The 71,317-nt window shown below is 38.4% G+C and overlaps 2 protein-coding genes across 21 annotated transcripts; one reads left to right on the top strand and one right to left on the bottom strand.

Moving 5' to 3' along the window:
* Nucleotides 1–11,054: 11,054 nt before the first annotated feature.
* Nucleotides 11,055–59,831, bottom strand: engl (endoglin, like). 20 transcript variants are annotated; one of them, XM_073943859.1, is made up of 26 exons: nt 59,709–59,822; nt 55,430–55,518; nt 54,494–54,654; nt 54,291–54,428; nt 53,713–53,887; nt 51,812–51,980; nt 51,232–51,376; nt 49,673–49,865; nt 46,929–47,053; nt 46,565–46,720; nt 39,462–39,551; nt 39,112–39,360; nt 36,465–36,570; nt 35,362–35,453; nt 34,972–35,146; nt 30,355–30,622; nt 29,277–29,346; nt 29,128–29,181; nt 27,609–27,704; nt 21,845–22,108; nt 21,524–21,590; nt 15,345–15,454; nt 13,025–13,227; nt 11,779–12,035; nt 11,439–11,471; nt 11,055–11,320 (listed from the first exon to the last, which is right to left on the bottom strand). In XM_073943859.1, the coding sequence occupies exons 2-14, from the start codon at nt 55,515–55,517 to the stop codon at nt 35,416–35,418; spliced, it is 1,833 nt and encodes a 610-aa protein (XP_073799960.1). In that variant the 5' UTR covers nt 55,518; nt 59,709–59,822; the 3' UTR covers nt 11,055–11,320; nt 11,439–11,471; nt 11,779–12,035; nt 13,025–13,227; nt 15,345–15,454; nt 21,524–21,590; nt 21,845–22,108; nt 27,609–27,704; nt 29,128–29,181; nt 29,277–29,346; nt 30,355–30,622; nt 34,972–35,146; nt 35,362–35,415. The 20 variants fall into 20 exon arrangements, with proteins under 20 accessions (XP_073799960.1, XP_073799957.1, XP_073799948.1 ...); XM_073943856.1 differs by adding an exon at nt 25,972–26,156 and having other exon boundaries at nt 11,055–11,471; nt 21,845–21,978; XM_073943847.1 differs by lacking the exon at nt 35,362–35,453 and having other exon boundaries at nt 21,845–21,942; nt 59,709–59,831.
* Nucleotides 13,062–21,675, top strand: LOC137490099 (uncharacterized). The gene is made up of 4 exons (XM_073943931.1): nt 13,062–13,218; nt 15,316–15,464; nt 18,686–18,823; nt 21,458–21,675. The coding sequence occupies exons 1-4, from the start codon at nt 13,062–13,064 to the stop codon at nt 21,656–21,658; spliced, it is 645 nt and encodes a 214-aa protein (XP_073800032.1). The 3' UTR covers nt 21,659–21,675.
* Nucleotides 59,832–71,317: the final 11,486 nt, after the last annotated feature.

Consider the following 71,317-nt stretch of genomic DNA (forward strand, 5'->3'; position numbering starts at 1 on the left):
CCCCCATTTCTCTATGACACTGCTATGTAAAGATATGCATGTAAGCCAGTTATAATGGCAGTCTATGGGACCAGTTTGGGGGCGTGGCTTGCGAGCTTCATTATCATATTAAGATGCTCATTGGTTGTCTGAGTCAGATGAGCCAACCCCCAAGTCAATTGGACACTGCTAAGCAAAGATATGCATGTAGACCAGTTACAATGGCAGTCTATGGGACCAGTTTGGGGGCGTGGCTTGTGAGCTTCATTATCATATTGAAAAGCTCATTGGTTGTCTGAGTCAGATGAGCTATCCCCCAAGTCAATAGGACACTGCTAAGCAAAGATATGCATGTAGGCCAGTTATAATGGCAGTTTATGGGACCAGTTTGGGGGCGTGGCTTGTGAGCTTCATTATCATATTGTGATGCTGATTGGTTGTCTGAGTCAAATGAGCCCATCCCCGTGTCTCTATGACACTCCTATGTAATGTTATAGATGTGTGACCTTTATAATGGAAGTCAATGGGATGTGCAATGGGACATCCCACCCCATGTTAAGTCAATGGGGCAGTTATTAAGGGTCTTTAAATGGTTTGGGGGGCGTGGCTTGTGAGCTTCAAAATCATATTGAGATGCTGATTGGTTGCCTCAGTCAAGTAAGCCAACCCCCAGGTCTGTATGACACTGCTATGTAATGTGATTGACATGTGAGTAAAGAAATGAATGGGAGTTAATGGGCCATGTAAAGTCAATGGGGACCCCTTTGGGACGTCCTAGCACCCCAGGGGTACAACTTATACCCCTTTTTGGGGTATGTTCTCATACAGGCTGCAACCCCCTACAGATGTTGCGAATCCCATAATTCTACGAATTTCACACTTGGCGCTATAACGCTTTAAAGGTGTTTCCATTTCGCGGCGCGTTTAGTGCTCTTCTAGAAAAATGAATGGGAGTCAATGGGCCAATGTAAGTCAATGGGACGACTTTGGGACGTCCTAGAGCCCCAGGGGTGCAACTTATACCCCCTTGCGGGGTATGTTCTCACTTAGGCTGCAACCCCCTACAGATGCTGTAAATCCCATATTTCTATGAATTTCACACTTGGCGCTATAATCTGTCAAAGTTGGGCGTAATGTTGAGTCAATGCGTTTTGCGTAACCCACCCCTTATAAAAGTCATAGCACACCATTCCCGATAAGACCGCACGATTTGAGGCCACTTTCAAGAGTCTGGGACGAAAGCTGCGGGACTAGTTACGCGCCGAAAAATAGGACGGAAGAAGGAAGAAGAAGAAGAAGAAGAAGAAGGAAGAAGAATAATAAACCAGGCACAATAGTAAGAATGGACTTTGCCTATGGCAAACCCCATTAATAATAATAATAATAACAATAATTTATAATAATAATAATAATGTATTATTTAATAAACATAATAATTATTAATAAGACACAAGGATGTATACAAAAAAATTTAAAAAATAAAAACACAAATTAATAATAATAGATCTAAAAACTTTATAAAAGTCAAATAAAATCAAATAAAGCTGCATCTGTGCACTACTGGCTTACTTCAACCACTGCCACCAAGCAAAGCAAGAAAAGCGCGCTTTACTTTGGAGGAACAGCTCAGACCACAGAGACACGTGGGCAGGCGAGTGACAGGATAGGGGAAATAATTCATTATGACTATTTAAATAAAGACACAGAACTCTCATATTGCCACACTTATCATACTTTTACTTTCGTTTTCAGCTGTGCGTTTGAGGGAAATAATACACTTTAAGAAATGCTAGGTTATTTAAACCCAAGTTGGACTAACCCATTGGGCTAAATGTTGTCCTATTCATTTAATTAAAACGAATTAACCTAGCAGATGGGTTAGTTTCCTATTAGTCCCCTAGAATTGGGTTAAAATAAATGCATTTTTTACACTGTAGAGTATCTACTATACCTGATGTTTTGCGGTGAATGTAGCTTCATGATAGCAGTTTTTATATTTTCTCCTACTATAATATTATTACCAAACTATTTTATTGTGCATGTTCTCATTATAAACCCTCGTTAAAGAGAGCTTTAAAAAACGCACGTTCACAAATAGGACATTTGTGACACAAATACGCAGCGTATTGTGCAGACGTGTGTATAAAAGCACATAAATGAAATCAAACACATGTAAAGTAAGCTATGCAGTGATGTTTTGTTCTTTCCTGACCCGCACAGCTGGCGAATCTCTCTCAGATGAAGCAGAAACGCGCCGCAAAGAAAGCCTCATCTATCAGGATTCAGGCGTCGCGATCAGATCTCTGGTTCTCCAGAGCGGCGCTCTGCGGTCTGCCAGCCCAGGCGCAGTGCACCTGCAGCGGGGTGGGCTTGCGGCTGCAGGCGCTGGAGCTCCGGGGGGAGACGGAGGGACGGGGGGCTTGGCTCGGTGCATTGATCTTTGCCTTTTTTTTTTTGGCTTCGCGTCTTTCTAGGAACTCGAAACAATGCAATGCTTTCTTGAAAGTGGTTTGGTAGGAAAAAGTGTGTGCATGTGAAAGAAAGGAAGAAAAGTGAGGTGAAGGAAGATCTTTATGCTGTTTGATATGAAGTCTGAATTACATTTTAGTTGAGGATATGAAAAGACAAGACAAAACAATTTAAAGTGAGGCGAAAGAAGATCTTTATGCTGTTTTATATCGTTTGAAGGACATTTTAGATCAGTATAGGACAAACAAAAACTGCAAAGTGAGGTGAAGGAACACCTTCATGCAGTTTTAATGAAGTTTGAACTACATTTTAGCTCAGAATAGAAAACAACGACAAAAACAATGTAAAGTACAGTGAAGGAGCATCTTTATGCAGTTTGATATAGTTTGAATTTCACTTTAGCTTATAATATTCAATAAAGTGTGTTTGAACAGATTTACAAGACAAAAAATTTAGATTTCGTCATTGCACATTTCTAACAACACAACAATAACTCAAAAAAGGATAATTTGATTATGTAAAATTAAGCAAATGATTAAAAGTATAAAATACACTCTAGAAAAGTGGTGTTATTTCAACACAAAAGAGAAAAATGTGGACAAAACCAACAGTTTGCTTTATTTGTATTAAATTTATATATTAACCCCACTGGCTGATTTTGGTCAAATTTAGTTTTTAATTATTGTGTTAATTCTAAGGAAGAAGAAGAAACAATGCTAACTGAGGTGAAGTAACATCTATATGCTGTTTTAATATGAAGCTGAACTGCATTTTAGCTCATATCGAACAAAAAAAAAAAACCCATTAAAAACAAAATAAAGTGAGGTGAATGAACATCTTTATGCTGTCTGACATCATTTAAAGGACATTTCAGCTCAGAATATTCTACAAACACAGATTTAAAAAGAGCAAAAATCAGGATTTATTCATTGCACATGAAGGTGACTCAAATATTTTATTTGATTATTTATTATTAAGCAAATTAAGATAGAATACACTCAAAAAAGTGGTGTTATTTCAACACAAAAGAGTAAAACATGGATAAAACCAACCATTTTAATTTATATTGAATGTATAGCCCATCTTAACCCCAATGTTGGTTTGTCCATATTTTATTCTTTAATTATTGTGTTAATTATAAGTGTCTGCAAATGAAACAAAGTGAGGCGAATGAACATCTTTATGCTGTTTGACATCATTTAAAGGACATTTTACCTCAGAGTATTCTACAAACACAGATTTAAAGTGCAAAAATGACAATTTATTCATTGCACATGAAGGAGACTCAAATTTTGGATTTGATTATTTAAAATTAAGCAAAATAATCAAAAATACACCAACAAAAAGTGGTGTTATTCCAACACAAAAGAGTAAAATATGGACAAAACCAACTGCTTGTTTATTAAATGAATAGCCCATCTTAACCACTGGTCAGTTGGTTTTGTCTATATTTATCCCCCATTTTTGGAGGTTGAAATAACCCAACATTTTTAGAGTGTAGATTTTGAATAAATAATAATGTTTAAATATGATAAAAATTTTTCACAACCTTTGAACATAGACCATTATACTTTATTTACCCATACTCCATTAACTTTAGGCATTTCCTAAAATATTGATTGGTATATCCTCTGATTTCAAATATATATTTTTTAATAAATGCTAATTATATACATTTTCATGATCATATCTATATATTCCCAGTTTTCCCATCATATTTTTTTATTTATTATTATATTTTTTAATAGATCAACATAATTTTTTTTATTGCTTATTTTTTTGCAAGCACTAGTCAAATGGCTATTAAAATTGTAATATTAATTCACTCATTTATCTTTGGCCTAATCTCATTATTCATTAGAGGTCACCACAGCTCAATGAACCACAAACTATTCCAGCATAGTGTTTTGCACAGCGGATGCCCTTCCAGCTGCAACCCAGTACTGGGAAACACCCAAACACACTCATTTACAAACACACAGGCACGGCCAATTAAGTTCATTCAATTCCCCTATAGCGCATGTGTACTGTGGGGGAAACCGGAGCACCCGGAGGAAACCCACGCCAACACGGGGAGAACTTGCAAACTCCACACAGAGGTGACAAGTGACCCAGTCGGGACCTGGTCCAGTAATCTTCTTGCTGTGAGGACACACTGAGCCACCGTGTTGCCCTTTAATGATTCAATTTAATAAAATTATACAATTTATTAAATAATAAAATGTAACATTGTTAATAATAACACAACATTACGACTGCTAAACTGAAAAAATACAAGTAATAAATAAATTATATTAAGTTCAGATTATGCAGTGTACAATGCTGAGGAGGAAAGCAATAACAACAAATAAAGAAACGACTTTAAAATTAAATAGAAGAATTTGTACTTGATGTCATGTGACACACAAAAACCACAATATTTCTGTCCCTCGGCATGCTGGGTAATTTCCCCTCGTACACAGGCTGAAATCAGAAAGCAAAGCAGATGCCAAATCACGCAGTGTCAGTGTGTGTGTGTGTGTGTGTGCGGTCTCACAAACAGCAGTGTTTCTCACAGCTCTTCATAAACTCTTTCATGACTCATTCTTCATCCAGAGCAGCTCAGAGACACTGATGATGATGATGATGATCTAATGAAGGCCTGAGACTCAGATCATCAACAAACACAGGTTAGTGCTCAACTTTCACACGCTTCTCCTATAAATGAAACGGTCACGTCCAGCACAAATAGAATTGACACAGTTTTTAGAGTCTTTTTCTACTTCACTTTTTGTGTGTGTTTAGTTCAGAATTGACCACACATTTCTACAAGACATGATTAAATATTTACATGTCAAAATGAATGAACTGTTTCTACATTTAACTGCTCTCTGTATAAGACTCTAATAAGTTGAAGCTGTCCAGTGGTTCTTGAAATAAAAATAATTATAATTATAATTAACAATTGTTAGATTTTAGATTAGTTTTGTGTGTATTTTAAGTACAAAAACTGTGTATAAAATACAAAAACTGAAAGAATAATGCTATGGGCTTTTAAAAAAAAAACAGTCATTTTAGGCTATATATATATATATATATATATATATATATATATATATATATATATATATATATATATATATATATATATATATATATATATACATATATATATATATATATAAATATATATATATAGTTAAAGTCAGAATTATTAGCCTCCCTGAATTATTAGACCGTTTGTTTATTTTTTCCCTAATTTATGTTTAACAAAGAGCAGATTTTTTCAACACATTTCTAAACATAATAGTTTTAATAACTCATCTCTAATAACTGATTTATTTTATCTTTGCCATGATGACAGTAAATAATATTTGACTGGATATTTTTCAAGACACTTCTATACAGCTTAAAGTGACATTTAAAGGCTTAACTAGGTTAATTAGGTTAACTAGGCAGGTTAGGGTAATTAGGCAAGTTATTGTATAAAGATGGTTTGTTCTGTAAATTATCAAGAAAAAAAATTGCTTAAAGGGGCTAATAATTTTGTCCCTAAAATGGTGTTTAAAAAATTAAAAACTGCTTTTATTCTAGCTGAAATAAAACAAATAAGACTTTCTCCAGAAGAAAAAATATTATCAGACATACTGTGAACATTTCCTTGCTCTGTTAAACATCATTTGGAAAATATTTGAAAAAGAAGAAAAAAAATTGAAGGGGGCTAATAATTCTGACTTCAACTGTATATATATATATATATATATATATATATATATATATATATATATATATATATATATATATATATATATATATAAAAACAAAAAATCAAAGGGGGGCTAATAATTCTGACTTCAACTATGTATATATATATATATATATATATATATATATATATATATATATATATATATATATATATATATATATATAGTTGAAATCAGAATTATTAGCCCCCCTTTGATTTATTTATTTAATTTTTTTGTTTGTTTTTTAAATATTTCCTAAATTATGTTTAACAGAGCAAGGAAATTTTCACAGTATGTCTGATAATATTTTTTCTTCTGGAGAAAGTCTGTTTTATATCGACTTGAATAAAAGCAGTTTTTAATTTTTTAAACACCATTTTATGACAGATTTATTAGCCCCTTTAAGCTCTATATTTTCCAGATTTTTTTCTACAGAACAAACCACTGTTATACAATAACTTGCCTAATTACCCTAACCTGCCTAATTAACCTAGTTAAGCCTTTAAATGTCACTTTAAGCTGTATAGAAGTGTCTTGAAAAATATCCAGTCAAATATTATTTGCTGTCATCATGGCAAAGATAAAATAAATCAGTTATTAGAGATGAGTTATTAAAACTATTATGTTTAGAAATGTGTCGAAATAAATCAGCTCTCTGTTAAACAGAAATTGGGAAAAAAAATAAACAGGGGGGCTAATAATTAAGACTTCAACTGTATACACACATTATATACTATATATGGCAAATATAGCATTGTTTTTATAGATATACATTATTTAGATAGATATTTTTCTATAGATTTCGCGAGAACCTGATTCAGATTTATAGTATTTTCCTAAAGTATGTCCCTAAATTATTTTATGATTGAATATATTATGAATAAATGTACATTATATCATATCTGACTGAATTCTTAATGTTATGAATAAGTTAATTGAACATATTTACACTCGGAAACAAAAAATCTCTCAATACTAGGCCATACGTTTTTGCTTCTAAAAGGTCCTTAAATGTTCAAATTAACACCAAAAAAAAAACAGAAATGTGTAACTCATAGTACTTTAAAGGTACAAAAGTGAACCTTAAAGGGCCATGACACCCCCCACTTTCGGTTCAGGTCTACCTTTTGAATTTTTTCAACATTTTTTCACGCATCATAATGGGCGTGGAGCTCCGCGAGCAAAGGGCAAGAGTGGGCGTGGCCAGCAGGGGAGAAGGAGCGGAGCGAACAACTGTTGTCAGTTAGCTCACAAAATAAGACACAAACCGTGAGACGCATGATTTTATAGTTTACAACAGCATCGCGGGGGAAAAACATGAAACATGAAGATATTTTGAAGAATGTTGGAAACCAGTAACCATTCACTTCCATAGAAGGAAAAACAAATACAATGGAAGTCAATGGTTAGCAGTTTCCAACACTCCTCAAAATATGTTCTTTTGTGTTCAACAGAAGAAACTCATAAGGGAAAAACAAAAACAGTGGAAGTCAAAGGTTACATGTTTTCCAACATTTTTCAAAATATCTTCTTTTGTGTTTAACAGAAGAAACCTAAAAGAAGAAAATTCTAAACTTTTAAACATTTTCTGAGTGTGTACCATGAATTGCTAAGAAAAAAAAAATGCATTCATGTTTAATTTTATCAGGTCGTTTATCACTATTTAATCCTCAAGAGACATTAACTTGATGTGAAAATACTTATTTTTTTATTTTGAGAGAAATTTAACAAGATGAAAGAATTATTTCACGCCCTGTCATCATTTACCGATGAAAGCAAACTTTCATTCATTCATTCATTTTCTTTTCGGCTTAGTCCCCTTATTAATGAGGGGTCGCCACAGCGGAATGAACCGCCAACTCATCCAGCATATATTTTACGCAGTGAATGCCCTACCAGCTGCAACCCATCACTCATTGACCCACTCATTCACACACATACTAAACGGTTAATGTAGCTTACCTATACAGCATGTCTTTGGACTCGTGGGGGAAACCGGAGCACACGGAGGAAACCCACGGCAACACGAGGAGAACATGCAAACTCCACACAGAAACGCCAACTGACCCAGTCGAGACTCGAACCAGCGACTTTCTTGCTGTGAGGTGGTTGTGCTACCCACTGCGCCACCGTGCTGCCTTGAAAGCAAATAAATGAAAGTAGATGGTTACCGGATTCCCAACATTCTTCAAAATATCTACTTTTGTGTTCAACACAAGAAAGAAGCTCAAACTGGTTAGTGAAAAGTAAAAGATGATTAAATGATGACAGAGTTTTAATTTTTTGGGGCGTGACATAAGTCTTTAAACTAAAATTTCTCTGTAATTTTGCGCCACATGTTAATGCATTTAAGGACTAAACTAAAATTCTATGAAAGTCAATGGTTACCGGTTTACCAGCATTTTTCAAAGTATCTTTATTTGTGTTCAACAAAAGCAAGAAACTCATAAAGGCTTGAAATGAGTAAAGAGAGAGCAAATGATGGCTGAATTACATTTTTTGGGGTGAACTAACCCTTTAATACTTATTTTAAAAATCTGAAACTGATAAGATACTGTATGAATCAATAGTCAAAGGTCAGAGATGTCAATATTATAAAGTCAGATTTGAGTGTTTAGATCTTGTGAGCTGTAGAAGTGTATTCCAGTGTTCTTCAGTCAGAATCTGTGTTGATCTGCAGGTGAGGAGCTGCAGGTGCATGTGGAGCTCCTGCAAACCTCAGATTGGGTTTAACTGAATTCAGGCTCCAGCTGCAGCTCAATCCTCAACCGCACACTCAAAACTGACAAATCTGCTGCTGGATTCACTGAGCACGCTTAAAGGGACAGTTCACTAAAAAATAAAGCTCAGTCACTGTTTCTTTCTTCTGCTAAACACACGAAGGCCATTGACTTCCATAGTGATTTTTATTTCTACTGTGGATGTCGATAGCTGTGCTTCCATTTAAAGGAACAAATTAAATGTTAATTTTTTTATTCTATAAAGGTTTGATGACATTACTTACAAAATACATAGCAATTCACAGCTTTGCTTATATATATATATATATATATATATATATATATATATATATATATATATATATATATATATATATATATATATATATATATATATATATTAAGGGTGGAGCCGAACCCGAATACGGTATTCGGAAAGGCACGAATAGCGTGTTTTTACGAATACTTGATTCGAACAAATACTTGAAAAATTATTTGTATTCGGGAGCAAGAAAAACACTATATCAAAAAGCAGCGTTTCCTCATGAGACCACAGTGCATGCCCGCGTGAGTGAGTGAGAAAGAGAGAGAGAGAGAGAGAGAGAGAGAGAGAGAGAGAGAGAGAGAGAGAGAGACGCTCAGTGCAAAACGCGCCAAAGCCCGAAACTGAAAGCAAGACGTGACTGTTAAGGGACTGTTTCATATGGATTTATTAATCATTCTTACTGTTCAGTGAACGCAAACTGCCGTAGTTTATTAAAGACGCAAACCTCTCACTGCACGTCAGCTGTGCGCCTTCAGCAGACCTCCTCATTCCTGCAGCACGAGAGCTTTGATTGTTTATGCGCGCCAAAAGTGGCGGATCTGTCCGGTAAAATATCTGACTGCGTGTCACCGTATCCCTAAGGACTGTTTGGCGAAATATTTGACTGCATGTCACTGCATAACAAACGACTGAAACGATATAACTAGAGAAATCTCCACTGTGCTACTGTGCGTATGGCAAGCCGTTTTAGCATTTAAACCTTGTTGAGACTATCCATAAATATATTTAGAGATATCTCTAATTATATTTTGACTTGTCATAATTATAATTCAGATTGGAAATATCTGCAAATATATTATGACTGACTAGTCATATTCCTCCATTGAAAAATATTTGCAGATATCTCTAAATAAACAAACAAACAAACTTTGTGTCTGTTTTGTGGCAGGCAGATGATAATGGCAGGGCTGCATCTTTTAGTATTATATAGAATACTTTTGTTCTGCCAGATCCCCCAGGCAGGGGTTTATTTAGATTTATTTAGTTAATTTTAGTTTTTGGAATTCTGTCCATTGGAAAGAAGTTCTTTCAGAAGAAGAACAGTTTTTTGAAGTATTATTTGTTTTTATTCTGTCTATTCAGTGTCCTTCAACACGAACGGTGGTGGTGGGGTTCATAATATTCACAATGGTATTTTATTAGTTGTTGGTTTAACCATGGATGAGATAATGGCTTCTATGTTATTTTCTTTTTAATGACATTTCTTATCACATGTTCAAAAACAACAGCCAATATTGCATATCTATAATTTATATAATGGGTATAATTAAACAATACTTTCACTATAACGTAAATTAGAAGTGTAATAGAAAAAATATATATTTCTGCGCCATTTTGAATTTTACTCGAATACAAATACAAATACAAATACAAATACTTTTCCCCCTCAACAAATACAAATACAACAAATACAAATACCGGCTGCTCCGCACATCCCTAATAAATATATATATATATATATATATATATATATATATATATATATATATATATATATATATATATGTGTGTGTGTGTGTGTGTATATGCGTGTGTGTATGTATATATATATATATATATATATATATATATATATATACACACACACACATACACTAGGGTGGGCCATTTATATAGATACACCTTAATAAAATGGGAATGGTTGGTGATATTAACGTCCTTTTCGTGGCACATTACTATGTGAGGGGGCAAACTTTTCAAGATGGGTGGTGACCATGGTGGCCATTTTGAAGTCGGCCATCTTGGATCCAACTTTTGTTTTTTCACTAGGAAGAGGGTCATGTGACACATCAAACGTATTGGGAATTTCACAAGAAAAACAATGATGTGCTTGGTTTTAACACAACTTTATTCTTTCATGAGTTATTTACAAGTTTCTGACCACTTATAAAATGTGTTCAGTGTGCTGCTCATTGTGTTGGATTGTGAATGCAGCCCTCTTCTCCCGCTCTTCACACACTGATAGCAACACCGCAGGAGAAATGCCAGCACAGGCTTCCAGTATCCGTAGTTTCAGGTGCTGCCCTGCAGGCAGCAATTTCAAATATCCAGTGTCCTTGAGGTTTCCATTGATGAAGAATGGCCCATACCTGTGTTGTCTATGGTGTGAAGATACAAGATTTGCAGCCATCATTTATATATATATTTTTTTCACAATAAACATGTATTGGTTTCTGCAACATATTTCAAAACAAGATGGGACAGTAAAGTGTTTACTACTGTGTAATGTTGGTATTCCTTTCCACAACACTTAAGCAGGTCGCACACCAGAAGCGCCGCTCGGCGGCGCGCCGCGCAGCGCCACGCAGCGCCATGTATTTTAGAATTCTAAACATAGGTTTCTATCAGGATACACACACCGGCGCCGCAAGTCGGCGGCTGTCGGCGGCGCCCGGCGACGGCTCAGGACGCAGTTCATTTTTCAGCCGCGCCACAGAGCGCCATCTGATTAGTTTCATGTTAAATATCATTCGAATGTGCGCGTCTGGTGTGCGATACTTTAAACTGTCATTTACGCGCCGTGTCGCGGCGCCGAGCGGCGCTTCTGGTGTGCGACCTGTTTTAGAAGACAATTAGGTTCTGAAGACAGCAAGTGATGAAGTGTTTAAGGTATAAAATTTTACCATTCTTCCTGTAAACAAGTCTTAAGGTGGGCAACATTATGGGGTCTTCGTTGTTGCATTTTTAGCTTCTAAATGCACCATACATTCTCTATTGGAGACAGGTCAGGACTGCAGGCAGGCCAATCAAGTACCTTTATCCTCTTCCTCCGCAGCCAGGCCAGGCCAGGTCTTGTTGAAATATGCATAATCCCTGGAAAAGAAGGCATCATATTGTGCTGCATGTACTTTTCAGCATTAATGATGCATCACAGAAGAGCAAGTTACTTTTTCGAAGGGCACTGACACAACCCCATACCATGACAGAGCCTGGCTTTTGGACTTGTTGCTGGAAACAGTCGGGATGATCCTTTTCTTTTTTGGTCCAGAGCACACAGCATTCATTTCTCCAACAAAAAACCTGAATTACTGATTCATCTGACCCCAGTACACATTTTCTCTGTGTGATGGTCCATCTTAGATGCCCCCACCCAGAAAAGTCGACTGCACTTCTGGACACTGTTAACATAGGGCTTCCTTTTGGCACAGTACTTTTAACTAGCGTTTGTGATGTAACTACGTATTGTGGTACTTTTTCAAACCAATTTACCCGATTACTAGCCCTAAATTGCTCCTGCCCCAACCGGTCTGAATGACAGGAAAGGATTGAGAGTTGACAGAATTAAATATTTTGTGTTTATATTGTTTGCAATGAAAATCAAAGTAAATTCGGAAATCTTTGCCTTCTTTTTTTATGTACGTTTTCCAGACTTTTTCTGATTTAGGGTTGTAAAACATTGGCGTTGTCTAGTCTAGAAAAAAGTATGTAAACGTACTAAAGCATGACAAGTTTTTGGTTATTTGATGCAAAACAGCACAGCAACTTTAATTAAGTACTAAATAAGGTAAATTTAAGATATAAGGGTAAATTGGGTCATGAGTAGTTTACAGAATAAAACCAAAATTGTCTTACTGAAATAAATAACTACATAGTTATAATTATAAACAGCTATATGTTCTTATATACTGCTCTGTTCCTAGTATTTGACTTAGTATTTCTAGCATCCAGCATTTTTAGTTGTAGTCGTTTGCCTGCTAGTCAACTAAGCCTACTAATATTTGACTGAACTCTGGTTATTATGAATATGTGGTTAATTATACCTTCGGGGATTTTTCGTTTTGTTTTTCAGATTGTAATCTCACCTGTTGTGTCGCGGTTTTTGCTTCCTGTGAATAATAAATGCCGAGATCGTTTTTGGTGAAGAGTAAGAGGGCGGGGCATCACTCTGCTAGCCCTGCCCACTCCGTACATTATCATCATCATGAGGACGGTCTGGAGCCGCTGCCTGGTTCATCCGCTGAGAATACCAGCGGAAATGAAGAGCAAAGCACTGCAGGTACAGCAACTGGAGGATGGAGAATAATGAGAGTGTGTTATTCTGAGATTTTAAAGACACTCATACAGAAATTGCATTAACCGTTAGCCTACTAGCGACAGGAAAACTTCACAACAAAACTCCTATAACAAACATAATTGATTTGAATGTGTCCTTGTGAGTCTATGAAATATAAACCATATGAATAAATAGTAGCGGCACGATATTGGGGTAAAAAGCGATATACATATATATATATTTGGAACATATATTGTGATAAACTGTAGATTTTACAAGATTTTTTATATAAATTTAAATAATATACATTTAATATGTAGATTTTTAATAGCTCTATTCGGTAAGATTTGTTAATTTAGATTGATTGGGTTAATCCAGAGGAGATTGAATCATTCATTCATTAATTTTCTTTTCGGCTTAGTCCCTTTATTAATCAGGGGTCACCACAGCAGAATGAACCGATAACTTATCCAGCATTTTACCAGCCTGATCTCACAAAGAAACTGAAGTATTTTACGTTTTGTCAGTTAAGTGGCTAATTCGAAAGAATTCGTATGAGTTCAGTCGTACGAAAATGAACGATTTTAAAAAGGAGGCGTGGCACCTAACCCCGCCCCTAACCCGAACCGTCATTGGGTGATGAGCAAATCGTACTGAATTGTACGAATTAGCCACTAAATCAAAAAGTTAAGAATTGCCGTAAAATTGAGTTGGTTTTACACGGCGGATGCCCTTCTAGCTGCAACCCAACACTGGAAAACACCCATACACTCATTCAAAAGGGTCGCCACAGCGGAATGAACCGCCAACTTATCCAGCATGTTTTACCAGCCTGATCTCACGAGGAAACTAAAGTATTTTACGTTATGTCAGTTTAGTGTCTAATTTGTACGAGTTCAGTCCTATCAAAATGTACGATTTTAAAAAGGAGGCGTGGCACCTAACCCCACCCCTAACCTCAACCGTCATTGGGTGATGAACAAATCATACTGAATTTTACGAATTAGCCACTAAATCAAAAAGTTACAAATCCCCGTGAGATTGCGTTGGATTTACACAGCGGATGCCCTTCTAGCTGCAACCCAACACTGGAAAACACCCATACACTCATTTAAAAGGGTTGCCACAGCGGAATGAACCGCCAACTTATCCTGCATGTTTTACCAGCCTGATCTCACGGAGAAACTAAAGTATTTTACGTTTTGTCAGTTTAGTTTTAATTCATACGAGTTCAGTCCTACCAAAATGTACAATTTTTAAAAAGGAGGCGTGGCACCTAACCCCACCCCTAACTGCCATTGGGTGATGAACAAATCGTACTGAATTGTACGAATTAGCCACTGAATCAAAAAGTTTAGAATTGCTGTGAGATTGCATCGGTTTTTACAGCGGATGCCCTTCTAGCTGCAACCCAACACTGGAAAACACCCATACACTCATTCAAAAGGGTCGCCACAGCGGAATGAACCGCCAACTTATCCAGCATGTTTTACCAGCCTGATCTCACGAGGAAACTAAAGTATTTCAATTTTGTCAGTTTAGTGGCTAATTCGTACGAGGTCAGTCCTATAAAAATATACGATTTTAAAAAGAAGGCGTGGCACCTAACCCCACCCCTAACCCCAACCGTCATTGGGTGATGAACAAATTGTACTGAATTGTATGAATTAGATCATACGAATTCATACGAATTAGCCTCTAAATCAAAAAGTTATGAATTGCCGTGAGATTGCGTTGGTTTTACATAGTGGATGCCCTTCTAGCTGCAACCCAACACTGGGAAACACCCATGCACTCATTTACACACACACACTCTCTACAGTCAATTTAGCTTGTTCAATTCCCCTATAGCGCATGTGTTTGGACTGTGGGGGAAACTGGAGCACCCGGAGGAAACGGGGAGAACATGCAAACTCCACACAGAAATGCCCACTGACCCAGTGACCTGCTTGCTGTGAGGCGATCGTGTCCCCCACTGCGCTGCATGATGCCCCTGATGAAACTGTTTTATTCTATTAGATCACATCATGATTATAGCATGCTGAATGAGAGACACAGGACTCATTTACATCTATTGTGTTTGTGTGTGTGCGTTTGCAGTAAATCAGTGTGTTTCTCCGCTGTCTGGCCTGTCGCCTGCTGAAGTAGACAGACAGAGCGATATGGAGCGTCTGATTCAGGCTGTGCTCTGTCATCATCCGCTGTCCAGCGTCCAGACGCCGATCTGCGAGTGCCCCATCTGCCAGAAGGTGAAGATGATCAAGCTTGGTTGCTAAAAGTGGCTAAATGATGTCACTGTGTGAAGTTTGGTTTTGTGGTTTAGACCCTGCAAAAAGTGACTGGGGTGAAGCTGGTTTTATATTCGCACATTCAGGCTTTCTCCTCAATAATATCATTTCAGAAAGTGACTCTATGAAAATCCAACATAGTGAAATCACATTAGCAGACAATGACTATCAAAGCACAGCAGTGTTCATAGTCAGTTAAACAGAGCTGATGATGTTTTAAAGTCATAATTAAATGTGATTTCAGAATGAATATTGTATGTAATGTAATGTAATGTAATGTGTATTTATATAGCGCATGTATTGTGTATGGCCATACACCCAAAGCGCTTCACAATCATGAGGGGGGTCTCTCCACACCATCACCAGTGTGCAGCATCCACTTGGATGATGCGACGGCAGCTACAGGACAACGGCGCCAGTGCGCTCACCACACACTAGATATTGGTGGAGTGGAGAGACAGTGATCGAGCCAATTCGGTGGAAGGGGATGATTGGGAGGCCATGATCGTAAGGGCCGATAGAGGGACTTTGGCCAGGACACCGGGGTTACACCCCTGCTCTTTCACGAGAAGTGCCATGGGATTTTTAATGACCACAGAGAGTCGGGACCTCGGTTTAACGTCTCATCTGAAAGATGGTGCCCACTGACAGTGTAGTGTCCCCTTCACTATACTGGGGCATTAGGACTCACACAGACCACAGGTTGAGCGCCCCCTGCTGGCCTCACTAACACCACTTCCAACAGCAACCTAGTGTTCCCTAGTGGTCTCCTATCCAGGTACTGACCAGGCTCAGCCCTGCTTAGCTTCAGTAGCCGCATTTCCACTATCAGGCCAGTGCGAGCCAGGGCTTATATCGGGCCAGGCCGGGCCAATCGCCCGGGAGGTTGAGCAGTGAGGCCGAAATCATGTCGCGTTTCCACTGTGGGGCTAGTAGCTCGCAGCGCGTCAGCAAACCCCGCCCCCAGAACATCCCCTGAATCGAACGTCACTCAAACCGCCCACTTCAGCGAGAATCATGCAGATAAAGCACTCCATCACATCATCACGAAACCATTAATATTATTACAACCAAAACAAACAAATGACACGTTACTGTACAGCAGTACAACGCATGTCTATACGCACATGCCTGTGTGTTTTCATTCATCATATTCATTTACTCGCCGACCGACTATTGGCATCGAAATCCAGTGGTCTTGCCACCAACGGAGGGACCCGCATCGCAGGGAGCGCACACATCCATAATATAAAACCACATATATAAAATTCTCCGTTAATAACTCGATATAAAATGTATTTTATAACATCCTCTAGACAGAATCTGTCCAACATTCATCCCAACCCTGCTGAAAAATCCATCTCCCAGCCTGACCAGCTAAGACCAAGCTGGAAATGGCTGGTCGATCAGCTAAAACCAGCCAACCAGCCTAGGCTGGTTTAGGCTGGATTTTTCAGCAGGGAAATGCTCCGGAGAGAACTGAAACATGATTTTTTTTCCCTATAGGCTTTACGACACTTAATAGGTGATTCCCTTTATTTAAAGATGTTGCTTATTATATCTTAAGTAAAGGAAAGTGTTCAGTGTTTCAGCACATAAGAGCAGCACGTAATAAAATATAGCCTATATTTCGTTGCGCTCAGCAGCAATGCACTAATAAAGCTCTTTATGTATTTTAAATTTCCTTTTTTAATTTTACCACGTTATATAAAAACATACACACTTGTTTGATGACACAGAACACATTTTGAACTTGCAGTTTTCCCCGTCAAAAAAGTGCTGCGCAGCTGCAGACAGAAAAAAGGTCGCCTAGTTTCTGCTTTCACCCACCCCGAAAATGCTCTGTTTGCATGATTTGATTAATTTCATCGTATCCAAATACTTTATAAATAATATTTAAAACATTTTCCGGTGTTTATTTATTTATTATTATTATTTTTTAGAAAATATCTAAAATCTTTTTTTTTAAAGAGGCTTTTGAAAAATGAAAGTTTAATATAAATTTGAAACAGTTTGATATAGTACCTAATTGTTATAGCTATATATTTTGTTAGTTTTATATTGGTTTATTTATTTAATGTGATTTTATTATAGGCTTATCTAATATTTGTAATTCTTTAAATTATCTCAATATAGGGCTATTTTATCTAGATATGACACTATTGTTTTGAGCCTACAAAAGTGGACATGAAATTTATAAAGTTTAATGTCTTACTGTTGTATTTATATAGTGTATTATCTCCAAAATAAATTAAAACAATAAAAATAAAAGAAAAAAGCCGCTCGCGGCATCAACAGAGCTATGAAGGGAGCGCTCTTTTCCTCGGTCTCACACACATACACAGGCATCTAAACGCGCAAAAACACTTATTGAACTTGACAAAACCTCTTGAAAACCTTTACTGCCAGCTGTGTCTTTAATATGGTGTAAAGATTATTATGCGTTATTGAAACATCAAAGATGCAGCAAAGAAAGATCATTTTATGCAACAGCCTTACATTTAAAAGAGAAACATAAGGGCGATCATATGCAAAAAAAAAAAGACCCCAGCCTATAATTTGTTCCAGATGTTTTCTTATCCTTATTTATTTATTTGTTTGGCGCATGTACTCGAGTGCGATCGGAAAACTGTGCCCGCCTCTCCTTTCACTCCGCCCCAAAGCCCCGGCTGGCCCTCTTTGGCCCAAGGTATTCGGCGGGCCGAAAAAGGCCGGCCGCTGGCCCCAAGAAAGCCCCGCTTTGGCCCGATTAGGCCCCGGAAGTGACAGTGGAAACGCCACTGGCCTTGGCTCGCTCGCTTTAGGCGCGATAGTGGAAACGCGGCTAATGAGTAACCGGTCTTGGGCTGCAGGGTGACATGGCTGTGGCTTCACAGTGAATAATGAAACACCTGTGGTAAAAAAGTGGTAAACAATATGGGGACCCCTAAAATAAACAAACATGCGAATATAAACCCAACTATTCATTCATTTTCCTTCGCCTTAGTCCCTTATTTATAAGGTGTCACCACAGCAGAATGAACCACCAACTATTCCAGCATATCTTTCATGCAGCAGCTGCCCTTTCAGCCTCAACCTAGTACTGGGAAACACCCATACACTCTCCTTCACACACACACTCATACATTACAGCCAATTTAGTTCTTCAATAACTTGTAATAATGATATGATTACTTCTGCAGCTCCTGTCTTCTGCTGTGGGTTTGGCGTCCCACCTCTGCAAGTCACATGTCAGCAGGCTTGCTCTCCCATTGGCTGGTTCTACGGGTCCCGCACAGCAGCATTATGGGTACAGACCCACAGGAATGCTCAGGATGAGAGTGAGTACTGAACACCGGTGTTTACTACAGTACTGCACAGTGCACACTATATAGTAATAGTAGTCAGGGATTGACTCAATTATTAGCTACGCTGTAAAAAAAAATTTAATTCACAGATGTGAATTGCATTATGGGATGTTGATCTCTGCTCGGTTCACGTCTGATGTTGAAGATTCAACTCTACAGTTTAACAAAGAGACTTTTATTGACATTTTAGGAGTTTGAAATAATAATATATCATTAATTTATTTATTTATTTTTTCAACTTAGTCTCTTTATTAATCTGGGGTCACCACAGCGGAATGAACTGCCAACTAATCCAGCATATGTTTTACACAACGGATGCTCTTCCAGCCGCAACCCAACACTGCAAAACACTCATACTTTCTCATTCACACACATACACTACAGATTTTATTTAATAAAATCAGCAAACAATGTAAATGAAATATAACAACAAGATGCAGCACTGCCAGAAACTTGTGTTATAGACGGATTTCACGCGGCCGCCATTTTTAAAAGCGAAATCGAGGCTGCGGTGGTAAGAAACCCGGAAGTATCATTAGGAGTTACATAGGAATGTTGTGTAACTGGCTATATATCTTATCAGCAAAGATAAAGTGACACAATTTTATCATTTCTCCACCTTCCGGGTGACCCGAAGGTCCGTTCTGAATGAATGGTGAATATAATAAGGGATATCAGAGCTCGTTTTCAGCTAAGTTAAGGGAAATGGCACTAGTTAGCTAACGTTTTCTTTCCCAAACACACGTTTTAGATGCCATTTATCAAACTCGAGTTAATAAACTGATTCTTTCACTATATTAGACTTGTCACGATACTGAATTAAAAGAAAGACCGGCAATTTCGCCCTAACATTTAAGGCAATGTTGATGGCTTTCTTGAAACAGCGCTGATTTGCCATTGTGTTCACGTGTTCAACAGAAATGCTTGTGATTGGCCGAGAAGGTCATCACTTCACCCACCGCTGTATACTGAGCACAAACACAGACGAGTCGAGTGATCTGCTTGATGACTCGACTCATCTTGACGGCTGCTTCAAGCTTCAGTCTCCGTGTATCTGTGCTTGCACTGGGTGAAGAGCGGTAACCTGAGTGCAAACCAAACACAAATACATGGAGACTGAAGCGCGAAGCCGTGAAGATCAGTCGAGTCATCCGCGCTCAGCGGCGCTTCCATGTTAGCCATTTAGATATGAAGCTAGAGTCACCGGGCAGACAGAAGCCCTGCCCATCACGTCAATTCGCGTCTGTTCTGAAGTGAATTTGACACGCGATTGAAACGGATTTGACGCGCGAATGAAGCGAGTAAACTCAAATGTTCACGCGCCTATTTACGCGCGAATAGCGTGATTTATATGCGCGTTCCACGTCTGGTGTAAACACAACATAACAGTGCCTGCGCCTCAATGCGCAGACTGTCCACCCTAAATTATTGAATATTACAAATGTTACATACCATTTAGATCAGAAAGGTTAATATGCACATTGAGGAATATCGATTGTTCACAGGAGTCCTTCATAACGAAGATTCATTCACAAACGAATCGCTCCCTTCGTTAGAATGAGAAGTGAAAGCAGGAGGGGGGAGGGGGGTGGGGTGTTTCAGGACACAAATTAGCTCAAATATAACAGGGAGGGAGGATAATACATCTCCATGCACACAAACACAAGCTCTTTGTCGGCAATGCCCATGCGGTCACTCATTCATCAATGTAGAAAAGTGATGTCAAATAATAATTTTCCTAATTTAAAAAATATTTGCATAAAGACCACCGGGAAAACTCCCGACCAGAGATATATGTGTGTTAATCCATAGCTCTGGATGGCCACAGTCCTCCACCCCAGCTTGGTCCCACATTCATTTCAAAGGAGCGCTACCCTGTACTAAAATGGCGGCACTACTGACGCATATTCCTTCCAATAGACAACAACAGGGTAGGCGACATCTAATGTAAATATCTATGGGACCATACTGTATGTAGCATGCACTTGGACTACATCTCCCATTATAATTTGCACCTCACAGCTGAAACTGGCTATCAATCTGGACACTGGCATACACACAGCAGATCATGAACACTGATTATTTACACACCATCCCTGCTGAAAAATCCAGCTTAAACCAGCCTAGGCTGGTTGGCTAGTTTTAGCTGGTAGACCAGCCTGGTTTTAGAGGGGTTTTGGCCACTTCCAGGCTGGCTTCCAGCCATTTCCAGCCTGGTCTTAGCTAGTCAGGCTGGGAGATGACCAGCTAAATCCAGTTTGACCAGACTATCCAAGCTGGGAGTCCAGCCAAAACCAGCTATACCCAGCTTATCCAGGCTGGTCAAGCTGGTTTTAGCTGGATTTGGCTGGTCATTTTCCAGCTTGAGCAGCTAAGACCAGGCTGGAAATGGCTGGAAACCAGCTTGGAAAGGGCCAAAACCTCTCTAAAACCAGGCTGGTCAACCAGCTAAAACCAGCCAACCAGCCTAGGCTGGTTTAAGCTGGATTTTTCAGCAGGGATATAAACACCACACTCACTCACTCGGATTTTGTTTTGGTGTCGTAGCCTTTGTCTGTTTCTTTTGAGTCTTGATTCATGATTGTGTGGATTGTGTGTGTGTTTCAGGAGCGCAGTTTTGCCTGTAAGGTGTGCGGGAAGGTTTTTAAGAGGTCTTCAACTCTTTCCACACACCTGCTCATCCACTCGGACACGCGGCCGTTCCCCTGTCCATACTGCGGCAAGAGATTCCACCAGAAATCTGACATGAAGAAACACACCTTTATACACACAGGTAACACACACATATACATACACACATACACATGATCACATATACAGAAACATACACACATATACACAATACAATAATGTAAAAAAAAATGTGTGTGTGTGTGTGTGTGTGTGTGTTGCTGTTCTCCGGCAGGTGAGAAGCCGCACGTGTGTGTGGTGTGCGGTAAAGCGTTCAGTCAGAGCTCCAATCTGATCACACACAGCAGAAAACACAGCAACTACCAGCCGTTCAGCTGCTCACACTGCTCCCTGAGCTTCCAGCGGAGACTGGAGCTGCAGCGCCACCTGCAGGACACACACAGCTCGCTCTACCACTGCTCCTGACAGACGGAGAGAGATTTGGAAAAATAAACTTCCTTCAATATTTAAAGCACACATGAAATCAAAACTAAACATGATTTTGTTAGCTCACATTGCTAGTTTAGTGGTGAATAGTTCATCTGTGCATGTCATTATTATTAAAAGTTTTAGTCCTAAAATTAAAATCTGAAACGCACAAATTAAGGAAAATGTTCATGAACAGATATTTTTGTATTTTTTGCTCATTCGTTTTCTTTTTAATACTCCTATTAAGTCGTTTTATCCTTTCTTATTTGTGTATGTATTTATCACAAATCTAATGTATGTTTTGTGTGTTTATGTAGGCCACCAATCAAAAGTTTGGGGGCAGATTTTGTTTCATGTTTGTTTTTTTTTTTTGTTTTTTAAGAAAATGATTTTCTTTATCAATCATCTTTATTATTAAATGTAAATCTTACAGTTAAAGTCAGATTTATTAGCCCCCTTGTGTATTTTTCCCCCAATTTATAACAGAGAGCAGATTCAACACATTTATAATCATAATAGTTTTAATAACTCATGTCTAATAACTGATTTATTTTATCTTTGTTATGATGACAGTAAATAATATTAGACTAGATATTCTTCAAGACACTTCTATACAGCTTAAAGTCACATTTAAAGTCTTAACTAGGTTAATTGGGTTAACTAGGCAGGTTAGTGTAATTAAGTTATTGTATAACAGTGGTTTGTTCTGTAGACTGTCCAAAACAAATATTGCTTGGGGGGGCTAATAATATTGAAACCTTAAAATTGTGTTTAAAAAATTAAAAACTGCTTTTATTCCAGCCGAAATAAAACAATTAAGACTTTCTCCAGAAGAAAAAATATTATCAGACATACAGAAAATTTCCTTGCTCTGTTAAACATCATTTAGGAAATATTTAAATAATAATAAAAATATGCAAAGGCGGGCTAATAATTCTGACCTCAACTGTATGTTAAATATTTCTTAAAATATTGAATAACTGCTTTCTTATTGTATGTTGTTTCAAATGAAATAATAATAATAATAATGAATATTAGACTGATTTCTGAAGGATCATGTAGACTGGAGTAATGAAGCTGAAAATTCATCTTTAAGTCACTGGAATAAATTATTAAATTAAATTATAATTTATTTTTGAACATTATTTCATTCACTCTCAAAAAAAAAAAAAAGGTACACGGTGGTACAAATAATGCTCTTTAAGGAACAGCTTTGTACCTTTGTAAAAGTTGTACCTTATAAAAGAGCTCTTATGATGCTGTTCTGTACCTTTTATGGTAGAACTAAAATAAAGGTACACAATTGTTCTCATAAAAAAGTACAGAAGTGTTGGACAACTCCTTTATTACAATATGTATGAACATTAATAATAATGGAAAGGCAAAGTGATTTATGAATCATTTCCAGTGAACCAAATCAGTTTGATTCTCAAATTTGATTCTGAATCCAGCAGTTTGATTCACACTTGATTCATAACCAACGTTTCGGAAAGCTTTGCAAAGCATCAAAAACAGCCATAACTAGTCCATGATCTGACCTTTAATAATAACAACACTGTAATACAACAGATCTAGAAGAACATACTAAAGTCTAAAAGTACACCTTTGTTTCTCATTTTCTCAAGTTTAAAGGGACGGTTTACATCATTTACTCTCTTCATCCGCTTGTTAAGTGGTGACGTGTTTGTGACGTATGTAATACTGTTTCCGGGTCCAAGCCGCCATTCATTTGAGTGGAGAAATCATTCGTTTATGATCACGTTTTATTCCTATCACTCATTAAAGTTAATTTTACATAAAATCATAGTGTACACAACAATCTCTGGGCTTGCTGCATTACAAATAGCAAAAAGTTAACAATTTATAAAACAATTTATAACTTTCTGGTTATCGGATATTAGTCATGGACATATATACTGCCATTGTAATTTTCGAAAGCATTAAATCGCTTTGTAAACGTTTATTATTACCATGTCATGAGTCTCCCCATTCAGTTGAATAGAGCACTTGGACCCGGAAGCCGCTTCGCGTGACGTCACACTTAACAAGCGGATATCTGTTTCTTCTATTAAACACAAAAGAAGATGCTGGAAATAAACAGCCATTGACTTCCATAGTTTATTTTTTTGCCTCTACTACAGATGTAAATCTTTCCAGCATTCTTCAGAATATCTATTTTTGTGTTTTTTGGGGTGAACTGTCCCTTTAAGAAATAAGTTAATACATTTATGAGTTTATTTTATTAATACTTACACTTTAGAAACACATCTGTCTACGTAAGCACACTAACACATTCATTATAAAACAATGGAGTGATCGTTTAATAAATTAAAGAATATTAAAGAAGAACAAATCTTACAGATAAATCAATGAGATGATTGTACACACTAATAATACATCAGCAGCGATCAGTCACAGAGCAGAATGCAGCTTCACTTTGTACATTATCTGTTAATGAACACTTTCTGTATTCACTGATTCACTTCTGTTTATTTATGGTGGTGAATTGCATTATGGGATGTTGATCTCTGCTTTGTTGACTAATTCATGTTGAAATTTCAACTCTACAGTTTAACAAAGTGACTTGTACTGACATTTCAGTTGTTTTGAAATAATAACATAATGAATAATGAATAATTTCTAGATAAATAAGTGTGTAAAATAACAGAAAATACGCTGCAGTTTATTACAAGGTGTCTGTAGCATAATCAGGCCCGGATTGGCTAATCGGGAGGACCGGGAGAGTTCCCGGTGGGCCGGTCTGTTTTTTGACCGCTAGGGCCGGTGTCCCTAGCTCCAGAATCTGTTGCTCTCAGCAGTCACACTTTTTAAAAATAATTAATTTATTTACTTGACCACAGCCTTCTTATTCATTATTTTACCGCAGTTCTGCTCTTTTTATCTATTTTCTCGTAGCCTCATGAGCAAGATGCAGCCTGCAGGTTAATGATGATATAACTAGATAAGTCACTGTTTGATGTACAGCTGTTGTGGTACAGTGGTAAGCGCTTTAGGTTATGACGCCACCAATCTGGGTTCGGAACTTTACTGATTGACAGTTTTTTTTTTTTAGATTTATTGTTGAGACATATAATACTGTTAAGGTTGTTGAACATTTAAAGTTCTAAAACAGCTGTTTTCTCAAAAAAAGACGTGATAGCGTCATTAGAAACTGATTTGGAAATGACCTTATTTTAATATAGTCAGTCGTGAACTGAGGTGGGCCGGTCTGAGGCTTGAAACTCCAGGGCTGAAAAAGAGTCCCACTCCGGCCCTGAGCATAATATACAACACCACAGGGCCGAAGTGGGACTCCTTTTCAGCCCTGGAGTTTCAAGCCTCAGACCGGCCCACCTCAGTTCACGACTGACTATATTAAAATAAGGTCATTTCCAAATCAGTTTCTAATTACACTATCACGTCTTTTTTTTTTTTTTTTTTGAGAAAACAGCTGCTTTAGAACTTCAAATGTTCAACAACCCTTACAGTATTATATGTCTTAACAATAAATCTCAAAAAAAAAAAATTACTTAGACGAGGAATGAACCCGGGTCAGCGACATCGTAATCTAGTGTGCTACCCACTTGACCACAACAGCAATACAGTGAGTAGTGACTCATCTGAGTTATATCATCTTTAACCTGCAGGCTGCGAGAAAATAGATAAAAAGAGCAGAGCTGAGGTAAAATAATGAATAAAAAGGCTGTGGTCAAGTAAATAAATAAAAAAAATTAAAAAGTGTGACTGCTGAGAGCAACAGATTCTGAAGCTAGGGACACCGGCCCACGGGGAATTCTCCCGGTCCTCCCGATTAGCCAATCCGGGCCTGCAACACCAACCCAGACAATAGAGCACTGCAGACTATTACACATGCTCAGAAAATACACCTTTTCACACTTTTCAAGGTTAAAAGTTGAAAGAAGAAAGATCAAGATCCCATAATGCAAATCAAAAGCATGAATAAAAGAGGAAAAACAAAAACATCGATCACAAAATACGGAAAACTGCTCACTTACAGATACTTATTACACAATGCAGAAATCACATCAAACGTGTTAGCTTTTGCTCATTTCCTAAAAGTTGTTGTGTGTGTCGTTGACATCATGGAAACTGCTGGTTTCCTCCATTAGTATTGGCGGGTTTATGAAGCCGGGGTTCGGTACGGTGGTCTCTATAACACTGATTCTCTGGGTCAAATCATGCCTCCCTGAAAAACAAACCACAAACATGCTTTGTGTTGGGTAGGTTATTTCCACCGCACAGGCTTATTGGGAATATGTGCCCAGGGCTACATTATTTGAAGCCGTGAAATGTTTCATTTTGCGTGTGAAATGGATCAACGCAAATGCCTGTCACAATAATCAATATACAGCGGGGGAAATAAGTGTTGAACACGTCACCATTTATCATATTTCAATCATATTTCTAAAGGTGCTGTTGACTTGAAATTTTCACCAGATGTTGGTAACAACTGAAGGAATCAATACATGCAAGAAAAACAAATCTAATTCGTTTACAAATAAAGTTCTGTGTAACAAACTGACATGATGCAAAGTAGAGGATGACATGGGTGTAAATGTGTGTAAATGAAATAGCGCGATGCTGTGTTTAGATTGTTTGTTGCTGTGTGTGTGTGTGTGTGTCTGTGTGTGTGTGTGTGTGTGTGTGTGTGTATGTGTGTGTGCGCACGCGCGAATGAGAGGTGTGTGTGTGTGTGTGTGTGTGTGTGTGTATGTGTGTGTGCGCACACGCGAATGAGGTGTGTGTGTGTGTGTGTGTGTGTGTGTGTGTGTGTGTGTGTGTGTATGCAGGCACGCGAATGAGAGAGAGAGCTTTGCCTGTGTGTGTGCTTGGTGCTTATGTGTGTGTGTGTGTGTGTGTGTGTGTGTGTGTGTTAGAGAGAGAGAGAAGAGAGAATGAGAGAGAGAGAGAGAGCTTTGCTTGTGTGTGTGTGCTTGGTGTTTATGTGTGTGTGTGAGTGTGTGTGTGTGTGTGTTAGAGAGAGAGAGAAGAGAGAATGAGAGAGAGAGAGAGAGAGAGAGAGAGAGAGCTTTGCCTGTGTGTGTGCTTGGTGTTTATGTGTGTGTGTGAGTGTGTGTGTGTGTGTGTTAGAGAGAGAGAGAAGAGAGAAGAGAGAATGAGAGAGAGAGAGAGAGAGAGAGAGAGAGAGAGCTTTGCCTGTGTGTGTGCTTGGTGTTTATGTGTGTGTGTTAGTGCGCGTGCGCGAATAAGAGAGAGAGAGCTTTGTCTGTGTGTGTGTGCTTGGTGCTGTGTGTGTGTGTTTATACAGACAGCTTGTTATAGGCTGGGTGATTTTCGGTTTTGTTCTCCACCCCGCTCTTTAGTGGGATCGGGCCGTGGCGGGTAGAAAACGGGGTGGGGCGAGCAACGGGACAACATATGCTTAATATAAGTGGGAGCGGTCGGGTTCGGGCTAAAACCAGGCGGGTGTGGGCGGGAGTGGGATTCAAAATTAAGTCCCGCGCAGATCTCTAGCTTGAAACAGCTTGTGCTCTTTAAGCAAATGGTGCTGCATTTCTATGGAGATCCCAGTGTAGCCGCCATTACGGCTCACGGTTTTTCAGTCACCGCACAGGTCACGAGAATGAAAACTATCAATGAGTCTGTGTTGCACATAGTGTGATTTTGTGTGTTTTACCGGTGTGTGTGTAGATGCACCACAGCGCCCCCATCAGAGACAACCCCATCAGAAACGCAGCGAACACCACTAGCAGCACAGAGCCTTCAACTGCGCCTGAACACAAGCGAAACACAGCTCTCAGATCAGCATGACACAACAAACACGGTTATGATGGAAAAACAGGAGTGGACATTTTTAACCCTTTGACGCCACAAGCTATGTAAAACCCTTTCTAGTACACAACATGAGTCTTAGGGTGCTTTCACACCTACACTTTTGTTTGGGAACGTGTCTCGTTTGCCCAGTTAGCGCGGTTCGTTTGCCATATGTGAACAGAGCAATCGCGCTCTGTTGCGCTCTGTTCCACGCCAAAGTAATCGCTTCGAGATCGCTTGAATGAGGTGGTCTCGGCTCGATTGAAACGAACCCTGGAGCGGTTCGATTGCAGTGAGAAAGCGATCCGATCCGAGCGCGGTTATATCACAGTGTTTTATGGATATGTAATAGGCTTACGGCTATATGAAGAGAGAATTATGAGTAGGGCGGGATGTTTCGCGAGTCTCCGGATGCCCGCAAACGAGTGATGATCTCCCGGTAATCTCGCGTCTCCCTCCCGGTCCTCAAATAGGCATCGTCGCGCACCCTTCTCACCCCTCCCCACTGCGTCTCTCCTCAGACACGTCGCACGCGCACCGTCAATCACCACCAAACCACCACCTCTCCTGACAGCTTAGCGGGACGCTGCAAAATAAACCCTGATACTCTGACCAATGTAAGGAGAGTTTACTCGCACGTGACTTGTTTTAGCTCTTTTGGTCCGATTAGAAACTGTGCGCGATGGACATGATGGACAGAGGCCAGTGGGCAGATTTGGACAGGATGCCAGTGTTAAACCCCTACTCTTTTTTTTTGAAGGACATCCTGGGATTTTTGACAAGCACAGAGAGTCAGGACATTGGTTTATTGTCTCATCTGAAAGACGGCGCTCACTGAGCAATATAGAGCCCCCTACATTATACTGGGGCATTAGGAGACTCACAGACCCAAGGTTGAGCGCCCCCTGCTGGCCTCACTAGCAACACTTCCAACAACCTAGCTGTCCCATTTGGTCTCCCATCCAGGTACTGACCTCGCACAGCCCTGCTTAGCTTCAGTGGGCGACCATGTGACACTCACATGTGAAAAAACCCTGTTAAGTATGATTTTAAACAATTTTCAATTACAACAAGACAAGGCATGTCCTCATAAACCACCCCAACGTTGTAATTCCTAGTTCATACCCATGGCATTATACAAATATGTCCTCATAAACCACTTAAACAAGCACACAAACACAAAAAAGTTGAACAGACTTACTATAATAAAACCGAAATGTAATAAATATTAAGGTGCACATCTGGATATTGCAAACTGGCAGAAGATTACTTTCATTTCCAGATATTGCTGTAGTTGTATGGTCAAATTAAATCTATTCTATTCATTCAAAATCTATTACAACCCAAAAAAAAATAATTATATTAAATAACAAAAGACACACCGGTGGGCGACGGAGCCTGTCCCGACATCTCAGCAGGCGTTTGAGCAAGTTTACCTATAAACACACACACACACACACACACACACTCAGTTGAGGGTATTTTCAACACTAATGTGCATGTGAATATAGCTGCAGTGATGCCTACTCACCAGCAGGGGGCGCCAGAAAGCCAGCAGGATATGTGACCAACACGGGCCGAGACAGATTTCTGTCCTTACACTGTAATGAACACAAACACATGAGTAAACAGTTCAACACTCATGATTCCAGGGGGATTTAAGTAGTAAATGTTGCTGGAGCTAATATCACGAAAGTGTAATTATATTTAGTTTAAATATTACGTGTTACTTGGCTACTCTTGCTGGAATAAGAGTACAGTTCCTCGCCATATCGGCCTAGAAAATAGCAACAGAACGTTTATTTTGGTCTGTCTTAATACATGATATAGCTACAGAAAAGTTAAGCTTTAAATAGGAAAATTCTTAAAAATATTTTGCTCATTTTTGAGCGAGATGCTAATGGTCTAATCTGAAATGCTAAGCTAAGCTAAGCTAAGCTAAAAGTGCTCCCACCAGACCCCGCCAGATGGCTGCTTGTTACTCAGGGCTGTTTATATGCTAATGAGAGATCACAAGAGATGATGTCACTAATGGGTGAGGCTTTCCTCTCTGATGACACGCACAAAGAAAGAATGTCTCATTTCCCTGTTGAAAAATCCAGCTTAAACCAGCCTAAGCTGGTTGGCTGGTTTTAGCTGGTCGACCAGGCTGGTTTTAGAGGGGTTTTGGCCACTTCCAGGCTGGTTTCCAGCCATTTCCAGCCTGGTCTTAGCTAGTCAGGCTGGGAGATAACCAGCAAAAACCAGCTTGACCAGCCTAGCCAAGCTGGGAGTCCAGCCAAAACTAGCTATATCCAGCTTAAACCAGACTAATCAAGCTTGTTTTAGCTGGATTTGGCTGGTAAGTTTCCAATCTGACCAGCTAAGACCAGGCTGGAAATGTCTACCAGGTAAATGGTCAACCAGCTAAAACCAGCCAACCAGCCTAAGCTGGTTTAAGCTGGATTTTTCAGCAGGGTTTGATCAAGTGTGATTATAAACAATTGAGTTCATAAATATTTAGCATTAGAGGCGGGATATATTCACACACTGCTGCCACACAACTGTGTTTAAACCCCTTATAAAAGTGATTTTTGCATAATAGCTCCCCTTTAAGTAATCATAAGTACCTTTTGTGAAGCCCGTATGCTTGTGAGAGCAGGTATTGGATGTCCGTCAGCACAGGTGTGTTTTGCGGCCCCTGACGGCCCCTCGTCCGCATCACACACACGCAGCCGGCAGTGCAGGAACTGAATGGAGTTATTAAAGACGGGCCGCAGGACGAAGCTGAAGCGCAGTGTGTTTAAACTCCAGTCTTCATCATCGTTTCGTCTCTTCCGCTCAGCTTTCCTCGCTCTCGGTCTCTTGTGTTTAAAGCGTCTGGCGATATCGTCTGCGCTGCGGAAATAATACAACCTCAAATCAGGAAAAACTTGCGACAATATGGAAAACACAAATGAAAAAAGAAAGTAGTGATTTCCAAATTTATTTTGACTTGACTATGAACAAAATATTTCTGGTCAGCTTCATTTAATTTGAGGTTTTGGACGCCCATGCATGTTTCAACAAGACAATGCTAAACCACATTCTGCACACATAACAAAATCCTGGCTGTGAAGGAAGAGGATACAAGTACTTGACTGGCCTGCCTGCAGTCCTGACCTGTCTCCAATAGAGAATGCGTGACTCATTTTGAAGACCCCATACTGGTGCCCACCTTGAGACTTGTTTGCAAGATAAATGGGACAAAACAACACCTAAACCACTTCATCACTTGGTCCCTAAACGTCTTTTAAGTGTTGTGAAAACAAATTGCAACATTACAAAGTGGTAAATGCTGTACTGTCTCAACTTTTTTGAAATGATTTGCAAAACCAAAGTTGCAATATGTGTTTTTTATGAAATAAACAATATAAATGATAAAATAAAAGTAATTTTTTTATTTTTTGAAATCACTACTTTCTTTTTTATTTGCATTTTCCATACTGTCCCAACTTTTCCTGACTTGAGGTTGTAAGTCAAAATTAAGTGAGTTTTCACTAAAAACCATTAAAATAATCTGACAGAAAGCAGGATGTTAAGTGAGTAATATAATCTCATTTTAAAATTAAAACAAGATTAATTTTGCTTACCCTACTGGCAGATGATTTGGCTTGTTTTAAAGAGCCTCTATTAGGGGGTTTTGAAAATGAGCTCCCATGCAGTGAGTAACACAGCTCTGAGTGAATGAGAACATCTAGCTGAGGTTTCAAGAGTTCGCCCTTAGCTGATGATTGATAATGGAGCTTGTTTGGCATGCTGTCCCGGGAGAGAGCCCTGAACTCGTGAGATCCTCGAGCCTGGGGCTCCCTCCCGTTGCAGGGCGAGAGGGGAGTCCGAGTTCAGGTAGGTCTCGAGAACTCCCCTGCTTGATAATGTTGGAAGTAGATTGATGCTGTGAAGTGTCTATGCTGTCAATTTAGATTTGTCAATTTACTTATGTTACATGTTTTTGGTCTGTGGAAGGAAACCGGAGAGCCCGGTGAAAACCCACGCAAACACGAGGAGAACATGCAAACTCCGCACAGAAATGCCGACCTGGCCAGGAAGCGTCCGAGCCGGTGACATTCTTGCTGTGCAGCCGTGGTGCTAACCACTGGGCCTCCGTGCTGCCCTGACAAGGAAATGGGAGGAGTAGGGGTGGAAGGGGGGATTCTTAAAGACGAAGATTGCTGAAGTAAGATACTCTGGTTATTTATAGTGGTTAAGTAGTCGTCTGATTGGTAAATCAGTGTTAGCTAACGTGGACCAGATGCTATCTGTCAGGGTTCTGCCACTCTGGTCTTGTAAATTCTTGTTTTGGTGGCAGAGCTCGGACACTACCCATGTCTGGTCCTGTTTCTGTCTCTGTGTGTGCGCGCGCCGTCGTGGGTGTACGCAGAGTGTGCGCGCTCCTGCTTGACGCGGCCGCGCGCACGCTCTGCGTCCCTCAGACGCGTGCGCTCTTGTCCTCGTGTTTGTGTTTTCGTCTGTCAGCAGCGTGGCGTTTCATTCCCAGCGTCTCAGTCTTGTTGGTTTCGGTTTTGGTCGGCGCTGGGATGAAGCATGCACGCTGCGTGTGTGAGCGCACGGTGAGTGTTTTCATTCATCGTGTGCTCGTGTCTTGCGTCTTTTGTCAAAGCACGTGGCTCTGTGTTTACATTGTGGTCACGTGCTTTTGTCGTGTGCTTCAGTGTTGTGTTATGTGAGCGCATGGCTTGTATTGTCTCTCTGTGTCATGCGCTCTCCCGTCTATTGTCTAGTCCCACCCTCCTTGTTTACTCATTATTAGTTTGTCATGTTCACCTGTGTGTCAATTTACTTTTTGCTTTATAATCCCCCTCATGTTTTCAGTCCTTGGCCAGTTCGTCGTCGATAGTTTCCTGTCTTGTTGTGTCCAGCCCTGTCTTGTCCTGCCAGTCCAGTCAAGTTTGTTTGTTCGTTTATTTGTTTTATTAGATTTTTCCCCCTCGTGGTTGTTTGTTTTGCCTTTTTGTTTTCATTTTATAATGAATAAAAACCCATTTTTGCTGCACCTGAGTCCTCGCTCCTTTTCCTAACCTCGAACTTGACACTATCAATCATAAGCACGTGCTCCTCTTGAAATTTGTTTATTAATAAACTTCACTTTAATCTGAAAGTGCACAGCGTTTAAAAATATAATTTTTTAAAATAGAAAATTCGACTCTGAGTCGTTTAAATGATTCGTTGTTGGTCCGGATCTTTTGCCTATTCAACATTGACACAATGCCAAAAATGAACTGCTGGATCCGGTAAGACATGAACGCGCCTTTACATTTGCAGAGTGCAAGTGTGTGTGGGACTGATCCTGAAGATGAGCGAACATTAATAAGTGAACGATCTGGTGATTAATGCAATAATCTACCATGCAACGGGGGATTTGTCAGCCGTTTGTTAAAGGAAGGATCAGAAAAGACTATTGATGTATGGGAGCTTGACAGGAACTTTATCCGTACACACTTCATGGATCAGTTCCTTCCTCCATTTTACAAGTGTAAGTAAGTGTGATTAAAATGGCCGCCTCCTTGTTTTCTCTAGCTTGCAAATGATGTATTTAATTGTGTTTTGTTACTTGTAACCGCTTGTTCTGTATCAGGTTAACTCTTTATATTCTCATATCGCGACTTAAACCACGTTGAAAACGTGACGGGTGCTTCTTTGTTTACAGATGTAAATGTGTTTGTGAGCTCGCGATCCTCTGCCGTTTGTCGTAGCTATGGCCGCCGTCAGCTGTTCCTACACACGTGCGGCGGTCAAGGTTCAGAATAGTTCAGCTTTTGCCACTGTGTGGATAAATACTGAATGTGTGTCATGGTTTAGAATGGAGCAATATGCTGCTGTTTAACTGCATTGCTTTAATGCACTCCTGCATTAGGCTCACACATTCACTCTGACTACTTCAACAATGTTGTTAAGCCGTGCTGGGCATTTCTCTCAGTCTTGCGCTGAACCTAGTCGACAATCACAACAGACTGCGTCATCGGACCAATCAGGGCAGTTTAGCCTTACGCTAAGAAGGGAACAAATGAATCGCTGAATGAATCATATGGGAGCCGTTGGAAGAGTTAATTAAAAGAAATGCATATTATAAGACAATGAAATTGTTTTTTTGACATTGCATTCATATCATCCTTTTGCTGGAGACCCCAAAATATAACCTTTTATAATGCATTATAGGGGCTGTTTAGGGAAAAACCCACTTGATTTTGACTCATTTTTTTCTAAAAACAAATCACACACTTCTTAAGTTAAGAAAGTTTGGATTTTTAGGGTGCTTTCACATCTGTAGTTCGCTTCATTTGGTCCGCACCAAGGGTAATAAATGATGCATTGTTGCATTTTCTGCCATCTTTGGGTCGTTTCCACACCACACTGCTGGCTTTGGTCCGAACCAGTTGAGACGAACCAAAATGCCCTCATCTGACAAAATCAACATCTCTCATTGGCCAGATGTTGTTGAATATATTTCCTAAACTGCTTATTGATTGGTCAGAATTCACGTGCGGGAAAATGCCAATGAACTCCTGCAAGTAAACAAAACCGGCAGACACAAAATGTCGCTTTTTACTCTTGAGTGACGACTACGCTGACTGATTGTATCCCTTTTTTAGACAAACTATACATTTCGAAAATGAAGCGCGGCCGCGGCTAGAAAACAGTGTTTTAATGCATCGCTCGTCACTTCAGGAGGAGACGTGAATTAATTTTGCTAAACTGCGACATGGTCATCTTGCGGAAATATTACCAACGATCCATAGGTAGTGTTTTCCCCTCTCTCTCTCTCTCTGTTGGTAAAGCGCTGTCAACAAATATTTTCCTCCATATCCCATAATGCACAGCGCATCGACCTACGGCAGCTGAATTAGTCCAAAAGGCGAAGTACTTTTTACGGTTGGACCTGTTTTAGTACGGATCATCTTCTCATCACAAACGCTCCAGGGTTCGTTTGAAAGCGTACCGAGGCCACCTCTTCAAGCAGGTCTCAGTATGCTTATTTGGTCCGCTTTTGGTGCGCACTCGAGTACGATTGCTGCATTCTCACCTGCCCAAAGAACCGCACCACGAACTCTGGTGCGATTCAATCGAACTAAATAAGGCAGGTGTGAAAGCACCCTTAGACTAGAAATAAGATACAAATTTGCTGTAAAAAGTATCATGTGTGCAGTGCAGTGTGTAACGTTAGCTCTATAATGTAAAATGCTGTATACTTGTGTTTAAGGCCTCTGGCGGTATCGTCTGCGATGCGGCTCTCGGTGTGTCTCCAGCGAGAGAACGGATGAGATTTTCTTCTGTTCGGCTCTTCATCTTCATCATCCGCTCCTCCATCATCGTCTGTGCTTTCTCTGAGGGTCAGGCTGAAGGAGCTGTCGGACGGGCAGGAGTCTGTAAAGTGCCCGGGAAATTAAAATAAACATGTTTAGATGTTAGTATTATACTGTTTGTTTTCAGGATATCTATAAGCTAGTTGTCACGGTTGAGATAAGGGGAAAGGGGCAATGACTCACTAAATGGGTTTTATTAATAATTAAATTAAATTAAAGATAACAAAAACAACCGTGAGGGGTGAAAACATTAAGAAAAAGAAAAAAAAAACATACTAGACTGGGCTGGCAGGGATAAGCAGAGCTTCACATGACAAGACAAGGTGATAATCAAAGACAAACAGGCTGGGGCAGCAGACAAGAGGGAGCTATAAAGAGAACAAATTAAGAAACAAACAGGTATACATAATAAACTAATAATGGGTTAACAAGATGGGAGAGACTAGATGATAGACAAGGGAGCACATGGCTCAAAGAAACAACACAAGCCATGTGCTCACTTAAAACAGGACTAGAACACACAGCCAATGAGAGTACTCATTAACCGCATGTTCACATGAAACACAACACTAAATCAAGTGGCCACAATGTAAACATGAAGCAACATGCTTACACAACACCAATAGAAGATATGAGTACACAATAAATAAAACACCAACTGTGCACTCACACATGCGCATGCATGTTCAGATCCCAGGGCCGAACGAAACAGAAGCCAACTTGACTGAATCAATGAGAATGAAACAGCACGCCGCGAACAAACAACAAACACAAGGACAAGAGCATGCATCCCAAGCCCACACGGCCCTTGAGAGCAGTAAGGAACATGCTCACACAAGGACCAAGACACAGACAATTACAGGAATGAGTGCTCGACTGAAAAAAACTCGAGCACAACATAACAGAACACAACATGCAAGACAAGACAGGACTAGTGTCTGAACTCACCACCAAAACAAGAATTAACAAGACCCAAGTGGCAGAATCCTGACACTAGTGGCTCTAAATTTTACGTTTGGAAGATATAAAACTGATATAAACACCTAAAGCTTACAGTGCAGATTTTCCCCTCCTGCCTAAATGGATCAATGCTTTTTTATGACATCACCTCATACTTCTGTTTCTCATCAAATCTTCTGAACCAATCAAATGCTCTCTGGTGTCTGACATGCCCCGCCCCATTCTTCTCATTGGCTCTTCATTTGATGCGCTTGAGCTCAAGCATTCTCACTGGCAGAGCTGTGAGAAAACCAAACGCTATTGGCTGCTTTTATAAAAGGGGCGGGGCTAATCTATGTCCCGCCTTTTTTAAATTTTCCATTTGAGATTACGTTAAACATCCAATAAAATAATGCACATATCAAAGCACTTGACGAGACCTTTAATGACGGGCCAGCCGCTGTGAGCCTGCGGATCTGAGAGAGGAGAAACCAAACACGACTGGAGCTCCACGGCCTCCAGCGCAGAAGAAGAATCCACTGAGATCTGACCAAGACAAAGAGAAACAAGGCTCATTATCATATTACATGGACTCTGTTCACATTTGTGTGTTTCTCAGCAGGAGAAGTCTTCATAGTTGGTAAACTTAGGGTGCTTTCACACCTACACTTTTGTTTCGGAACTAGTCTCGTTTGCCCAGTTAGCGCGGTTCGTTTGGCATATGTGAAACCACCATTTGTGCACAGATCCGCGCCAAAACAATCGCTCCGAGATCGTTTGAATGAGGTGGTCTCAGCTCGATTGAAACCAACTCTGGAGCAGATCGATTGTAGTGAAAAAGCAAACGATCCGAGCACGGTTATATCACAGTGTTTTATGGATATGTAATTGGCATACGGCTGTATGAAGAGAGAATTATGAGTAGGGCGGGGGGCCGGGAGGTCATTCAACAGACATCCCAAGTCTCCCTGTGCATTTGGGGGAGACTCCCTGATGTCTGCAAACGAGTGATAATCTCCCGGTAATCACGCGTCTCCCTCCCAGTCTTCAAATACATCGCGCACCCTTCTCACCCCTCCACACTGCATCCCTCCTCGCTCTTCAGACACGTTAGCACACCCTGTCAAACACCACCAAACCACCACCCTCCCTGACAGCTGAGCGGGACTCTGCAAAATAAACCCTGAAACTCTGACCAATGTGAGGAGAGTTTACTCACACGTGACTTGTTTAAGCTCTTTTGGTCCGTTTAGAAACTTTGCAGTGTGAAAGCGAACCGCACCAAGAGCAAAGAGCAACACTGTACCAGTTTTAATCCCTGTATCGGAACAACTGAATTGATTCACAGGTTTGAAAGTGTAACGGAGGCCAGCTTGTGAGTGCTGTGCAGGTAAACCTCACTCCTCTGACCTCTAAAGGTGCTCTAGCGACAGATGCTAGAGGCCATAGTCTTTAGCCTTCTTGTTAGAGCAACTGACTCCCATGCGGAAGGTCGCCGGTTCTATACCAGCTCGGAGCGGGTTGGGTGGCGTAGGACCGGTGGGGTTACATTGGTGCCGTGACCCGGATGGAAGTGAGTTTTAGGGGGGTGAGTGTAACGGAGGCCAGCTAGTGAGTGCTTTGCAGGTAAACCAGACTCCTCTATCCTCTAAAGGTGCTCTAGTGACAGATGCTAGAGGCCATGGTCTTTAGCCTCCTTGTTAGAGCAACCGACTCCCATGCGGAAGGTCGCCGGTTCGATCCTAGCTCAGAGTGGGTTGGGTGGCGTAGGACCGAGGGGGTTACAAAAGCATTCTTAGTGCACAGTGATTGGGAGAGTACAACAAATCATCTATTTACAATCTTTAAAAATAAAAGAAACTCTCCATGATGGCGTTATCAAAAATTAAAATAAAAACAGTGCGAGACTGAAACGTCAGAGAGTAGAGAAATTAATCATTTTATTGCTAACTATTGCATTACTATAGTAAACAATAGTATTTTCTTGCTAAGCTAAAATTTCCAAGAGAAACGTAGGGTGCTTTCAAACTGGTGAATCGATTCAGTTGTTCCGAAACAGGGATAAAAGCTGTTACAGTGTTGCTCTTTGCTCTTGAAGCGGTTCGCTTTCACATGGCAAAGTTTCTAAACAAACCAAAAGAGCTAAAACAAGTCACGTGTGAGTAAACTCTCCTCACATTGGTCAGAGTGTCAGGGTTTATTTTGCAGAGTCCCACTCAGCTGTCAGGGAGGGTGGTGGTTTGGTGGTGTTTGACAGGGTGTGCGCGACATGTCTGAAGAGCGAGGAGGGATGCGGTGGGGAGGGATGAGAAGGGTGCGTGACATATTATAGGACCAGTAGGGAGACGCACATTTTCCGGGAGATTATCACTCATTTGCGGGCATCCTGGAGTTTCTGTGCATTTGAGGGAGACTTCCAACTCTTCCAGGACACTTGGGATGTCTGTTGAATGACCTACCGCCCTACTCATAATTCTCTCTTCATATAGCCGTATGCCTGTTACATATCTATAATACACTGTGATATAACCGGGCTAAGATCATTTGCTTTCTCACTACAATCGATCCGCTTCAGAGTTCGTTTCAATCGACCCGAGGCCACCTCATTCAAGCGATATCGGAGCGATTGTTTTGGTGTGGATCCGATCGTGATAGGTGGATTTACCGATACCAAATGAATCGAACTAACTGGGCAAAGGAGACAGGTACCGAGACAAAAGTCTAGGTGTGAAAGCACCCTAACTGCATTCTGACAAAATATTTGCCCTCTCTCACAAATGTAAATTGCATTTATTTTTCAATTATTTAAACATTAAGTGATATTCAACACAAGCAAGAACATTTTCATAGTATTTCCCAGCATAAAAGTATCATTATCGCCCCCTGTTGGTTCGGGGTGTGCTTAACATGCATCACAGTGCATTATTTTGCGTTTTCATGTGGATGGAGTTTTTTTTTTTTTGAACGAAAGCGGGGGAAGCTGTTAATTAAAACACCATGTACCTGTGGATATGGCCTAAGATGTTAACATGAACTTTTTAATCCGATTGCTATCTTAATTGTGTGAATGCAGATGTACGCACTGACCTGCACGTAGACTCGCTCGTGGGCACTGATGACGCAGGGCCCGACGGTTCTCTGCTGGAACGCCTCGCTGACAAACAGCTCCATGGACAGCAGTGGAGACGCAGCGGTGGTGTCGCCCCCAGGGCCCCACAGAGGAGGAGCATGAGGAGGAGCGGGAGGAGTACTTGGAGCCAGAGCTGGAGCCACACCAAGAGATGGAGACACCACTGATGGAGACAAAGGAGCAGGCAGAGACCACACACAGCTGAGCTGAACACACACAAAGAGAAGAGGTTTTACTTCAAATAAAAGAGATGACTTCTTTAAAAAAAAATTATAATAATAAACAATAACTTCAATAAATGTCTCACATGAACAGCCAGAGGATTAGACTCGTCCCACAGCTCTGGGCTCGTCTGATTGGTCAAACCCTCGGACGGTTTCTGTTTCCACAGCAACACCTGGAGGACAGAAGCAGAAATGCAGCATTAATGATGACATCAGATCCTCTATTGAGGAAAACACAGCATTAATAATGACAGCAGCACCTCTATTGAGGAGAGAATAATCTGTGCTGCTGCAGTCAGAGCAGGATGACCTGGGTCAACACAAGCTGCTGATTTATACCTTTATTTAACACACATACACACCGCCACACACACTACGACAAAAATATACGCACAATAAGGTCTCTGGTTTCACTCTAAAATATATTCATTCATTCATTTTCTTGTCGGCTTAGTCCCTGTATTAATCCGGGGTCGCCACAGCGGAATGAACCGCTAACTTATCCTGCAAGTTTTTACGCAGCGGATGCCCTTTTAGCTGCAACCCATCTCTGGGAAACATCCACACACACATTCACACACTACGGACAGTTTAGCCTACCCAATTCACCTGTGCCGCATGTCTTTGGACTGTGGGGGAAACCGGAGCAAATCTACAAATAAAGTATATATAAGATAGCTTCACAGATTAGCTTTGAATTGATACTAGCATGTCATGTATTTAAAATACTCTTAATTAATTTAATTTTTATTTATTTTTTTAACACCTTTGAACGTACAACACGTTTGGAAATTACGTAGAATAAATTTATTACTCTATCAAGCAATATTTACCTTGATTTTTCTTCTTGTGTTGTTCATAAATATTTAAATTCCCTCTATCTTGAACATGTTCTCAGATGGCGCTATACATTTTCATAGAAACATAAATAATCTCACCCAAATCTTTTAAAGCGACACTACAGTGTTGTAGAGCTGCACAATTAATCGTTAAAACATCGCGATCTCGATTCGACCCCCTAGACGATCTTAATCCAGCATTTCTACGATTCTGCCAATCATATGTTCAAGTTCAGGAGAGAAGAAAAGGCGGCTGCACGAGTCTTTTCATTGTTTCACACACATTGCTCAGTGACGTTGACACCTCCAAATGATGTTGAATGAGCCACATACTGTATTCATAAGGTATAATTCACCTATGAAGGTAATTTTTTGTCTTAATGTAATGATGTTTTCGCAATCGGGAAATCACACGTGACCGTGAGCTGTTAGGGCTGCGTCCGAAACCGCATACTTTCATACTATACAGTACGCCAAAATCAGTATGCGAGCCGAGTAGTATGTCCGAATTTATAGAATTCGAAAATCAGTATGCGAGAAGTACCCGGATGACTTACTACTTCCGACGAGATTCCGGAGTGCGCATCCCATGCAAGCTGCGCTATCCCATGATGCCCCGCGAGCGAATTCATGAATGGAAGTAAAGCGACGCAACTGACGCAGGTAGGTCACGTGACCATGACAAAATGGGGGATGTAGTACGTCCGAATTCCATTCATACTTTTCACATTCATACTGTATAGAACGTACTTTTCTAACGGCCGAGTAGTACGTTTAAATTGAAATGCAGTACCTACTGAGTAGTAGGCGGTTTCGGACGCAGCCATAGAGAGGGCGCGGCTGCGCGCTCTACTTAATGATAGACGCGCGCGCGTCTACTTTAGTGAACAGAACCTGCATATGTTGCGAGTAACACGTAATACAGTTGTAAATAATATTCAGTTTGTGGCACAGAGTCATCGTTTGGGAGTCGCACGCGAATTATGAAGCACTTAGCAGTCAGAATGAAACCGAAAGTGTGCACTTCATTTAAATGATCGTATGGCATTTTAGAGTTATGATTACGACAAGCATTTGATATGTTTTTCTTTCATAGCGAACCCACAGTTGTGCATGAAAATAAATGTTTACAATGTTAGTTTAAGTACTCTAGCCTATTGTTGAATATAATCTGATAATGGCAAATGTCTGATTTTACCAGTGAATTAAATTGTCTAACATGACAGATAGCAAGCATATATCTCAAACATAATAATTCAACATCAGAATTATTATACAGTAGAATAGAATTATTTATAGAAACAGACCTACACATAATATTATTATTGAGGTTGTGCCATATGTTTGTTCTTCCCATACCTTTATTTTACATCTACAGAATTGTGAGAAAATCGTGATCTTTATTTTAAGCAAAAAAAAAAATCGCGATTCTCATTTTAGCCAGAATCGTGCAGCTCTACTTTGTGGTGGAAACGACACCAATACTGTGCGACAGCTATATTTTGTATAAAAAGTAATATTGATAATTGTCTCACATTAATAACTATAAAATATTTAAACTATTTTACTAGTGCTTAATTAGGATACATTAATAGATACCAGATAAACAATATTTTAAAATTTTATCTTCATTGCTGACGTTTAAAACTCTGAGTGTGCGACAAGGCGAAAACACTGATTTTAACACCTAAAAGGAGGTTGAATAAAATTAAAAATACAATAGAAAGCTGGTAATTTTTTTATAAGTAAGTTTTAACATTAGTTTGACAAAGATGAATTTGAACAAAATTATATATGTTTTTGGATATATGATCAAAGACATAAAAGGTTAAAGAATTACCCGTAACACATTCAAAAAGAGTTGTGACAGGAGCAGTTTAGAGCTAGTCATCAGGTAAACTGGTGAAATAATGATGCAAAGCAGGTGATGTCAACAGGTGATTGCAATTATGATTTGGTACAAAAGCAGCATCCGAGAAAGGTCTTGTCCTTTAGGAGCAAGGATGGGCCGAGGATCGCCAGTTTGCCAACAAATACATGAGAAAATGATTGAAATGATTAAAAACTATGTTCCTCAGAGAAAGAGAGGAAGACATTTGGATATTTCACCTTGAACAGTGCAAAACATTATTTAAAGATTCAAGAAATCTGGAGGAATTTAACTGTGTGAAGGACAAGAGCGTAAGCCTATGCTGAACAACTGTGATCTCCGATCTTTCAGGCGGCGCTGCATCAAGAATCCTCATTCATCTAGAAGCCATATCACCATATGGGCTCAGGACTACTGTGGCAAACCTTTGTCAAGTACCACAATGTGTAGTTACATCCTGAAATGCCAGTTAAAATCCAAAAGGAAGCCCTATGTTAACAGTGTCCAGAAGCGCTATGCAGTTTTCTGGGCTTCAGCTATTGTTTTAGGAGAAATGAATGCTGTGTGGTCCGCACCAACCAGATCGTTACCAGCAACAAGCCCAAATGCCAGGCTCTGTCATGGTATGGGGTTGTGTCAGTGCCCTTGGCAAAAGTAACTTGCACTTCTGTGATGCACCATTAATGCTGAAAAGTACACAGAGACTTTGGAGCACAATCTGCTGCCTTTTTTTCAAGGGACGCCCATGCATATTTCAACTAAGTTAGTTTAATAGGTTAAGTGGCACAGTGAAACCGGTAAATATCTGGGAAATTTTTCGAAACGACTTTAAAGGTAAATTAAAAAAAGCCCTGTTCACACAAGCGAGGACGTTATGAAATTTTTCAGGAAAGGAACATTCACTCACCCATTCCAAAATAGCGGTAAATTCTGACATAATTAACCAGAAATGGCCTCTAAACCGCCGCGCTTGTATTTGTAAACATTTGACTACGTTACAAACTCTGTGGGTGGGTCAGTGTTGTGAACAGCTTTGATGAAAGCATAGAGAAACACTTCGCATGTCGAGATGTTCATAATATGTGTGTGTGCTGGCGCTCACCAGCTGCTTTACGTGCACTCGCGTGAGCTTGAAGGTAAACAAACAACGGCTTATCATAAGCATTATCGATAATTATTTACACCGTTGGCATTAAGAAGGAACATATAAACATTGTCTGACTAACATCTAGCAGCTAAAATGTGTCTGGAAAAACATTCACAGGCATTTATTCTCACCAACCGCGCGGACATGAATGCGTCTGAGTGTTCTGATTGGCTAAAGTAGACGTCTTACGTCAGCACGTTCTAGACGTGAACGCGCTCTTTCTGGTAATCTTTCTTCTGAGTTCACACAGCGCAGCATTCCGGCAATTTACCGGTGATGTTACAACTTCACTTTCCGGAAAATAACTGGAATGAATTTACCGGTGTTTTCAAAAAGGGCCTGCTTACACAAACAGATCTTTCTGAAAAATTAAAGGGGCTATTGTCAGCATTAGTACTGTATTCTTGACACTTATTTGTACTGTTTGTCTTTGGCTTTTTTGTCCTCTTCTGCTGCCATCAGTTTTTGTTTTTTACATTTTAATTGTACTTTATAAATGATAGTGTATTGTATGTTATTATGCTGTGCTCCTATTTTAGATGTGACTTTTTAACATTCAGTAAGGGATCTGCAGATGAAAAATAGCCATTCTTGGCTAATTCTGGCACATTTTACATTAATGTTTATTAATGTGCATTGACCCTGCAAACAAATAAACTAAACTAAACTAAAAACAAGACAATACAACACCACATTCTGCATGTGCATTTTCCACATTCTTTTCTTTTTCATTATTTTATAACCTATTTAAACATATTTTTATCAATTTTTTATTCTTATTTTTATAATTCTTATTATTTGTTTTTATTTTCTTACACTTGTCTTGTATTCCTGTTTATGTAAAGCACTTTGAATTGTCTCTGTGTATGAAATGTGCTATATGAATAAACCTGCCTTGCCTTACATTACACAGTCCTGGATGTGGAGGAAGAGGATACAGGTACTTGACTGGCCTGCCTGCAGTCCCGACCTGTCTCCTATAGAGAATGTGTGGTGCATTTCGAAGCTCAAAATGCCACAAGAAAGACCCCACACTGTTGCCCACTATAAGACTTGTTTGCAGGAAGAATGGGACAAAAATGCACCTGAAACACTTCGTTATTTGGTGGCTTTTGTCCCTAAACGTCCCTTGTGAAAAGGAATGGCAACATTACAAAGTGGTAAATGCTTCACTGTCCAACATTTTTTAAAATGTGTTTCACAAAACAATTGTAATACGTGTTTTTTATGGGGAAAAAAAAAAACATTAAAAATCCTGAGGAACAAATTAAATAATAGTTGTCTGCAATGAAATAAGAGTTAAATTTATATTTGGAAATCACTACTTTAATTTTTTATTTGCATTTTCCATACTGTCCCAACTTTGTCTGATTTGGGGTTGTATATTGTGGCGAGGGGGTGTGGCCGAGAGCTGTGGGAACGGAATGAGTCCGCCACGTAAGTGAATGCACCTGCGGTGCGCACCGGGCTCGAATCCCACAGAAGGAGCTCTGGACTATAAAAGGAGGAACGATGGCAGAGGAAGCCGAGAGAGGACCGGGCCCGAACATGTTTTACTTTTGCTTTCAGTTTGACGGCAGTCTCCATGAGGAGCTGCCGTCCGTTTGTTTTGGTTTGTTACTGTTACAGTTTTTTACAATTGCTATGACACTTTTATCAATACATTGAACAAGTTTACTAAACTCTTAACACAGTTAGCACAACATCTGTCTTCGTGGGCTATACAATTAACACATTTCTTGTTGTTTTGACACAAAATGCATCTAGTTAACACAAATTTAAAATGCTTTAACTTCTTTTACACACAAGCACAACCAAGAACAAAACAATGTAATTTTACAGTCAAATTTACAAATGCTTTAACACAGAATGTCAGAACAGATAACGCCATGTTCTAAACAGAAATTATATAGGATAAAGTCAAAGTGAACAGCTGTTCTAATTGTGAATTGAAACACACGTTTATTCCCTGTATTTTATTCAATTGCCAATGAGAAACAGCATATTGCGGTTTATATATATATATATATATATATATATATATATATATATATATATATATATATATATATATATATATATATATATATATATATATGACAGCTGATTCCCATCTAGAAAGCACACTCATGTCTTGTTTTGGTTTTTCCAATCACATGATCATATGTTCTAATAGAGGACTCCAATACGTCCATGTAAGATTATGCAATACAGTCATTACTGTACTATACACAGTGTGTTTTGCAGTAAACTACTCTTTAAACCTGGAGTTCATTAGTACATACAGTACATATACAGTACAACATTTGCATACACGGTGTCTAATTACTTTCAGAGAGTCATGAAGTTAGAGGCCAATCAAGTACCACATGAAATTTTCAATGTTGACAAGGCTGGGGATGTCGCCGTAGGAACAACATAATAGGCCAAAGGGCCACAGTTACCGTGCCGGGCCACAGAAGATATCAAGTATAATGTGGATGAGAACATGTGGCAAAAGACCGAGCAGAATAGAAGATTACTTTGTTATTTTATTATAATTGTGGTGCTTTTTCTGTTTGCAGTGATGTCCTTCTGCAAAAAAAGTCTGTACTGCAGAAATTCTGTGTCTGTATTTTTTTTTTACATAAACTGTAAATTTTATAAAGCAATTTTTTTTCTTCGTTTTGTATAGAATTTTTGCCGTGAACGAAAGAAAATGCATGCATTTACTTAACCCAACAAAACAAAACTGTAACGAGACTTCAAATATAAGGGCAGAGCTGACACATAAACTAATGGAGTTTCTGTAATGTCAGCTGATGATGGTGTTTTTATTGGCAGTGTGTTCTGATTGACTGAATGTTTATGTTGGAAGAGAACATGTGTTAGTGTTTTGAACAATAATTTCATTTTGAAACATGTTTGCAGTGTTTTGTTAGACATGGTGTAGTGTGTTCGTTTATTATTGTATTTTGAAAAGTAGTTTAGAGGTTTAGTTTATAATGTGTGATTTTGAGCATAAAATTAACTGTTTTGCCAATTGTGTGTTTTAGGTGTGTTGCTGCGTTAAGAGTTTAGCAAACTTGTTAAATTTATTGAAAAAAGTGTCATAGCCATTGTAAAAAACTGTAATAATAACTAGTTTAAAAACTGCGTCGGTTCTCCGCCTCCTTCTTCCCAAACAACGAACTCTATTACATGTATAAATACTGTATATAAATACATTTTATTTTAGAGCAAAACCTGAGCCACTATTTTTTAAATCACACAAGCAACACAAATCGTCTTGAGAAACAAGTGTGATGCTTTAGCAGATACAGCATGTGTTTAATCATGTTTTACTCTCACTGTGTTTGTGTAATGAACCCTTCCACTGGCTTCATCCATTTCTCCCTCGGTACCACAGGAAATGATGGGGGAAACCAACAGGAAATGACTTCCGTTAAATTCAGCTTTACACTCTGGATCTTGCAGGGTCACCGCCGTCACTGGCCAAACCTGTGTCTGCAGACAGGTCAAACAGTTTGGCATTATTATTATAGGTCAGATATTATAATTATATGCATTATTATTATTTATTTTATTATGATTTTTGCCAGTTCCCTTCCTTGTTCTTCCTTCACGTCCCACTTGCACATTTTTCTTACAACACTTATATTTGTGTAACATTTATTTTTAGTTCACTGGATCATACAGTGTGTGTGTCTGCTACCTTTAGCATCTGCATATCCACGGTAACAGTCAGAGCTCCGCCTTCACACTGATAGCTGAGCGCATCAGCACTGTCAATCGTGATGTCATCGTGATGATGCCAGACTGAAGACGCATCATCAGAGTCTGAAGATCACAAAACACATCGTTATAGACACACACCAGTGAACAACACACTCTTTTCTATGTTAAGAATATAAGGTCAAATGTTTTGAGAATATTTGAAATGTAACGAGAGTAAAGAGAACAAAAAAGTCGAAATGTTATGAGAATAAAACTGAAAAAGTTGAAATGTTAAAAGAACAGTCAAAATGTTACGGGAAAAAAAGTTGAAATGTTACGAGAATAATGTTGTAATGTTATGAGAAAATAGTTGAAATGTTAAGAGAAAAATGTCGAAATGTTAAAAGAATAAAGTCGAAATGTTAAAAAAATAAAGTTGAAATGTTAAAAAAATAAAGTTGAAATGTTACAAGAATAAAGTCGAAATGTTATGAGAATAAAATTGAAATGTTTCGAGAAAAAAGTTGAAATGTTAAAAGAATAAAGTCAAAATGTTACGAGAATAAGGTTTTAATGTTACGAAAATAAAGTCGAAATGTTACGAGAATAAGGTTTTAATGTTACGAAAATAAAGTCGAAATGTTACGAAAATAAAGTTGTAATGTTACGAGAATAAAGTCGAAATGTTACGAGAATAAAGTTGTAATGTTACGAGAATAAAGTCGAAATGTTACGAGAATAAAGTCGAAATGTTAAAAAAATAAAGTCGAAATGTTACGAGCATAAAATTTAAATGTTAAAAGAATAAAATGAAAATGTTACGAGAATAATGTTGTAATGTTATGACAAAAAAAGTTAAAATGTTAAGAGAATCATGTCAAAATGTTACAAGAATAAAGTTTAAAGAGCCCATATTATGGGTTTTTGAAAATTCCCCTCCATGTAGTGTGTAACACAGCTCTAAGTGAAGTGAAGTATCCAGCTAAGGCTTAAATCTGTAAGAATACAGTGTTTAAAACGGTTGATTCATCTATAAAAGAGTCGACTCATAGTGCTTCAAACGAGTCGCCTTGATACCGATTCATTAGGTGTTTCGCCATGACGTACGAACGAAACCAAGTTATTCACGTGCACGCGCAAACCAGGGAGATTTCAAACCTGAGGCCCCGCCCTCTGACGCAGAAACCCAGAGATACACACACACACCCACAAACACACAAACATGCCGGTGGATTGAAGTCACACTGCAGATGGATATATTGAGTCTCTACCCAAAGATGAAACCTCAGCATTACAGCCAAGCAGTTGGAAACTTCTGGAAACTACATGCTACAAAGAATACTTCATCAGCGTTTGTTAAAGGAAGGATCAGTAAAGAGTAACTTACTGATGGACGTCAGGATGGATTTTTCTTCCTCCATTTCTCAAGTGTAAGTACGTGCGATTAAAGTTGCCTCGTTGACTCTAGCTTGCAAATGTATTTAGTTGTGATTTGTTACTTGTAACCGCGTGTGCTGTATCAGGTTAACTGGCTATATTCTCTTATCGCGTGCAAAGTCACGTTAAAAACTCGACGCGTGCTGCTTTGTTAACGGAGCTCCGTGGACGGGGAGTAGTGTGTGTTTGTGTGTGTGTGTGCGCGCGCGCGTTGTCGTCCGGAGCAGGGTTAAGTGCATGTGTGTGTGTGTGTGCAATATGCGTGTGTGTGTCTGTGAAAAGAGCAGAGTGAGAAGCTAGGAGATCTCCTCAACTGTTTTTGAGTTTTTGCTCAATAAAATAGTTAGTTGTCTGTATTTTCAAGTCCATCGACTGTATTTACATTGACCCACTGGCAGCTAAAATCCACGCCTACACTATCGAGCGTGTATGCACTGTGATTACTTTTATATTGCTAATTAGCTGTTTGGCATTTCACTGTCTGACTGAATGCAGTCGACCAATCGCAACAGGCTGTCATTGGTCCAATCAGCGCAGATTAACTTTCGCGCTAAGTTAATAAGTTCAATAAAGTTGAAATGTTACGGGAATCAAGTTAAAATGTCATGAGAAATAAGTTAAAATGTTAAGAGAATAAATCCAGTATGTTACAAGAATGAAGTCGAAATGTTACGAGAATAGTCAAAATGTTACAAGAATGAAGTTGAAATGTAACGAGAATAAGGTTAAAATGTTTCGAGAATAAAGTCAAAATTGTCCGAGAATAAAGTGTAAATGTTATGAGAACATAACAGAAGTCGAAGTGTTTTGATAATATAGTTGAAATGATACAAGAATAAAGTCAAAATGATATGAGAATAAAGTGGAAATATTGCAAGAATAAAGTTAAAAAGGTTACGAGAAAAAAATCTGAATGTTACAAGAATGAAATGGAAAATTACAAAAAATTATAAAAAATATTGCGAGAATAAAGTTGAAACAAGAATAAACGCATCAAATGAAAAGCCAGTTAGAATAAGGGGCGGGGCATGTCAGACACTAAAGAGCATTTGATTGGTCAGAAGATTTGATGAGAAACTTAAGCATGAGCTGACGTCAAAAATGATTGATTATTTAGGCAGAAGTGACAAACTAAAAGCTTTTATATGAGGTTTATATCTTCTAAATGTAAATTGTCACTGTTTTGTTCCAAACTAGCTTATAGTTATCCTTAAGACTAACATACAGAAACTAACTTTTAAAAATGTTATTTTAAGTCCACCGGACCTTTAAAACTAAAACTAAGACTTCAACACTAAAACTCACCTTTTCCTGCCCCTAACTTGATGACGAAGCGATTGGCCAGATCGGCTTCAGTGTATGAGGTCACTTTGGGAAAGCCGTTCTGATTGGCCCATTCCAGAAGGTCAGGGGTGTTGAGGAGATCAGAGGTCACAGTGCTGGTCATGGTGAGGTCAGACGCTGGACTTCTGTATGGCAGACTAACACTGTGGGACGACTGAAATAGATATATTTCTGTCAGTGAAATCAGCAAAGTGATTTTATTAAACACTTATTTAACTTCATTTTTCTCTGATATTGTAGTGTTTATTGTAAAAACATAAATTCTTTTCTGATCCAAATTTATTGTATTCACTGATGGTTCATGGGGTCAACAAAAGAATGGATTTTGTAACAAAATAATAATAATTTTTTTAATAAAAGAAATTTTACTTAATTAAATTAGGTTAATGTTTACTCATTTATTTGTACAACTTATAAGGGGATTTATGGTCATTTTTTTCCATTTATATACATAAAATCAATTAAAATGTAATTTTATAAATACATATAATTTGACTCTGCTCCTTAATGTTTTTACTCCACATTTGTGCAATATTTTGGGGACTTTTTTCAATGTATATAAACAAATAAAACTATGTGATTTTATAAATAAATTAATTTCCATATTATTTTACCCTGTTCATTAATGCTTTACTCCACATTTATGCAATTTATGAGGGGATTTGTGGTCATTTTTCTTTCGATTTATATATATATAATTAAATGTAACTTAAATTAATTTAATTAAATAAATAAATAAATAAATGATTACAAAAAAATTGTTTTTTTTTTTTAAAGACAGCTATTTTTATGTAATCTCTTCATAAGGGACCCACATTTCTAAATTGCATTCATGGGCAGAGTTGGGATAAAGCATTACAAGTAATTTGAGTTACACAATAATATTACTTTTGAAAAATTAAGTAACAATATTTGAGTTTCTTTTTCAAAAATGTAATGGGAGTTACCCTTTAGTTCATTAATTCACTTTTAAAAAATAAATTGCTTAATTAAAACGATCGTAGTCACGTTCAATCCTGGACTCAATGAGAGAATGCAGAAACAGATAGAACCCAAGATAGCAGAGTTGTACATTTCTGCGATAGAAATATTCTCTTCATTTTGAATACATGGAAGAAAAGGGAAAGAGGATTATCTGAATGGACAGGGATTTTACCTCACTAATAAGACAAGAAGTACAAAAGTAGCAAACGCATTGCTTTAAACTTTCATTAATCTGTATGTACGGCAGGTAGAGCTCTGGTGACAGGAAGTTCTCAGAAGATAACATTAACGTTTTAACGGTAAATGAAAGTTCTAAAAGGGATCAAGCCTCATCCAGGTCAGAAAAAGTAACGCAAAAGTAACCTAACACATTACTTACCATAAAAGGTAACTAAAAAAACGTGACTAGTTACTTTTTGGGGGGAGAGACTCAATATTCTATTGCATTACTTTCTAAAGTAACTTTCCCCAACACTGTTTATGGCGATAACATGGTTTAAGTGTAAGTAAATCAGTAAAGATAAATCCGTTCTTACATAGACCATGACGTGACCTTTGACCTGTGGTGCCACTAAAGCCCAGTTTACTGCTGTTGCACTGCTGAGGATCAGAACAACCCTGTGTAGAGCAGAAGAAGCCACTGGGGGCAGCAGAGAGACAGACACCTCCACCTGCAGAGAGCTGACACACACACACACACACACACACACACACACACACACACACACACACACATTTTTATTAAGAGTTTTCCCTGCTTTAGTGCATGTTAAGCACACTCTATACCAACAGGGGGCTTTTAAGTTCACTCCAAATGTGGAATTAAGTTTTTTTTTAAAGTAAATTGCATACAAGTCAATGCAAACATAAGAAAAGAAGTGGATTGCTGTCTCGTAGTGAGAACGATGTGGAATAAGCGATGCGTTTTCCACTAATTTTGCCTAATTCTCATCTTTGCTTTTGGTGTGAACCCAGCCATTTTGGCCAATCAGAAAGAAGTAAACAACTTGCACTCTGATGTCATGAGGTGAAAATTTGCTTGTAGTGTCCACACAACCGCAGTGTTACTCCACTGGAGTTTTGAAAAGTTTTCAATATTATTAGTAGAGAACTTACCCGCACAGGCTGGAGCCGGACGACCAGAGTCGGATGATGTGCACCTCACTATCTGTAGGCTCGTCTGTCGGTGTGCAGCCGTGGACCTCCTGATCCTGCAGCTCTGAGGCCTGATAGTTCTGGGACACAAACAAAGAGCGCAGACGACACTCGCTCGGCATGCTGGGATCTGGAAAACAGATGGATCAGAAGTTACAATATGATGAGTGTGATCGGAAATGAATCAGAAGAGAGATTAGGATGAGTGTGATCGGAAATGAATCAGGAGTGAAATTAGGATGAGTGTGATCAGGAGTGAATCAGGAGCGACATTAGGATAAGTGTGATCAGGAGTGAATCAGGAGCGACATTAGGATGAGTGTGATCAGAAAAAAATAAGGAGTGACATTATGACGAGTGTGATCAGAAATGAATTGGGAGCGACATTAGGATGAGTGTAATCTGGAGTGAATCAGGAGCGACATTAGGATAAGTGTGATCAGAAATAATTTAGGAGTGACATTATAATGAGTGTGATCAAAAATGAATCAGGAGTGACATTAGGATTAGTGTGATCAGAAATGAATCAGGAGTGACATTATGATTAGTGTGATCAGAAATGAATCAGGAGTGACATTATGATTAGTGTGATCAGAAATGAATCAGGAGTGACATTATGATTAGTGTGATCAGAAATGAATCAGGAGTGACATTATGATTAGTGTGATCAGAAATGAATCAGGAGTGACATTTGGATGAGTGTGATCAGAAATGAATCGAAAGTGACATTAGGATTAGTGTGATCAGACATTACTTAGGAGTGACATTAGCATGAGTGTGATCGGAATGGAAACAGGAGCGACATTAGCATGCGTTTAATCAGAAATTAATTAGGAGCGACATTAAAATGAGTGTGACCAGAAATGAAACAAATGTGACATTAGGATGAGTGCGTTCAGAATTGAAACATGAGTGACATCAGGATGAGTGTGATCAAAAAATAATCAGAAGCGACATTAGAATTAGTGTGATCAGAAATGAATCAGGAGCGACATTAGGATGAGTGTGATCAGAAATGAATCAGGAGTTACATTATGATGAGTGTGATCAGAATTGAAACAAGAGTGACATTAGAATGAGTGTGATCAGAAATGAATCAGGAGTGACATTTGGATGAGTGTGATCAGAAATAAAACAGGAGAGACATTAATATTAGCGTAATGAGAAAAGTATCAGGAGTGACTAGGATTAGTGTGATGAGAAATGAATCAGGAGTGACATTAGAAACAGTGTGATCAGAAATGAATCAGGAGTGACATTAGAAACAGTGTGATCAGAAATGAATCAGGAGTGACATTAGAAACAGTGTGATCAGAAATGAATCAGGAGTGACATTAGAAACAGTGTGATCAGAAATGAATCAGGAGTGACATTAGGTTGAGTGTGATCAAACATTAATCAGAAGCGACAGAATAGATAGAATTAGTGTGATGAGAAATGAATCAGGAGCAACATTAAAATTAGTGTGATCAGTAATGAATTAGGAGTGACATCAAGATAAGTGTGATCAGAAATGAATCAGGAGTGAGATTAGGATGAGTGTGATCCGGTGTGAATCAGGAGTGATGTTAGGATGAGTGTGATCAGGAGTAAATCAGGAGTGACATTAAAAACAGTGCAATCAGAAATGAATCAAGAGCGATATTAGCTTGAGTGTGATCCGAAATTAATCAGGAGTGACATTAGAAACAGTGTGATCAGAAATGAATCAGGAGTGACATTAGAATGAGTGTGATCAGGAGTGAATCAGGACTGACATTAGAAACTGATTTGAAATGAATCAGTAGTGACATTAGAATGAGTGTGATCAGAAAAGCTGTTCTTCAGGTTTGTGTATGCATGTGTGAGTGTGTGTGTCTCACCCTCTCCCAGGCGCAAGTAAATCCGGTTGGAGTGTGTGGTGTGTGTGAGGGAGGTGACGGTGGCGTGGCGCTGCAGAACCCAGCGCAGCAGCACTCGAGGCCGCCGCGGCAGAGATGGGACCTGCGTCACGCGGACAGACAGACTCGAAGACTCTGCCGTGGAGTTCACAGACAACTGGAACACACAATGAACAACTGAAATAAATGTTTTTCTCAGAAATCCCTCAATTTTATGAAAAAGTGAAAAGGTGGCCACTGCAATTGCTTGTTAAACATCTAAGTATCCAACAAACACAATGTTCTCCTAACGTTCCTTTTAGGTTAGTATAATGATCTAAAATCTGTAAGTAAAATTTGGGTAACCTGTAAAATAAATATTATACATGGAAAAAAAGTCTCATCACAAATATGTCTATAGAGTTTTTTTTTAGTTAGGTCTTTTGTCTTATTTATAGTCTTATTTATATCTAAAAATTTTAGACACGTAGAAAAATAGTCTTGTTTTCAAAAATAATGTCACACAATGAGCACCTGCACACTGGAAAGAGTCAAAAAAACATCTGTAACATCACACACACCTGCACCAGCACATTGATGTTGCTTGACAGTCCCTCATTTTCCAAAACCCAACGCACGGCCTGCTGAGAGCTGAGCACTAGAATGACGGGTCGTTTGATTGGTCGAGAGGGATTCAGGGGTCTCAACACCACTGTCACCTGCAGACAGATACAGCTGAAAGACGTGCGCACTATGACAAGTGAGTGCACGGATTCTTATATACCTGTCTGCTGGAGGCTCCGCCCACTGAGATAACATGTGTCTCTTTAGCTCCGCCCTCTCTGGATGCACAACCTGTTCCCGCCTCAAAACGCTCCAGCTGGGCCTGAACAGGGTGCAGCGCCGCCACTGGAGACACAGAGCACTGCAACTCCCTGCTGGACACTGACACACACACACACACACACACGCAGGTTTGCTTCACTATCTATATTGCGTAAACTTCCATTGTTTTTCTATCGGGTTAATGATAGTGTCTATGGCCTACACCTAGTCCTAACCTGAACCCTAAACTAACCCTCAAAGAAACAAGTGCTCATCATTAGGTACTAATACACACATATATATATATATATCCATTAGCAGTGTTCTGCGTGGGGTGTGACGGCAGTGAGAGCTTCATTTGCAGATCTGAGATGGGTGAAAGTTGGTGCGCTAAATAAGTGTGAGCTATGAGTGTGAGTACTAGTGTGTGTTTGTGTGTGTTTATATATATGTATAAATATATATATATATATATATATATATATATATATATATATATATATATATATATATATATATAAATATATATATATATATATATATATATGTTGTGTATATAAATATATATATATATATAAATATATATATATATATATATATATATATATATATATATATATATATTTATACATATATAAACACACACAAACACACACTAGTACTCACACTCATAGCTCACACTTATTTAGCGCACGAACTTTCACCTTCATGTATATATGTATATATATGTATAAATAAATAAATAAATATATATATATATATATATATATATATATATATATATATATATATATATATATATATATATATATATATATATATAAACACACACTCAAGAAATCTGCCTGGCTGCTGTATATTTTGTAAATTTGTATATTATGATGGTGTATTTTACCTGCAATTCCAAGCACCGTCAGCGGGAGGCAGAGGACAGCAGCAAGAATCTTCATTACGCACACGTTTACGAACTCAAGGTCCGACATACTAACAAGTAAAATGAGAAAGGAAAAAATTAAATAGGCAAAAACATTAAAGCCATGCCGGAAATTAAGTACTACACAAAAATTGGAAAAGTGTGTTAGTTAAAGTATGAACGGGAGTAGACATGGTACGATAACCATGTTTCAAGGTATACCAGGATTTGGCAAAGTCAAGGTTTTAAAACCGGCCAAATTTTCTGCTATACTGTTTCTAAGATGTGTGTAAAAAATATTAATATTAGGTTAATATTAGGTCTTGTTTGTTACGTAATTATAGTATTAATTATTAATTATAGTACTAATATTAGGTAGGTCATGACATCAGCTGACCAAAATTCAATGTCTAGTCAGCGTCTAAGGACAACGTTAATTTGACGTCCAATAATGACGTCAAATGATGTTGATATTTGGTGGATTTTAGGTTGTGTTCGAAAGTGACCAAAATCCTACGTCGAGCCAACATCTTAACCCAACGTCATATTGACATTAAATACTGGCATTTACTCATCAGGTATGGCAACCAAAATCCAACGTCTGATAGAAAGTCGAGCTGTCACATCATTAGATATTGATATTTGGTTGATTTTAGGTTGGATGTTGGACACTGACGTCAGCCTGATGTTGGGTTCTGATGTCAACTTGATTTTCAATTCCAAAAAAATTTAACGTCCCCTCGACGTTTAGGTACAACATCAATCTGACGTCATGTTGACATCCTGTGCCTGCTGGGATGTTTACTGTTCCAAAATATTTTGCAAATGTTTTTCAAAATAAAATATATTAAAGGGGAAAAAGTTTTTATATTTTACCCAGACATTTTTTTGGGATAGGACAGTGAAGATTTTTACAGAGCAGAGGAAGGGGAAGGATTGGCAAAGGACCTTGAACCGGGAATTGAACTCGGGTCGCCGTGAGCACCTTGGTACCATGTGTCGACGCACTAACCACTAGGCTATTGGCACCGACTTACCCAGACATTTTAAATGAATATATTTTAGAGTAGTAATCAATACCGTGAAACAGTAATATATTTATCCAAGGTTATCATCCTGTCAGATTCATATACCAAGCCATGCCGAAATGGGAGTGGTATGAATGGAACTCAGACGTACTACATCCGCCATTAGTCATTATCACATGACCTACACACATCATAGCGTAGCATTCATTGTATGCGCACTTCAGAATCCCGCTGGAATTAGTACAGTAGGTCATCCTGCTTGAATTCGGACATACTGCTTGGCTCGCATCTTTATAGTATGGTCAAAGTATGCCATTTCGGACACAGCCTAAGAATTTCTTTTTTTTTTTTTTTTTTTACTTTCTACAACAACTACTATGAGGGCTGCTGCTGCTACCATTTATTATTATCATTAATATATTTATTCATTTTCTTGTCGGCTTGGTCCCTTTATTAATCCGGGGTCGCCACAGCGGAATGAACCGCCAACTTATCCAGTAAGTTTTTACGCCGCGGATGCCCTTCAGCCGCAACACATCTCTGGGAATCATCCACACACACATTCACACACACACTCATACACTACGGACAATTTAGCCTACCAAATTAACCTGTACCGCATGTCTTTGGACTGTGGGGGAAACCGGAGCACCCGGAGGAAACCCACAGGAAGGCAGGGAGAACATGCAAACTCCACACAGAAACACCAACTGAGCTGAGGTTCGAACCAGCGACCTTCTTGCTGTGAGGCGACACAGTGTGTGAATGTGTGTGTGTGGATGTTTCCCAGAGATGGGTTGCGGCTAGAAGGGCATCCGCTGCGTAAAAACTTGCTGGATAAGTTGGCTGATTAATAAAGGGACTGAGCCGACAAGAAAATTAATTAATATTTTAGGGCCAGACAGAATCTGCTGACATCTTTTGCTATTTCTGCTGAGAATTTTTTTTAAAATCTGCGAATTATATGGAATGATTTTAGGAGTATCATGACTAAAAACCTAATTTATGAATAAATAATAATACATTTTAAACTTGAGTGAAACAATGAAAGATGCTTTCTCTTCTTTGGAATTGGCAGCAAGGAAAATGGGACTTGAGGTAAGTGAAAGCAAGACGAAGTATCTGACCAGACCCAACGATACAAGTGGGAAATGATATATTTGAAAAGGTCAATAAGTTCAATTATCTAGGATCAGTGATTACTACAAACAACGATCTAAATCAAGAAGTGGTACAGAGACTTGCCTCTGCAAATAAAAGCTATTACGGACTCATGAAGTACATGAAGAACCGTTCACTGCCTAGACAGACAAAGATAACCCGATATAAAGTCCTGATTCGCCCAGTCTTGGCCTATGGATCAGAAACATGGACAATGACAAAAGCCATAGAACAAAAGCTCTTAGTTTTTGAAAGAAAAATGTTGAGGAGAATATATGGCCCAATAAAAGACAATAATCAATGGAGGATACGTCACAACAATGAGCTTGCAGCCTTGCATAAGGAAATTGATATAGTTAAATATATCAGACTTTCGAGATTAAGGTGGGCAGGACACGTCATATGTATGGATCAAAATGCCATTCCAAAAAAAATCTTCAGCACTGACCCGGTAGGCAAAAGAAAAGTAGGAAGGCCTAAACCAAGATGGCGAGACTGCATTAGCAGTGACGCTAATGTTTTAGGAATAAGGAATTGGTGGGCAGTTGCCCGGGACAGAGAACATTGGCGGAAATTACTTGACGCAGCCAGGATCCAGTAATGGAATGTTGCGCTAAGGATGATGAAGACATTTTAAACTTTTATTTAATGTTTACAATGCAAAACCCATTAGATTCACTTATTTGATAAACAAAGCAAGTCTCTCATGTAATATATCTACTAAAACACAGAACATATAACTTTACAAACTGTATTGTACATAACTCATATAGACATTTTATTATCACTATTATTATATCACAATAATATCAGTGGAATTCATTTAAAAACTGAATAAGCACAAATTTACGCTCATTAACACAAGCCAATGCATAGACTCAATGAATCTGCGGATTTCAGCGTGCGCAGAGTCTATGTGGGCCTACATATTACATTTTACAACTGTAGAAGTTATAATACTACAATACACCACAGTTTACTGTAGTAAAAACTAAAGTATACCTATATTTGTTACAGTTCATCAGTTCACTATAGTTAATACTACAGCATGCTGCTGCATGCATTAAAAAGAGTTAAATAAATAAGTAAATATTCTAACACATACAGCATAATACCCTTTACACTTCACTTTAGTGTTTTTAATGTGGGCAGCTGATTTTTATTAGCTATATTACAAAAAAAACAAAAACAAATGCAGGCACAATAAAAACATTTAATAGCAATTCTATTCAGCAATATTTATTCAAGTTATATATAATAACGTCATGTATTTGACTATTATAATTTGCTCAAAATTCCAAGTACATTTTAATAAACAAATAAAACTGAAAACTATAATTAAAGATATAGTTCACCCCAAAAAAATGACAATTCTGTCATCATTTACTCTCCCTTGACCAAATCAAACAAAGGAAGATATTTAAACCTGTAAACATTGTCTTCCACAGTATTAGATTTTCCAACTATGTAAATGGTTACTGGTTTCAAACTAAATATCCTCTATTGTGTTCATGAGAGTAGGAAATGGTTCAAAACAAGTGACCGAAGTGACCAAAAATAAGCAAATGATGGATGAAAATATCTCTTTAAATCTTACTTTTTAATTTTGTGTCATAGTTTATTTGTGTTTTTATCGAATAATTAAATAATAAAATTATAGTTTCTTCCAAAACGAATTTTTTCAAAAAATAAATAAAACTGAAAACCACAATTAAACTAATAGTACACCCACAAAATACTGTCGCTTGACTTGCTTCAAACAATGTTAAGTTTGTTTTTTGTTGGAAAAAAGACAAGATATTTAGCAAAAAACCTTTAAGTATTGATTTCTGCATTATTTGTTTTTGCTATGGATGTCAATGGTTACAGGCTTCAAACAATACATCTTCTTTCGTTTCGTGTTCAACAGGAAAAAAACAGCACACACACATTGGTTTGAAACAAGAGTGACCAAATTGAGAAAATGATGATTAAAATATCTCTTTAAATCTCACTCTTTAACTTTAAATCGTACTTTATTTGTGTATTTTAAATATTAAAAAATAAAACCATAGTTCAGCCAAAAAACTCACCTGCAGCAAGCCTCAGTCCTGAAAGTCTTAAAAGATGCGCCGGTTTACATCCGAGACCCCCCGCAGCTGGAGGATGGAGCAGTCCAGCATAGGCCGACCAGTGTCTTCTGATCGGGTGAGAAAATTTTTGGGTCAGCTGATGTAGCGCGGAGGGGGGCGGGGCCGCGCGGTGGGAAGACGCGCGCTCTGCTGGAGGAGGGAACAGATTTCCCGCGCGCCAAACTGTCTGAGGGGAGAAGAGATTGAGATTCAACCGTCGAAAAACAAGATGATAACGGGAAAAGGCGATTATATTGCGGTGAGATTTTAAACATATTGTTTGTCTTTGTGTAAATAAGATAACTTAGGGAGCAAAAGGGAGAGAAAAACCTGCAAGATAATAACTTTTTTTCCCCTGTCAAAAAGTAGGCTACTTCATAAACACCGCCTGAACAGTTTAATGGATTAGTTCACTCCCAGAACAGACATTTTAATAATTTACTCGCCTCCTTGTCATCCTAGATGTTCATTTCTTGTTTTAGGCAAACAAGGGAAAACTGAAAAAGTGATTATATCCTGTGAAATTTTCAATAAATTGTGTGTCTTTGTGTTGATAAGTTAGAAACCAAAAGGAAGAGAAAACACTGCAAGATTTAAAGGATTAGTTGACCTCCAGAATGGACATTTCACAATAATTTACTGAGCTCCTTTGTCATCCCTGCTGAAAAATCCAGCTTAAACCAGCCTAGGCTGGTTGGCTGGTTTTAGCTGGTCGACCAGCCTGGTTTTAGAGGGGTTTTGGCCATTTCCAGGCTGGTTTCCAGCCATTTCCAGCCTGGTCCTAGCTGGGTAGGCTGGAAAATGACCTGTCAAATCCAGCTAAAACCAGCTTGACCAGCCTGGTTTAAGATGGATATAGCTGGTTTTGGCTGGACTCTCAGCTTGGCTAGGCTGGTCAAGCTGGTTTTAGCTGTCATCTCCCAGCCTGACCAGCTAAGACCAGGCTGAAAATGGCTGGAAACCAGCCTGGAAATGGCCAAAACCCCTCTAAAACCAGCCTGGTCGACCAGCTAAAACCAGCTAACCAGCTTAGGCTAGTTTAAGCTGGATTTTTCTGCAGGGATCCAAGATGTTAATTTCTTCATTCAGTAAAAAACAAGATAACAGATTATATTCGGTGAGATTTTAAATTGTGTAAATAACATAACTTTGAAAACAAAAAAGGGAAAGAAAACGTGCAAGACATAACCTTTTTGCCCTGACAACACTGCCTGTATTTTAAAGCTGTGGTTCACAACTGGTTTGGCTATGGGACCCACATTTTTACATGGTCATCAACCCGCGACCCAAAATTTTCAGAACTGTAATATAATTTTAGGAATTATAATTAATATAATTAATTGTATTTATTTGTTAACATACACAAGTAGTGACAGGAAAATCATAAGAAAATCATTAAGACTTACAAATAAACAATATTTCATAATTGTCATTTAACAAAATGTCTCAAATTATAAAAATATTACAAAGTAAAAATGACAAATGTTTGGTTTCTAAAAGTGCTTTTGTGAGAGCACATCACTACATATGACACACTGAGGTTTTAAGCCTTTTTTTTGTCATCAATATATGTAAATCCATACTTTACATATTCGGGGTCGTACTTGCGCTTCGACATATTTGTTGCTATAAATGAAATTTCACATGTCAAACGGTACAGTTGACGCTCGCGCATTTCAAAATAATAGTCTTATATAAGCAAAATAAGTTAAAAATTAAACATTTGTTGTTGTTTTTTGACCACACACTCTACGACCCACTGAAAATGTTCCCGTGACCCACTTTTGGGTCGCAACCCACCAGTTGAGAAACACTGGTTTAAAAGATTAGTTGACTGCTGGAATGATGGACATTTCACAGTAGCCTAATTCACTCACCTTTCTTTTTTCTGTAAAAAAAAACTGATAATAGATAATTGAAAAAAGCCTTATATTTAGTGATATTTTAGAAACTTTGTATGTTTTTGTGTAAATCAGATAACTTAGAAACAAAAACAGAAGACAAAACCAGCAGGACAGTATTTTTCCCTGACAAAAAGTAAGCTACTTCATTAACACTGCCTCGACTATTTAAAGAGTTGACTTCCAAAATGGACATTTTAACGATAATTTACTCACCTCTGTGTTATCAACCATGTTACTTTTTTTATTCAGTAAAAACTAGATGTTATTAGACAAAAAATAACTATTATATTGGTGAGATTTTAAACATATTGTGTGTCTTTGTGTAAACAGGTTAACTTGGTTTACCAAAAGGGAGAGAAAAGCTCCAGGATAGTATTTTTTCTTTTCCTGAAAAAAACTAGGCTAATTTATAAACACTGCCCGGACAGTTTAAAGGATTAGTTCGCTCCCAAAATGGACGTTTCATAATACTTTTCCTAACCCCATTGTCATCCAAGATTATAACTGCTTTATTCAGTTAGAAAAAAGTTAACAGGGCAAATTATTATATTCACTGAGGTTTCTAACATTTTTTGTCTAAATAATATAACTTTGAAAACAAAAAGGGAAAGAAAATGTGCAAGATATGGCCTAACCTTGTTTTCCCTAACACTGCCTGGACAGATTAAAGGATTAGTTGACTCCCAGAATGATGGACATTTCACAATAATTTACTCACCTAAGTGTTTTCCAAAATGTGTATTTCTTTATTCAGCAAAACAAAACCAACAAAAACAAAAAAACAAAACAGTTAGATAATTGAAAAAAGCATTATATTGGTGAGATTGTATACATATTGTATGTTTTTGTGTAAATAAGATAACTTAAAAAACTAAAGGGGAAGACAGAACCGGCAGGACAGTATTCTTTCTCGACAAAAAGTAAGTTACTTTATAAACACTGCCTGGACTGTTTAAAGGATTAGTTCATTCCCAAAATGGACGTTTCATGATAATTAACTCACCCCCTTGTCATCCAAGATGTTAATTTCTTTATTCGGTTAGAAAAACAAGAATAAAACGGGAAAACATGATTTTAAACATGAGATTTTAAACACATTGCTTGTATTTGTGTACCTATATAAGATAACTTAGAAACCAAAAGAGAGAGAAATCCTGCAAAATATTAACTTTTTTTCTGACCAAAAGTAGGACATACTTCTGCCTGGACACTTTAAATGATGAGTTCATTCCTGGAATTGAAATTTCATGATAACTTACTAACCTTCTTGTCATCTAAGATGTTAATTTTTATCTTCAGTTAATTTTTTTCATGAATTTGTTTATTTTTTTCTTGGGGGGGAATGTCATTACAATGCAATGCATTCTGGGTAAAAAACTTGCTGGTTGAATAAAAGTAACTTCAAGTCAGAATTCGCCAGGGATATGAATCATTTCAGGTTTGACTTTATATTGCAGAAAAGCAAACCAACCCCCCCCCCCCCCACCCCCCAATATGGCGCATTCCTCTAAACAATCTTGACATTGTCATCTTGAAATAGAACCATAACTCAGTAGATACTTTGATCCCAAAATGTAATCAAAAAAACATTAAAACTGAAAAAATGAAACTTGATTAGAGGTCTTAATATCAAAACAAAATTACATTTACATCTAACATTGGCAAAACAGATCGAAACACTCTTCTCCTGTAATCCTTTTTCAATTTTTTTTTTACGCCGTTAGATGTCAGTTTGACATCAGGATAGTTTACATGCATTGTAGAAGTACAAAATCCAGTGTAAAATTGGAATTTAAGCATTCAGATGAATAAAACATTTCTAATACTTTTTGCGTCATTATGTTGGTGGTCAAAAGGCCATCAATGTGTGGATGTCAAATAGACATCAATGTTTTGAAATCAAATTGATTTGCATGGTTCTTTTTACGTCACTGTATGTCAATTTAATGCCGTTTTAACATCTAAGGGCCTGATAGGACGATACAACTATTTAGCATGGTTGTATAAGAAATAAAACGCTAAAAATTGCGTTAGTTAAGGTCACTGCAATAAAGATCCAACCATATATTTTTCAGAATTAGCTTATGTTTTTATTATTATTTCGGTAAGACTTCACGTTGAGTAATTACTGTTTTTACTAACATGAACAACCAGCCTGATCTCACAAGAAAACATAAGTATTTTACGTTCTGCCAGTTTAGTGGCGAATTTGTACGAGTTCAGTCGTACGGAATTGTACGATTTTAAAAAGGAGGCGTGGCACCTAACCCCACCCCTAAACCCAACCGTCATTGGGGGATGAGCAAACCGTACTAAAATGTATGAATTAGATCGTACGAATTCGTACGAATTAGCAACTAAATGAAAAAGTTACGAATTGCCGAGAGATTGTGTTGGAACAACACATTTATTACAGTATTTATTAATTTTGTTAAAGTTAGTTAATGGTAATAAAGTTGTTCATTGTTAGCTCATGTTAGTTATTACATTACTGAAATCTTGTTGTATAGGGTGATCATTTTAGTTAATTCAGGCAAGGCAGTATCAGATAGTAATACAATGTTGATTCGTCATATAGTGCAATATATGACACTAATATTATTGGTACTGTTTGTTACAGCTGAATCCACCTTACAACCATTAATTTACCTAATTGTCTCTTTTAATTCTGCGTGCACAGACACACACACACTCTAAACTGTTAATAAAAATTTGTCATTAATTATAACTAGATTGATTTCATAACAATTCACCTCATCTCGATAAGCTCAATCCTTCCTCATGCTTGTTGCCAACAAGAATAAATAATTGTCTCCCTCGGGCAGTGGGCTTTTCTAATTAAGCAGCTGTTTTGAACATTATCTTGTTTTTGGTCATAGTGACACGTTTCATAAGAAATATGTTGTTTTTATGGGTAAAGCAGTAGAGGGGTGGGCACCACTAAAGTTTCACTCAAACCTTTTACCACTTACATATTATATAGAGAACATTATCTGTCCATGTCTCCATAGCAACTCAGAATAAACGAAGCACCGCATTAGCAGAAACTCATTGATAAAAAAAAAAAACAAGCGCTTGACAGAAAGCACATGCTGTTGCATTAAAATATTTGCCAAGTACAAGTAATTGCAACTCTGTGCTCTATTTAAAAAAATAAATAAATAAATGAAGTCTGTTCTGTGTGTTGAGTCAGAGCTTAACCCTCTGTGCTGTTGGGGATACTTTCAGTGATTTAAAAAACCCAGGCTCATTATTGATACATACCCCTATATACATTTATCACGAGCACCAAATACGTTCTAGGAGCTACGTTTTTATTTATTTTATTTTTTTTGCAGCTTTTGTTTTCACGAATCCACCAGAGGCTCAAATTTATTATATCTCAAATTTCTCTCGCGAGTGCCAATCGCACCTCCTCTCATCGTGTAAATCCACCAGAGGCCGCTGTCGACTGACCGATCGATTGATTCCTCTGCCCACCCCTTCCCTAAACTAAACCGACAGTGTTTTCAAAGGCACAGATTGACCCGCTCACCACCTTCCCTAAACCCAACCGAAAGTGTTTTCAAAAGCATTGATTGACCAGCGCCCACTCCCTTCCCTTAACCCAACGGATAATGTTTTTTTTTTAAAGCATTGATTGACCTGCCCATCCCCTTCCCTAAACTCAACCGACAGTGTTTTCAAAAGCATCGATTGACCCACCCACCCCATCCCCTAAACCCAACCGATAGTGTTTTCAAAAGCATTGATTGACCTGCCCACCCCCTTCCCTAAACCCAACCAATAGTGTTTTCAAAAGCATTGATTGACCAGCGCCCACTCCCTTCCCTTAACCCAACGGATAGTGTTTTCAAAAGCATTGATTGACCTGCCCACCCCCTTCCCTAAACTCAACCGACAGTGTTTTCAAAAGCATCGATTGACCCACCCACCCCATCCCCTAAACCCAACCGTTAGTGTTTTCAAAAGCATTGATTGACCCGCCCACCCCCTTCCCTAAACCCAACCGTTAGAGTTTTCAAAAGCATTGATTGACCCGCTCACCACCTTCCTTAAACCCAACCAATAGTGTTTTCAAAAGCATTGATTGACCAGCGCCCACTCCCTTCCCTTAACCTAACGGATAGTGTTTTCAAAAGCATTGATTGACCTGCCCACCCCCTTTCCTAAACTCAACCGACAGTGTTTTCAAAAGCATAGATTGACCCACCCACCCAGTCCTTTAAACCCAACCGATAGTGTTTTCAAAAGCATTGATTGACCCGCCCACCCCCTTCCCTAAACCCAACCGATAGTGTTTTCAAAAGCATAAATTAATCAGCGCCTACCCCCTTCCCTAAACCCAACTGATAGTGTTTTCAACACCATTGATTGACCAGCATCCACCCCCTTCCCTAAAACCAACCGACCGTGTTTTCAAAAGTACAGATTGATCCACTTACCATCTTCCCTAAACCCAACCAACAGTGTTTTCAAAAGCACCCTAACCCTAACCTGATGACATAAAATCAATGTGCTGCATCATCTTTAATATAATTACCCCAGGGGACGCAAAAAAACGAAAGACTGGTGACTTTTTATTCGCATGTGGTTTTTAATGTTTATTATTAATATGTTAACAATGTTACTAACTACTATTTTGTTCTTCGGTAGATTATGGATAAAATATGGTGATTATAATAGTTTAATAAAATTATTACTATTATTATTATTATTATTATTAATTCGATTTTTGGAAATCGCCAAGTGACCTCCCCTTCATTGTCTCTGGGGGATCCTGACCCCCACTTTGAGAACCACTGCCCTAAGTAACAAGAACAAACGCCTGACATCGTCTGTATTCCTCAAAGTTGTTTAGGATTAAATGTTTAAAGTTGGTTGGACAATGCGTACCTATGTTTGCCTTTGATGCAACCCTTCTTATGTCCTTGTCGCAGCATAGTGGCACTGAAATTAGGCACCGGAATTCATATGCTGATTCGGTCCAGTACATACCGGTTACAAAGGTACCAGTTCTATAATGGAACCAGGTTTCGTTTCCCAACCCTAATCAGTTGTCCTACATAAAATTGCTAATTTCTAGTCTCTATCAGACACCAATACGTAACATTAATTAAATGGAATAAAACAGAATATTTATTTTCATTGTACAAGTGCAGCAAAATTAAGCGCAAACCCTCGGTGTACAGTTATTGTTATGATGCCACAAACATTGCAGAAATTGCAACGTAAAAAAATAAAAAACAAGACACACCATTGTTAAAGGTTCAAGAAACCCTCGAGTACTTTTTTTGAGATGTTAACAGATTTGTGTGTGTTGAGCATCAGTTAAGACAACGTTAGCACCTGTCAGCTTTAATTGTGGGGAAAACTGGATAATGTTGAGCTTTTGTCAGCTAATTTCAGCTTCTGGGTTTAAAATAATTTTTGGGGTGGATCAAAATCGGCGACGTAGCGCAAAACTGCAAGTGCAAAGATGACGCGTCGGTTTCTCATTATTATTCATAGCTGAGTTTTCTTATCCTATGAGAGAAGCCGGCTTTTTAATTATTCATGAATGCACGTGCCTTCCGAAAGCAAGGCAGACCTGCTAGTGCCAAGCTGTGAGATCCTACCTTGATGACTGGGTGAAACCGCGTCCACGGACCCACGGCACACAATATTTATCTGTTCATGAAGGGTCGTATGTGTTTGTTTTAATGATCCACAGGGTTTGTTGAATGTTTTTCCCCGCGATGCTGTCAGGACCGATACAGCAAAGCTGTTTGTGTGCAGCAAGTGTTTTTGTCGGGAGAGCAGTACGAGAATTGGAGAATGGCGGACGTTGTCTTTTATCAGGAGTTCGTTCACATTTAGAAACATCGCCGTGCTGCTGTGTTCGCCTAAATCCTCTAGATTACCAGCAGGGCTAATGGTTAAAATAGACAGAGCAAGAGACCTGCTGCACTGAGTCTGCATTCAGACCCGAAATTACGAATAACAAATGTAGCAGGACATTAAATTACTGTTTATTTATTTGTATTTTAACTTTGTAAACTATAAAATCATGCGTCTTACGGTTTGTGTCTCATTTTGTGAGCAGACTGACAACAGTTGTTCGCTCCCCTCTTTCTCCCCTGCTGGCCCCGCCCACTCCTGCCCTTTGCTCGCGGAGCTCCACCCCCATTCTGATGCATCTTTTGAAAAAATTCTGAAGTAGACCTGAACTGAAAGTGGGGGGTGTCATGGCCCTTTAATACACATTTCAGGCATATTATGCATATTTTTAAAAACATATTATAGAATATATTGTATTTTTGCATTGTATTTTGTTTTTTTAATATACTTAATTGATTAGACTTATTTACATAACTTATCACTTATTTACACTTGTTTACAATTACTATTGTGAGTGATCACTTTTCAAAAAAGTTGATGTCTACTATGTGTTACAGCAGTGTTTCTCAACCACGTTCCTGGAGGAGCACCAGCACTGCATGTTTTGGATGCTTCCTTTGTCACACCATTACAGGTGCTTCAGTCTCTGCTAACGAGCTGATGAGCTGAATCAGGTGTGTTTGGTTTAGGAGACATGGAAAAATGTAAAGAACTGGTTCTCCTCCAGCAATGTGGTTGAGAAACACTGTGTTACAGCTTTGTAACACAACGTTTTTACAACATTTTAGGGTATAGATCAGAGCACTTAATCAAACAGATTTGAAATTATCTTATGGGATGGTCAGAGGTTTGTTTGAAATTACTGTTAGCATTTTTACGTGTACATCTCCAGCTTCTGACTCATATGAAGTTAGAAGAAAGTAAAAAATATAATAAAAGTATATAAATATAATATAATAAAAGCCAGGAAAATCCATCTTATCTGACTGAATCATTGAGAGTTATTAAAGTATACTGAATACAGAAACAGAAATAGGTGTAGATGTAGGTGTAGGTGGAAGAAAAGTCATGAGTTTGGCATTACGTGATTCACAGAAATGGTGATGTGAAGTAGCTTTCTCAAAGTTTTAACATCATTTTCTAAGAAAATATTAATCAGTGCTATGGATTTCATTCTGGAAAAGCATCACTTACATCTTTTATTTTAAGTTATTTTTTATTTTAAGTTTTCTTTTTTCTACAGTGCTTTTTACAATGTAGATTGTGTCACAGCAGCTTAACATAGATGATCAGCTTAAGACAGATGACATAAATTATAATGTATCGTCAGAGCTTCCAAAAAGTATTCTGGTTGTTATTTATGATTGAGAACATTTTGTAATGTAGCATTATCATAAAAGGTTTGCACTGGTGTTCAGTTATCTGTATGCATGGCCATACTTGTGATATGCTGAGATGTAAACAACAGAATGGACTGCACTGTTAATATTAGAGCAGCGCAACTATGAAAAAAAGCCATGGTTATTTAAATAATTGCAAGTGGGCCTTATGAATAAAACTGAGTAAACGTGTATATGCATAATCATTTATTTATACACATACAGGCTTCTTGCAGCTTTTTTTGGAGTCAAATTCAACTACTTTTCATGCAATTTCCAGGTGTATCCAATTTTTAAGTTTTCACAATTCATATATTTGCATACACATTCATCACATTATATCCAAAATATTGTAAGGACATTTTTGATGGCATTTTTGCTCCAGGTCCAACACTTAATTACTGTAATTTACACTGTTGAATGTCATTTACTTGCACTTTTAATGTGTTGTCTTTCATCTTAAATTCATATTTATTTTAATATCATCTACAGTTGAAGTACGAATTATTAGTCCCCTGTTTATTTTTCCCCAATTTCTGTTTAACAGAGAGCAGATTTTCTAATCATAATAGTTTAATAACTCATTTCTAATAACTGATTTATTTTATCTTTTTCATGATGACAGTAAATAATATCTGACTAGATATTCTTCAAGACACTTCTATACAGCTTAAAGTGACATTTAAAGGCTTAACTAGGTTAATTAGGTTAACTAGGCTGGTAAGGGTAATTAGGCAAGTTATTGTATGATGAAAGTTTGTTCTGGAAAAAAAATAGCTTAAGGGGCTAATAATTTTGTCCTTAAAATGTTTTTTAAAAAATTAAAAACTGCTTTTATTCTAGTCGAAATAAAACAAATAAGTCTTTCTCCAGAAGAAAAAATATTATCAGACATACTGTGAAAATTCCCTTGCTCTGTTCAACATCATTTGGGAAATATTTAAAAAAAGAGAAAAAAAATTCAAAGGGGGGCTAAAAATTGCGACTTCAACTGTATATGTCATTTATTTTATCTATCTTTAGTATGGAGAGCCCTGCTGTGACATTAATCCCAAAGGGAAATTCACATAGAGTCTAACAAACAAATATATCAGATTTCTATATGCAACATGAGGAATAGGTAGGGGTGTCACGATTTTGATTTTTAATCGAAATCGATCGAAATTTATGCTCAATTTCGATTATCGAATCAAAAAATAGAATCGTCGATGCTGCCACGCCCCCATGTCACGTCAGCTTGGCTTGTCAAGCGGGAAAAAAAACGGCTTGTTGAAGTGCTTGTTAAACTGCAGAAGCAGGAGACCCGTCGACAGAGCTTAAACCCTCTCCTCTTTCAATGAAGTCGCCGGTGTGGAAGCATTTTGGATTTCCAGTGAGTTATGTTGACAACGTTAGTGTTGTCATAAAAAAAAACACAGTTTTGCAAGCTCTGCTATGTACGTATTACGTACGGTTCATCCGATAGACAACACCGGCATCGCGATCCTCCGCCCGCCCCCGTTGCAAATCCGCTCGTGAAAAGTACACACTCAGGCCGTTTACACTGTCTTTGTTTTTAAATGGCATTTTAGAACGACAACGATTTGATATCCACAGTGGCGTGTAGCATTTCTGAGCAGCCCTCCTTCCTCTCTACCTCTGAAAATGCACATCACGTGACCACACAGACACAGACGCACACACAGCCATGCGCTCGTGACAAAAGGTCCAGGCAGTCAGAGGACTGCTTCAATCTTTCACTCACTTGTACTTAGTCATTTTAGCGAACACCTCAGATACTGTTGGCTGGTTCCTGTTGGTTGTGCGTCTTTTTTTACCGGCGCCATTATAACGACACAGATCACTGCCTATTCACGAGTCCCGCAGAAAAAGTGATTGACAGGTGGTGATTATGTGTGTATCTTGCCTTTATTCATTTACTGTATGATTTGTTTATGGGTAAAACAAAGACCATGCAGGTCAGGTAGTTTAACCGGTAGGCTACCAATAATTAATTGGTCATTAATTAATTATTCATAATCGAAAATCGAATCGTGCCTTCAGAATCGAAAACGTAATCAAATCGAGGATTTGGAGGATCATGACACCCTTAGGGATAGGTAAATATATACTTTACATTACTACAGTAAACTTCATAAAGTGAACTCAAAATGTATTCTTTTCTTTCATTTAGTAAAGGTTAACGTGAGCTTAATCTGCGGCTCTCCAGGATCACGGTCACAGTTTCTCTCAATGATCAACAATCTGAGCGAAGGACTTGACTTTGGAGGACTCTTTAAGCAACATGGTTTAAACACACACGAGAGATTTGGAGAAAGAGTACAAACAACATTACCAGATATAACAGTGTGCTGCTTTTCTGGCTCTTATCTTCACCTTGAGCTAAAGCATGCGGGAACAGCGAGTC

This window comes from Danio rerio, chromosome 3, assembly GCF_049306965.1.
Source record: "Danio rerio strain Tuebingen ecotype United States chromosome 3, GRCz12tu, whole genome shotgun sequence".
Taxonomy (NCBI): domain Eukaryota; kingdom Metazoa; phylum Chordata; class Actinopteri; order Cypriniformes; family Danionidae; genus Danio; species Danio rerio.

What these genes read in the sequence shown, in the direction of transcription:
- LOC137490099 (XM_073943931.1), top strand. Translation starts at nt 13,062, where the DNA reads ATGCCGAGATCGTTTTTGGTGAAGAGTAAGAGGGCGGGGCATCACTCT. An exon ending in TGAAGAGCAAAGCACTGCAG is followed by an intron (nt 13,219 to 15,315) that starts GTACAGCAACTG and finishes GTGCGTTTGCAG; the next exon opens with TAAATCAGTGTGTTTCTCCG. An exon ending in AGTGCCCCATCTGCCAGAAG is followed by an intron (nt 15,465 to 18,685) that starts GTGAAGATGATC and finishes TTACTTCTGCAG; the next exon opens with CTCCTGTCTTCTGCTGTGGG.
- engl (XM_073943842.1), bottom strand. Translation starts at nt 55,517, where the DNA reads ATGTCGGACCTTGAGTTCGTAAACGTGTGCGTAATGAAGATTCTTGCT. An exon ending in TCCGGCTCCAGCCTGTGCGG is followed by an intron (nt 51,377 to 51,811) that starts GTAAGTTCTCTA and finishes TGTGTGTGTCAG; the next exon opens with CTCTCTGCAGGTGGAGGTGT. An exon ending in CTTTCTGGCGCCCCCTGCTG is followed by an intron (nt 29,182 to 29,276) that starts GTGAGTAGGCAT and finishes GTGTGTTTATAG; the next exon opens with GTAAACTTGCTCAAACGCCT.